We start from the raw sequence: 72,089 nt of genomic DNA, 5'->3' as shown, positions 1-72,089 counted from the left end.
TCTGTCTTAGGGAAGCACAGACTTTCTCAAGTGTGAATTGAGCAGCAGTTGGGTCACGGACAGATACATCAGTGGGAGTCACAGGCCCAGGTACCCCTCCAAGTCCTTCTCTAATCAGCTGACTGGCTGGCTCACCTTGGGTTCCTTACCTGGAATGTGCAACTGCTGGGCCCCTTCCAAATTCCATCCTACTCTGCCCCCCAAGATGTGATTTCTCTGCAGTTTCCATTTCCAAGGATATTCTAGAGATGAGTAATAATGGGACTTCCCATTGTCCTGAAACCCTGAAGATACTGAGTAGCCTGGCCTGGGACTGGATGTTTCAGCAGAAATAAGACAAGGGAGACCAGAGTCAAGCCTGGAGGTCAGTTCAGTCATCAGGCAGTGGAGGCACAAGGTGGGGCAGTTTTCTGCAGGTGTTTCATGATGACTTACTTGAGCCAGTGACCTCCAAAGATAGAGCAGAGTGCAGGAAATGATCTAGAAAGAGTAAAGGGGACAGGGAAGAGCTGGTGGCTTGGGACCAGAACCATGTTCCCTGTTTTGGGTTCTTTAAGTTTCCTCTCCTTCTGCAGAGGACAGGTAAGGACTATGTGGATCCTTCCAGAAACACATGTCGACATTTGCAAATGCAGAACGGACTGGTGGAAAGGGTGGGAATGCAGTGCTGGAAATGTGGTCCTCATGGACCCTGTGTGTTTGATGGATATGAGACAAATTTGGGGAGAAGTTTTGAATATTCTCTTTCATTGGACCCTCTACTCTCTGATTCCATGGGTTTGACTACTCTAGGGACATCATGTAAGTGGATTCCAGAGTAAATCTGAGAAGAGACTGCTGCTTGCCAGGAACTGGGGGTGGGGAGAATCAGAAGTTGTCCATGGGTGTGTGGTTTCAGTTATGCAAGACAGGAAGGTTCTAGAGATCTGCTGTACAGCTCGATGCCTACAGTTCACACAGATTGAGTATTTCTTATGCAAAAGACTTAGGACAAAAAGTGTGTTGGATTTTTGACATTTCTTGATTCTGAACTCTTTGTCATATACTTACTGGTTTAGCATCCCAAATCTGAAGGATTCAAAATCTAAAATGTTCCAGTGAGCATTTCTTTTCAACATCAGATTGGTACGCCAAAGTGGGAGGTGATAGGCCCAAATACATTCTTGCCCTTTTTTTTCCTCTCATCATGTTTCTAGCTTGGTAATTAGTTTTTGGTCAGTTCCATACTGACCAAGCTGCACTCCTATATTTTTGAGGACTTTGGGATTTGAGAGAGGCTGATTGCTACTTTCTATGTCATCAAAACTTTCCAACTTTTCATGGTTGCATCTTTTTCTCAGTGACTCTGTTGTGGCCATCATTAATAAGAGCCCGCCAGGTCAGATTTAATACAGATTTTTGTAATTCTGCAAAAAATGTTACTGGGATTCTGGTAGGGGTTGCATTGAATCTGCAGCTCACTTTTGGTAGTATTGTCATCCTAACAATATTGATTTTTCCATTCCATGAAAATGAAATGTCTTTCCATATATTGATGTCATCTTTAATTTCTTTCAGTAATGTTTTGGAGTTATCAGGGTATAATCCTTTGATCTTTTTGGTTAAACTTATTCCAAAATATTTTATTCCTTTTGATGTTAATGTGAATTGAAATTATTTTCTTAATTTCCTTTCAGATTGTTCACTGTCAGTGTGTAGTCTAAAGAATGATCTAGAAAGAGTCAAGGGGACAGGCAAAAGCTGGCGGTTTTGAAGAAGAAACATATTCCCTGTCCTGGGTTTTTGATTTTCCCTCTCCCTTAGCAGAGTGCAGGTGGCTCTTCCCTGAGAGCCAGATAGAATTCACTGGAAAACATATTGCCAGTGCTCCAGGGATCCACTTACAAGGAACTACGATCGTTTTGATTATGAGATTTGTCCCACCAGCGACTGAGTTATGGATGAAACAGACATAGACCCCTGTATGTTTTAGTGATCAGCGGGATAAAGAACACTTGTGCTGATTGCTGAAACGTCCCATCAGTCAACCAAGAATGCTCTGCCAGTGGGTGAGAGTCTGTGAGGCAGGAGAGCTTGGGACTTCCCCTGTGTGCTAATAGGTGTATGAAGAAGAAATGGTGGGAGCATCCAGGCCATCTGGAGCAAAGAGAATAAAGGTACAGTTGATGTTGTCAGAGGGAAGGGAAAATCCTGGTGTGTGGAAGGGCCACGGTGACCCTGTGACCTAAGTCACAACACTGAACTCCCAGCCAAATCCCTGCTGTGTTCACTGATCTGGAGCCTGAGACATTCACCTGTTTTTCCCATCGTAAGCTGTGGACCCTGAGTCTCCCATGACAGGAGCAGCCTCTTCTCTCCCATTGGTGATCAAGCCAAAGCCTACTCTTAGTAGTCATGGTCAGCTTTGATATCCAGGGGTAAAGGTCTCTGTACTTGCACCCGAGAAGGACTGAGAGGCCTGGCCTCTGGTCATGTGTATTTGGGATGGCAGCCTGGCTCACAGAGGAACAGAAGATACTCACAGAGGAGATTCAGGGTGACTGGGTCACTGCGGCTGGAACTCACTGGGTTCTTCATTTCACATTCATAGGGTCCTGCAGTATCCTTTGTGACATTAAATAGAACGAGGGTCCTGTTGTTTTCGGACAACTGCAACTTGCGACTGATAGGGAGGCTCTGACCATTTATCCACCACAGGTAGCTTACATCCTGAGTGTCAGGATCACAGGATAAGATCACAGTCTCCGTGGCCTCCCTGGGGTTTAAGTTGCTGCTGGAGATGGAGGGCTTGGGAGTCTCCACTGTGGAGATAACAGAGAGAAGATTGTCCTGTGTGGCACCTTTGATTCCTCCAAAGACATTTTTCAATCAGAGATGGCATTTCCCACCTCTCAACCCAACCAAGTCCCTAAAAGCCCATGGCAGGTGTGTGTGTTACAAGAGTGATGCATGGCAATCTGAGGGCTCAGAGATTGTGAGGCTGCCTGTTTTATGTGGGAGAAGCACAGACATTCTCAAGTGAGAATTGAGCGGCAGCATTGGGTCATGGAAAGACACATGACCAGCAGTCACAGCCCCTGGTGCCTCTCTGAGTCTCTCCCTCTCCAACTGCCTGCCTGGCCCACCCTGTGGTCCTCACCTGCAGCATGCAGTGCTGGAATCTTCTTAGTTTCAGTCTTACTTTGTCCCCAAGGTATGTTTTCTCTGCAGCTTCCCTTTCAAGGACATCCTAGAGATGGATGATGGAACTTCCCATTGTCCTTAAACCCTTTGGGTATAGGGAAGCCTGGCCTGGACTGGGTAATTCAGCAGAAATAACACAGGGGAGACCAGAGTCAAGCCTGGAGGTCAGTTCAGTCATCAGGCAGTGGAGCCACAAGGTGGGGCAGTTTTCTCAGCTGTCTCATAGTGACTGACTTGAGCCAGTGACCTCTAAAGATAGAGCAGAGTCCAAGGAATGACCTACAAAGAGTGAAGGGTACAGGCAAGAGTTCATAGCTTTGGACCAAGACCATGTTCCCTGTTCTGTGTCCATGATGTTCCCTTCCCCCTGTAGAAGGCAGGTGAGCACCATGTGGATCTTTCTAGAAATACATGGGGATGTTTGCAAATGCAGAACTGACTGGTGGAAAGGGCGAACATGAACTGATGGAAGTCTGGCCCTCATGGACCCTATGTGTTTGGTGGCTATTAGACCAATATTTGGGAAGAAGTCTTGCAGATGCTTTCTCTCATTAGATATTCTACTCTCTGATTCTATGAGTTTGACTACTCTATGTACCTCATTTCAGCAGATTCCAGACTGAATCAGAGAGTAGAATAGTAATTTACAGGAGCTGTGGTCAGGGGAATAGGGCATTGTTCCATGGTTGTGTGGTTTCAGTTAGGCAGGTTGAGGATGTTCTAGAGATCTCCTGTACAGCTTCATGCCTATAGTTCATGCAGATAAAGTGTTCCTTATGCAGAAAGCTTAAAACCAAGTGTTTTGGAATTCTAACTTTTTTTTATTTTGGAATATTTGCAGTAGATGTACTGGGTTAGCATCCCACATCTGAAAAATTTGAAATCCAAAATGCTCCAGTGAGCACTTCTTTTTAGCATCACATCAGTGGTCAGAAGTGTTGGATTTTGGAGCATTTCAGATTTTGAATTTGCAGATTTGGGATGCTCAATTTGTAATACTGTAATTTTCCTAAAAAAGTTCTCTGGAGTTTAGACCTCATGTTATGTTCTGACTCTAGTAACAAAAAAAACAAAAACAAAAACAAAAACACTTTTGGAGGAAACATTAAAATGTTGTCATAAGTGGAAATTTTTACTGATGATCCAAACATCTAAGATCAATTGCCGGTAGTAGTATTTCTCTTGATACCCAATTAAGGTTTAGGTGTGGGGTGAATTCCAGCAGGATCACATTATGCTCAAAGAAAGATACCAACCGTGATTTGAAATTAGCAAGTCCTTAAGTAGAGAGAGTCCCGTTAAAAGGACAGAACTGGTCAGAGTGTCAATTACATAAAGGGAGGAATGATGCCGAATTAAAAGAAGTGATGTGTGTTATGGTAGTAAATATAGAAGGAACTTCCTGTTTCTAATTTCTGTGCAGAGTTAGGAAAAATGGGGAGGAGCCCAGAACAGGTATGTGAAATGCTGTCTTCATTTTCTCTTAACCTCAGGAAATACAACTTGAGTTTCAGTTTGTGTGAATTAGGAAGAGTCTAAGTGAGACGCCAATGGCTCATGTGTCCCCAACACGAAGAACCCCACCTTATGAAAATGGCATCATCATGAGGAAACAGTTGTATGTGGCACAGGCACTAAAACCACCAGATAGCACCCACCTGGCCACCTGCAACAGGTCCCCGAAACTACCAGTATTCCCATTACGTGTATGTTACAGCCTTGGTAGTTGTCCTGCAACTACAAAGTTTAAAAATTGCTATAATCAATGCAAAATGTTGAATATGAAGTAGAATATGTTGTTCCACTTTTTGCCCCCCACTCTTTTTGAACTTTCCTGTTTCACTTTTGGAGGTTTCTATCGACACATCCTCAAGCTAGGGATTCTTTCCTCAGCTGTGTGGAGTCTACCAGTAAGCATCAAAAGCATTCTTCATTTCTCTAACAGCACTTTTTGTTGTTTTTTTTTTTCTGAGACGCAGTCTCGCTCTGCTGCCCAGGTTGCAGTGCAATGGCATGATCTTGGCTCACTGCAAGCTCCGCCTCCCTGGTTCACGCCATTCTTCCGCCTCAGCCTCCCAAGGAGCTGGGACTACAGGCGCCCGACACCACGCCTGGCTAATTTTTTTGTATTTTTAGTAGAGACGGGGTTTCACCGTGTTAGCCAGGATGGTCTCGATCTCCTGACCTTGTGATCTGCTCGCCTCAGACTCCCAAAGTGCTGGGATTACAGGCGTGAGCCACTGTGCCTGGCCATCTCTGAGGGATTTTAACGAGTTGTTGACTTTTGAGATTGTTCAGCTTTTTACTTACTGTTAGAACCGAGTGACAAATTTCAAGCTTCTTTTTTTTTTTTTTTTTCTTTTTGAGACGGAGTCCCGCTCTGTCGCCCAGGCTGGAGTGCAGTGGCCAGATCCCAGCTCACTAAAGCTCCGCCTCCCTGGTGTACGCCATTCTCCTGCCTCAGCCTCCCCGAGTAGCTGGGACTACAGGCGCCCGCCACCTCGCCCGGCTAGTTTTTTGTATTTTTAGTAGAGACGGGGTTTCACTGTGTTAGCCAGGATGATCTCCATCTTCTGACCTCGTGATCCACCCGTCTCGGCCTCCCAAAGTGCTGGGATTACAGGCTTGAGCCACCGCGCCCAGCCTCAAGCTTCTTTATGCCTGACAGGAAACCAGAAAACTCTAGGAAGTGAGTGGGAATGTGAGCTCCATAGTAGGTTGAGGATGGAGTCACGAGTGAAATGGGTGAAATCAGCCCGGGGGCTTTGGAGACTGCAGGACTGTCCAGCCTCTGACACCCTGGTGAGTCAGTGCAAAGATTACAACAGTGAGAGCAAACTGGCATGGCTGACTCCATCTGGCATCTAGTCTCAGGCTGGCTGTCCTCACTCATTCCTGGACATAGGCCAGGCTAACCATGGGAGGAATTTAGTTTATGCATTAACTTTGAAGAAACAATGATAATAGTTTCTCCATAAAACTAATTCCCTTATTTTGTCCAGGGATTGCCTTTGTAAAACTGGTGAAAGACCATGAGACTAAGATTATAGGAGGGAACTGAATTCTGCTAAAATGGAGGCACAGTTTCTATAATCCCTTACTGCTCAAATGTCATTTGACCAGAGTTTACAAAATTTGTAACTCATTGCTCCTATAGATAACATCACTATTGTAGAACCTGAGATTGGTCTTTTGAGATGTTTCTCATTCTTTGCATTCTGGTAACCCACTGACCTCATCCATACCCATGACTAATGGCTCAGCCAGTCACGTGGTCCCCACCTAGAGTCAGATTCGAGCACAAACAGATCATTTCCCTCCCCGCATGATTCCATCCCCAAACAATCAGCAGTACCCATTTTTTAGTCCTGTGCCCCTGAAACTATCCTTGAAAATCTCTAACCCCTGATCCACTAGGGAGGCTGATTTGAGTAATAATAAACCTCCGTCCTCCTGTTTGGCAGACTTGGAGTCATTAAAATCTTCATTTACTGCAAATCACCATCAGGATAAATTGGTTTTGTTTGTGCAGGAGGCCAGAAGAACATGTCTGGGAATTATAAGAGTGGATGGAGGAGCTGCCTATCCCTGTTTCATGGTCTTGTCCACAGATCAGCCTCACAAAAGAAAGAGCCCTGGGTGGGGATACAGTGGAAGCTTATTCTCTTAGTGACCTGGGGACATTGGCTTGAGATGAAGCCTGGCAGCAGTGGCAACTCAAGGTGGTTTCTGTGTCTTTCCTATTTCCTGGGAGGTGGACCAGGCCACACTGTTAGCAGGAAGGGAACAGAACAGTCAGCCTAGTTGGAGGGATTGTCTGGGGAAGAGCTAGGGGTGGAGGAAGAAGCTGTGCAGGACAGGGCTTGCCAGTTAGAATGAAGTGGGAGGAAGATGAGGGACCAGAGAAGCAGAGAGAGGCAGAGATAGCATGGCAGTGAACAGCGGGGGTTACAGTGACTTCAGAGAACCCAGGGACCAGGTGCCCCCATTTCCACAGTCCAGCACCAGGGAGCCCTGATAACCCTCCAGTGACCAAAGAGCTTCAGAGTTATACATGAGGTGGGGTGGCTTTAGGGGCAAGAGGTAGTGGGGGCATGAAACATGGGTGTCAGCCTCTGAAGGACAAGGGACAGGTGTGGCTAGAACTTCCTAGGATTCTGCATCCAAGATACAGTCTAAAGAGGTTATGGATCATTCATTTCTTCATTCAATTCCTTCATTTGTTATGTGAGAGCTCCTGAGTGTGTGTCTCTCACTGGGCCTGTGCTGGTGCGGGGTGTGTGTCGGGGGAACGGAAACAAGGTCTTCTCCTTTATCCTGTTCTGCCAGTGACACAGACACTTTGGGAAACAGGATTTCAGGTTCAGTGATAGGGGTTAAGATCTGAGGGGGAGGCCTGGACATTTTTTGCACTGACTCTGACAGTTAAGGCAGGTGATTTAGTTCTGGAGAACAGACTAATCAGCTGACCATTTGCTCTCACTCCTCTGAGGTTTGGATGCCAAAGATGAGAGGATTTGAGCCAATAAATGACTATGGGGTCCTTGGAATCCAATAAGATGTCACTTCTGGTGGAGGAGAGGATGGGCCTGTAGCTGCAGACAGACCTCATGTGACCCTGATCTGTCTTTTTTGTTTGTGTGACTCTGGTTCAGTGACTGTACCTTTCTGTGCCTCAGTTTTCTCTCAGTCATATAAGCTAAATGGCAAATGGACTGTGGCTTTTCATGCTATCAGTGAATAAATTGAAAATTCTTCACAGTCACCTGACCTAATGCTTGACACAGTGGAGGTGTTCACACAAACAGCATTTATTATTATTCACTCTCATGAGAGAGCACCTTTAGGTCAGATCCCTGTGGACAAACTACTGCCAGGTATATTTTCTCTCTTCTGTTTCTGCTTCGGGGACATTAGAGTTTCTATGTTGTGTCCTAAGCCTTGCAAAGCAGTTGGCTGATGGTCTAGAAAGCTTGTCTTTCTGTCCTCTCCACTCTGAGTCTCAGGTGAAGAAAGCTCTGTCCTTGCCCAGATGAGGTTCTGAGGGCTGAGCCCTGGCAGTGAGCAGCTCCAGGAGACACAGTCCTCAGATCGCTGGTGAATCCCCGGTTCCAGTAAGCCCTGCCACAACCCAGCCCTGGTGCAGGCTCCTCAGCTTTATCTGGAGTAAGGATTTAGGGACAGGGGTCTGGGGTTGAGGCCTCTCAGGATGAGCTTCTCTGAGAGTATCTCAGGGGGCCTCTTAGGCAAAGCCCTACTCAGTTCTCCAGGGTCTTTCTCAGGGTCAAGTTTATGAAGAGGACATGAGGTGCTTGGCTGAGACTGATCTCCTCCTGCTGAGCACCCCCCCCCCCTTCAGACTGTCCTTCCTGTGCAGCAAGTGTCTGCAGGCTCTGGAGGCAGGAAAGGAATTCTGATCTGTTGAGGTTTCTCTTCTCTGTGTGTGTCCTGCACTAAATGCCAAAACCCCAACATGGGACATAATGCAGAGAGGGACACAGGCACAGTCCAGGCCTGACAATCCTGTGTGTGCAAAGTAGAATTGACCCCACCCCCCAACACCCAGGGATCATGTGGAATCACTCACGGTATAAGGTGAAATGTCCAGTTACTCCTTCAGTCCCTTCACCTCGCTTTATGATTTCTACGGTGTAGGATCCTGCATCCTTCTGGTTGACACTCTGGATCAGCAGGGATGCATTGGAATATACTGTTTCTCGTCCACTGTATGCAGGCCCAAATATAAGCATTTCAGTGTCTATTGCATATGCTGTAATGTAATACTGGAGGTCCATTATTTGCCCTTTGTACCAGATGTAGCCAGCAACATTCTGGGGCAAATTGTGGACAAGTAGAAGAATATCCTTCCCCTCAGAAACTTTGGTTGGCTGAGCTTCAATCCTGACTTGTGCAGTGGTGGGCGGGTTCCAGAAGATTAAAAGTGATGCTAGGAGGTGGAGAGAGCATCAGTCAATATTGAGACCTATGTATTGGGATGAAAAGATGGGGCCCTGGGTCCTGAGATGATCTCTTCAATCATCAGCCTTGAAGACACACACAGACACAAACACACACACACACACACACCTTTTTTTGTGTGTGTGTGATTGTATGTTTGTGTCCTACTGTCCTACTGGGTCAAGGTCAGCGGCACGACCCCCATTCCTTCAACCCTTCTGACCTCGGCATTTTTCTCTTTGGAATCCTCTTCCCCAAGGGTCTGCATGACTCCCTCCACACTGCCCTCAGGTCCTGCTCACATCAGGGCATCGTTAGACTTCTTTCCTGACACTTCCTTCAGAGACTCTGGGTCTTCCCTTTCTGACTTTTCCGTGCTCTGCTCCCTCCGGAGCTCTTGTCAACACCTGACCTCACATTCCAGATCTCTTTGCATGTCTGTTTTCCTGCCCATGAGAGCATGAACTCCATGAGGACAGGGATGTTTGTGATCTTGGTTGCACCCCAGTGCCTGGGACAGGCTGCAGACTCCTGTGGATGTGAGAGTTCCAAGGACCCTCCATGCCTGGGTTTTTTTTTTTCTTTACCCAGTGGTTGATGTTTTTTGCTGAGGACAGTGTTTCATGCCCTCCTTATATTTTCATTTAAAGTGTCATCTCATAATAGTTATTATTATCATTTTCCAAAATGTGGTGGCCAGTGATGATTAACCAGGAAAAGGGAGCACTTCAGATTTTCCTACCTCTTACCAATTCCAGTTCAATGTGATTTTCCTGTTTTGACCCCTGTCCCTCTGTGTTATATTTTCCCCCATCCAGACTCCAACAAAGCCTTCTTTCCTGTTTTTTTTTTTTTTTTTTTTTTTTTTTTTTTTTTTTTTTTTTTTTTCTTTTGAGATGGAGTCTCATACTGTCGCCCAGGCTGGCGTTCTGTGGTGCAATCTCGGCTCACTGCAACTTCTGCCTCCCAGGTTCGTGCAATTCTCCTGCCTCAGCCTCCCAAGTAGCTAGGATTACAGGAGCACACCACCACATCTGGTTAATTTTTTGTATTTTTAGTAGAGACGGGGCTTCACTGTGTTGACCAGACTGGTGTTGAACTCCTGAACTCATGATCCACCCACCTCAGCCTCCCAAAGTGCTGACTTTTATTTTTTAGAACCCCATCCTCTCCAGGAAATCCCATCCAATCATTCTGCTTCCTCCTCCTGTCCTCTCCCAGGAAGTTCTCTCCTCACCTGTGAGCAGGAGCTCCTTCCAGGTGATGTGCAGTGTACAGGGAGGTGCTGAGAGGGGCCCCATGGTCTGTGCTGCCTGCGTGTTCTCCTCTGTGGAGATGAGCCTGGGATCCAGAAACTTTCTGAGCACGGCTGTCAGCTGTGCTGTCCTTCCTCTTTCTGTGCTGAGCCTCTTCCCGGGGCAGGAGCACTTCTCAGGCTCATGGGCGGCGTCTGTGCCCAGGACACCTCTCTGTCCCCTCCCCTCTCAGTCCTGCCTCCTTGTCCCTCCTTCTCTTTTTCCTTTTGTCTGTGTGTCAGGTCCCTGGGAATTGTGGAGGCCTCTGCCTTTTTCAGCACTGATTCTGTCACCAAACCTCGGCAGACACTATCTGCAGAAACACAAACATACACACACAAAAGAGACACACACAGGCACACACATACCTTGTAGGTTGGGCAACCACAGTCCTGGGCCTCAGTCTCCTGCTGTTCCCATGGCTCTGGGTCGGGGTACACGTTCGCGTCCTTTGCCCTCTTTCATCCCCATCTGGCTCTCCCCTTCAGTGCAGGAGGCTGGAGCTGCACCAGATCCCTGTCACAGGGACATCCCATTGTGCTGTGGGTGAGCTGTGTGTTGCCTGGTGACAGGGACCCTTCCTTTCTCTAATTGTGTCTAGCTTGGCTGCAGCTTCCAGGGATGGACATTCAGGACCTGGGTGTCCCAGAGGAAACTGTCCTTCCTGGAGGTGTGCAGAGTGAATCTCTCATGCCTCTTGGGAGGAGAGGCCTGTGCTGGTTGCTCAGTGGGGGCTGTGAGTCCCACGGTCAAATGGACAATTCTCAGTCACTCTGTTGCTCTCTGGGGTCTGGTGGCTGAGCTGGGGCTCAAGGTTTCTCATTTCTTCCTGACCATTTTTGGTGTCCTCTCTTCTCTGCCCAGCTGATTGTCCTGTGATCACCATACCTTCCCCGTAGTGGTGCAGGAGGAAGTGGGGAGTTACCCAATAAGCCCTTGGTACATGGCTGGTTGAGACACAGGAAAGAGAGCCTGGGACAGAGCAGGGGTTCAGAGCTGGAGAGATTTCATCCCGACTTACTCCGTGCTCATGATGGGCTCAGCCCTCCATGTGCTGACATACCCAAGGGTCTGTCCTGAGGGTTTTGACCTGGCCAAGTTGCTCTCTGTAGAGGAGGAGCAGGCAGTCACCAGAGAATCTGTTTGGAGGGACGTTGCTCACCCAGGAGAGGGTGGGTGGGGGTGAGTTTTGTTCTGGAACAAAGAGCAATAATACTCCCTTCTCCCAGCAGGGACACAGGAGAGGTCTGTCTTCCCAAGGGACAGCCAGGGGTAGGTGCCCACATCCTGGATCTTGCCTGTATGTGAGCATCACACGGGCTCTGAGCCCACGGGGTGCAGCGGGCAGACAGGTCACAGGGTGCCTGACTGATTCCCAGGAGGCTGTGGGCCCTCAGGCAGCCGCTGTTCTGTGTCAGCGCTAGGCTTGGCCTGGGATGCCCCAGAGAACAGGACAGATGGAGCACGGGCGGACATTTAGGGAGCAGTGACAGAAAGAGTTGATGAGAATGGAGGGAGGTCACCAGGGGAAAGCGCACAGTGTGGTGTCACCTGCACCAGAGCTGCCCTGGGAAATGTCTTTTTACCTGAGCCCAGGGAAGGAGCAGGTGTGTAGGGCAGGGGCTGCCTGCAGAGGGAGTGGTGTTAGGTTGGCGGCCGCCAGGTCAGGGAGGAGATGACACAGTCCGTGTGGGGAGCATGGAGGATGTTGAGGACTTGGGCCGAGGTGACCCTGGTGAGGGTGGACCCTGCTTGGCTATGCGTTCTGCTGAGGTTGGTCGGCATCCCCTGGGAAGGCTTCAGCCTGGGGGGACTCTGCCGCCCTCTGGTGGACTGGAAGGGAAGTGTGGGTGGCCGAAGTCCCAGGCCAGGCTGCGAGTTTTATTCCACAAGCATCTGCGTAATTTCACTCGAGGTCACACATATGTTATGTTACAGCTCCATCACCTTCCAGTCCCGTGAGTCCCATTCTCTGTGGCTCCACGTTCACTGTTCTCCCTCTTTCACAATCGAGTGTCCTGAACGCAGATGTTTGTCACCTTCGGTGAGTTTGTGTGTGTGTGCAGTAGGCGGCACTGTGTATGCCCTGGGGGCAGTGATGTCTGGGGCTGAGCACTGCACATGGGCTTGGGAACAGAAGACGGAACAGCAGGGCGGGAGGATCAATGGCAGGGGAGCAGGGACAAGTCATTTTCATTTTCTCACTCCCAGGGACCAGAACCCAGAATTCTGAGTCCAGGGCGCAGTACCACACCCTGCTGGTGTCCCTGGATGTCAGGAGTGCTCATAGTGTCATGCTGCCTTGGCTTTACTTTTTTAAGGTGTAAAATTATTTTCCTCACATCAGAGGCAGGCCTTGCTCACCATGGTAGTTTTCAATACTGTATCTGGTTCAAGTTTCTCCAGTTACACTTTCAAGTTGTGGTCGTATCATTATAGCCTCACACGCCATCCAGGGCCTGACATCGAGGCTGCCCTATGGGACCTGTGCTAGTTGAGCCCCTGCTGGAGCTCTTGTTTTGGGGCCTCTGGTTCTTCTGGGGACAGGAGCTTCCAGCTAACTTGATTGAAAAAGTTATACGTTTCATGGAAATCACTGGGTCAGATGATGGACTTCAGCTGCCATAAGAAAGACCTTAGCCTGGGTGAATTAAATAATAGAAACCTATTTTTCACAGTTCTGTGAATAATGTGCTATTTTAACCACTTTAAAATGTGCACTCAAGTGGAGTTAACCACATACACAGTGTTAAGTTACCATCACCACTATTTTTCCTAGAAAACTTTTATCTTTTTAAACTGAAACTTTGTATCTTTGAATCTATAATAACTCCCTGCATTTTCCACCCTAGACCTTGATCATCTCTACTCTGTCTCTATGACTCTGCCTATTCTTGATGTTTCATATAAATGCAACTTTATATATATATATGCTTTGTAGTTTCTGACATATTTCATTTAGCATAATGTTTCCAAAGTTGATGCATGTTCCAGCATATGTCAGAGCTTCATTCCTCTTTATGGCAGATTGACATTCTGTTGCATGTGTCACCACATTTGTTTATTCATGTGTTGATGAACACTTGGATTGTTTTCATATTTTATCTTTTGTGAGTAATGCTGCAATCAACATTCCCATGTGAGTACCTGTTTGAGTCCCTGGATTCAATTCTTTGGGTATATACCTAGGAATGGATGCTGTTTCACATGGGAATTCTATGATTGGCTTATTGAGGAACAGCACAACTGTTTCTCCTAGTGCCTGTACCTTTTTATAATCTCACCAGCAATGTATGAGGATTCCAAATTCTACATAATGCTTTCACTTGTTATTTAACATTTTAAAAGAATGGTGGCCATATTTGTAGGTGCAGTGTGGTATCTCATTGTGGCTTTGACTTTGTATTTTCCTAATGACTAATGCGGTTGAGTTTCTTTTCTTGCCCCTCTTGATGATTTGCATATCTACTTTGAAGAAATGTCTATTTGCGTCCTTTGCCGATTTATGTAAATTGGTGGTTTGCCTTTTCATTATCGAGTTGTAGCAGTTCTTTATATATTCTGGGCGTGAAACCATTGTCTTTGTGTTTTGCAACCATTATGTCTCATTCTGTGTTTGGTCTTTTTATTTTCCTGATAATATATTTGATACACAAAAGGCTTGCATCTTTAACCCTATTTATCTATTTTTCGTTTTTGTTTCTCATGCATTTGAGTCATACCTGAGAATCTATTGCACATTTGAGGTCATTAAGTTTCACCCCATGTCTTTTTCTAAGATTTTTTATGGTTATAGATCTTATAATTAATTCACTCATCCATTTTTAGATAATTGTTTGATATTGTTGGAAGTATAGTTCTCTAAGTTTATTGTTTTGCATGTGGTTATCTAGTTGTTTCTGCACCGTTATTTGAGAGGATGATTATTCCTCCATTAAATTATCTTGACACCCTTATGCAAGGGAAATGAACTATAAGGGTGAGGGTTTATTTCTGGACTCTCAATTCCATCCCTTTGGTCACTATTTTTTTTTTTTATGCCAGCAGCTTCTGTTTTTAGTACTTGTAATGTTTTGTGAAATTTCAAATACGAAAGTTCAAGTTCTGCAATTTATTTTCGGAAAATTGTTTTGGCTCTTTCAAGGGTACTTTTTTAAAACCAAGGAGGCCAATGTTTTGCAATTGGAAAGCTTTTTCTGTCATATTTTGGAGGGGAGTTTTGCAGTCTAGGGATCTTTTCAGGAACCTTATCACAAGTAGGTAAATTATCACCACTTTCTTTGCTGAGGTACTCTGTTAAAATGTGTGTTGCCTCCCATTAAGGAATTGAGAGACCCCGGAAGCACTTGCCCATGTGGTGAGGGACAGTGAGCCCCTTCATGAGGGGCACAGAAGACATTGCTTTGGGACACAATGTTGTCAGGGGAGCTGTGTGCATCTCTACTTTATTTTCTTGTACAGTTTAGATCTCTGCTGGACATACTAGATATGGAAATCTTTGTTCATTCTCTTGGTTCTGGTTTGGCTGACCTGTCAGCTGGAGCTGGAGGACATGCCTGGAAGGGGAGTGACCCCCATGGGAAAGAGCAGGGCTCAGCAGAGTGAAAGCAGCTGGGACCCAGAGAAGTCAGTGAGGTCTGACTCTTAGAAGCAAAAGACAGCAGGTGGGTGTCCTCAGGGGCAAATGGACTGCACTGGTACCCATTCCAGTGTACTGGAGAAAGGTAAGAGGCTTTAGATATTCCATTTTCTCTCAGTTCTTCAGCAGGAGATTTGGGCCCTGGGCTAGTACTATCCTGCAGCAGGGTCAGGGTAGACAGGGATGGCTGCATATCAGATCTAAGTCCATGTCATCCTCTCAGGCATTGCCACCGAATGGAGAATTTTGTTCAGAGACCCAGCCTGGGCACATGAGAGAAACCACCTTATTAAAATTAATTTAAGAAAACAGTATGCATGCTTTATTCTTCTAGAATAATTATTAATGTCATGTTGTACAATGTATCTCTTAAAGGAATGGTGAGAATCGTCTACATAAGGTATGTTTTACGTGGTCTTTTCTATAATTGCAGCTTTCACATGTTCTTACAGAACCCATTTCCTTTGGGAACAAACAGGCAGTATCTCTGTGTTGATTTCTACTGGGAAATCTTTATGCAGGGTGGAGAGAGTCACATTTCCTAATGAGAGATGGAAAGCATCTGATTACCTGAAAATGTGTCCAAATTCTGCTAGTATGATCATGGTGCTGCAGGTAAAGGTCTGTTTAACGAGGATTCAGACAAAGCAATTTTGAAAGTCTTTTTTATTATTTTTGTTTGTTTATTTGTTTTTTTGTTTGTTTATTTTTTTGTGTTTTACAAACCCATGGGCAGAAGCCACCATCTGGACCCACCACATGTTGAAATGGATGAGGGACAGAAATGGAGCTCAGTAAATTGAGAATGAAATTCAGGAATGGGGAAGGGGTTTCAGAGGTCAATGGGTGTGAGAGGTAGATGGGTGAATGATGAGAATGTTCAAAACATCTTCTTTCTCCATAATAAGAGAGCATTTAGGCCCCTGAGTCAGACAGTGTCCAGGCCAGGGGGAGCAGGATGTTGTCAGCTCTCCTGGGCAAAAGTGAAACTCCAGCAGTGTCCAGTTACTTCATCCACTTTGGGATTTATTCCTATTTTAAAAATCATCCAACAGTATACCATTTTGAAAATACACAAAAATCTCTATGCTACCATTCATAGATACACAAGATGGCCCTAAGATGGTGAGAGAATCAGAATGGGGTTTGGGTTTATGTTGTGTATTTTTTTCTCCCAATATCTACAGAATTCCCTACATCAATTTTTTAATGTAACCCAATGGGTGTCATTCCCTTTCACAGTTACAGACATTTCTAGTTCATGGTTAAGACCCTTGGAAAACCCATACCCTTTCTGCTGTGAGGTACAGGCAGCCATGTGGCATCACCTCTAAACATGCCTTCTGGGACATCAAATTGCTGATTAAGTAAAAGTCATTTCAATACATATTGAAGACCTCCATTTTATCCGTCTCACACTTGTAATTCTTCTACCAAGAGGTGATGAATTTTAGTGGTGATTTGCTTTTATAGATTAATGTAGATTAATGCTTCTACCAGGAGCAAATTTTTCATTGGGAAAAGCATTTGGCAAAGTCTGGAGACATTGCTGGTTGACAGAGCTGGGGGAGGGAGTCCTGCTGGCCTTGAGTGGGTAGAGTCCCTAGATAGTGTTGAACATTCTAGAGCTCACAGAGCCCCACCAGCGTGACCACTACAAAGTTCAATGCTGAGGAGGAGTAGAGAGCCCTGATGTGCCTCCCCTAGCTTCCCTGGAGCTTTTTACCTTCTCCTTCCATCAGTCTCTACCACTTTCTTACCTCAGCTTGTTCCTTGAACCTTAGTGCCCTCCACTTGAACTTTCCCTTAGTTTAAGACCTGTTGTAATCTCTCGACTTCCTTGGCCCCTTTCTGATCCTTAGTAGTGTGTCTTCTAGAGGGGATCCTCACCTTTCCTGGAGCTTCCCAGGATTCAGATGCCCCTGCCCTGTGTGGGCACCAGGGATATGGCCGTGTGCCTGTGTCCCTAAAGGTCCTGTCACTCAATACTTTTGTGTGAGAGTAGCTGAGGTGATATTACCCTCCTCTACTTTTCTTGGAACATAAAAATATGTACAAACCTTGGAGAGTAAAATTTCTTAATGCATGTCAAAATTTAAAAATTATATATTTTTGCCTCCCAAACTTTACTGGGAAAAATTTATCACACTACCAGTCATGAAAAATGACTCCTAATTAGGGTTATTCACTGTATTGTTTGTTTAACAGCAAAATGTTGGGAACAACCTAGACTTTCACCAGCACGATGCTAATTCAACAGATTACCTTATATCTACACAATAGAATATGATGCAGCTGCATACAAAGTATAAAATCTGTCAGCTATTCATATGGAAACACCTCCATGTTCTATTTTAATTATAGCATCTAAACATCACAGAATGAGATGCAGGTTTAGTACTAGATATGACCTTAGAACATTATTTTTACTGTTTTTTTTTTTTTTTTTTTAATTTAAAGAGAGAGTGTCTCTCATACCCAGGTTGAAGTGCAGTGGTGAGGTCATAATTGACTGCAGCCTCAATCTTGTGAGCTCAAGCGATCCTCCTGCCTCAGCCTCCTCAGTAGCTGGAATCACAGGCACGTGCCCCCATGCCTAGCTAATTTTTTGTGTTTGTTTCTGTAGAGATGGGGTTTCACCCAGGCTCGTGAAATCCCAGGCTTTTCTCAAACTTCTGGGCTCAAGGGATCTGCCCACCTTCACTCCCAAAGTGCTGGAATTACAAGCAATTGTCACCAAACCTGTTTCTGCCTTTTTTTTTTTTTTTAATTTGACTGCAGTCTACTCACACATCTCTTTCCCCATCAGGTGATTTCTATTTTTCCTAAATTTCTCAACCATATGTCCATGCCAAAATCCAGATGTCTTTGCTTTTGTTTAGAATTAGATTTTTTTTTTTTTAAGAGAAGCCTTAGGAATGGTCCTAGCTGATTTTCAGGATTCTAATCTTCACTGTCTAAGCCATATGTTTGCATTTCCAGATATTGATTACAGTCACTTGTAGAGCATTTAAAGCCTACCAATGCCTGTACCATCCCTCAAGCCTATCTGATTTGGCTGGTGTGTCGTGTAGCCCACGGATTGGTTGTTTAAAAATGCTTTCAAGGAAAAGGTCATATGGCAATGGAGGAACTTTAACCCAGTGATCAAAGTTAATGTCTCCAGTAGTCAGAGATAATGACATCTCAGGGCATTCTAATATAATGGATGGAGAAGGTGCAGCATCATCCCTGTGGTATTCTTCTACAAACTGTATAACCTGAGTTTAATCATGAGAAAATATTAGAAAAGTCCGAACTGAGGGTCATGCCACAAAATAAATAACCAATACTCTTCAAAAATGTGAAGCTCTTGAAGGTAAATCCTAACTTTCCCAGATTAAAGGAGACTGACAGAACAGTACAATGAAGAGCAATATGTGATACTAGATTGGCTCCTGGTCCAGAAAAAGGACGTTAGTCAGAAGATAGAGGGGATCTGGATAAGGTCTCTACAGGCATTCATTTTACAGTGTTAATAATCATTTATTGATTTTCATTATTAGGTGCATATCCATAATGTTAATATTTGGGGAAGTTGAATGAAAAGCATAGAAGGACTTTGCCTATTTTTGGAACATTTTACAAAGTCTGAAATTATTTCAAAATTAAACGTGAAAAGAAAAGGAATATAGATCTTTTAGATATTTTTATTAAGTGTCCAAAGTTAAAGATCATTTCCCAACTTCTCTTACCTAATACTGGTCAGAGTAATCTTCCTGGAAATGCTGTTTGTCATGTTTGCGACCTTCTCAAAGCTTTCCAGTGACTTCTCTTATCTGTAGGATGAAGTTCCCATTACATTACGTAGGCTGCCATTCAGTGTCCTCATAGCATGGCCCAAATCTCCCCCTTTTTTTTTTTTTTTTATCTGTGTTGAAAGACCTGACCAACATTTTACTTTCTTATGGCCAAACTTGTTCAAATTTGTTCTCGCTTGTCTGATGCCATTCCCTGTCTTCTCAACTTTGGGACTTCAGTCAAGGTCGTGGAAAATATTTTAGAAGAAAAATTATAAAGATAGTTATAGGAAATAGTCACAAAGCTTCTTGGAACCTGGAGGCTTGCATAGCTTCAGTAAAAGGTTTGGCTGAAGGCAGCTGAATTATCTTAAAAGCTTAGGGCATAGATACACAGGAATGTAGAGGAATTTATCTAAATAGCTTGTTTACTCAGGCGGTCCTAAAGCCAACAATTAATCTTATGCTGGGGGAAATACTCTTGGGGAGGTCGGCAATGTCAGTTACCTTCTGGTGGTGTTTACTGAAGACCTTTGTCATTTAATCCGTACTAAAAAAATGCGAACTTCACTGAGAGATCAGGGCCGCTGCTCTTAACAATTGGACCCTTCTAGGTATCCGTGAGTGACTCGGCCACCTAGCCTGCTCTTTCACTGGATATTAGAGTCTGAGTGTATTTGTTCATCCATTGCTGGGTCAGGGTCTGCTGGTTGGACCCAGACAGTTGTTGCCCCATGTGAGGACCTGGCATGTTGGTGCCCAGGTCTGAGGTATACCTGCAAATAATTGTGACAGAACCTCTGAAAACTAAGGAGAAGACTGTGCGGTTGGTAAGCCAGTAAGTCGATAAGTCAGTAAGTCAGTAGTAGGTCATCAATGCCCGCTTGGGATCTCCAATTTTGAGGGAATTGTTCAGGGTAGGCTTTTATCACGGGACAACAGTTACCAACACAACAGGAGTAGTATATAAAAGTGTTTCAATAGCTGCTTAAAGCCACTGGAGCCTCGGTTTTGCAGACTCAATTCAGGGACCTAATGCAAATTGTATCACTAAACCCATGGTTCACGAAAGAAGGTAAGCTAGACGTAGAGCTTTGGGAACAAGGGGGAAGAAATCTTTTTTTTTTTTTTTTTTTTTTTTTGAGAGAGAGAGAGATACAAGAAACAGAAAAGGGGGAGATGTGGGAGTTCAGTCAGGGTGGTGGAAACGATTTTAGAGGAAAAATTATAAAGATAGTTATAGGAAATAGTCACAAACCTTCTTGGAAGGCCGGGGAGGTTGCATAGCTTCAGTAAAACATTTGGCTGAAGGCAGCTGAATTCTCTTAAAAGGTACAGCTACAAAGGATTGTAGAGGAGTTTACTCAGGTGGTCTTAAGAACAACCTTTGATTATCTGCAGGTGTATGATTGCTCTCTACTCAGGAGGTCGGTAATGTCAATTATGCTCTAGTGGTCATATGTCCTTGAGGACTTGATTTGTGACCAAGTCGGATCACTCACTCTTGGTCCACCATCAGTGGGAGGAATCATTTTTGAGTCATATTAGGTGACCAGCCTTAACATGGTTGAGAACCTGAGGTTTTTTATTTTTTCTTTTGTTTTCCAAATGTGTTAAACTCCCAGGAGGACTTGTCACAAGAAATCCCATCCATCTTGGACTTTGGTCATCCCAAGTCTTTTTGCTTGGATAGAGCAGTAGCAACACGAGTCTTTTGCTTTCCTAAGCCTGTTCCTGAGAGTACATATTTTATTTTGTTGGGGTGGAGGAAAAGATCATTGGGGTTGGTTTTTCACCAAAGAGGCTGTTGGATTGAGTCACTTAGAATCAATACATCACTGGAAATTCTAATTTTCCATGACCAGAAGATGGATTCTTTACATTGGGACTTCTAAGTTAAAAAATATTTTAGAGCTCCCTTATTCCAAATGGATGATCAGAGGGTTTAATTTCAAAGAAAGATACCTACCTAATAGTGTTATGGCTAGCCTTAAAATTTCTTTTAACGAAATTACAGAGCAAAAATCTGACCTAAACAAAGTTAATTTTTTTTGTAAACTCAAACTGCTTGACTTAGAACCTATGAGAAAATTACAATAAAATCCACTTTACCTTGTCATCGAATAGTTAAAAATTTTATGCTTTTACTGTTGTATCCTGGATTTAATTTTGGATGAAGGAACAAGCCTTATTTGCTTTGATATTTGTGTGATTTTTGAGTTTTTGAGGTGTTCCTTCACCTCTTTGGAGATGCCGTATAGATGCTTGGCTAAGCCATAATCTTGGTTGAGGCTTATTAGTTTCATTTGGGAAGTAATATTTTTGGTTAAAAAAAAATTGAAAAGCCAGAAATATCAGCTGTTTGTCCTACCTAAAATCTGATAATAAGAAATCTGAGGCCAGGGGCAGTAGCTCATGCCTGTAATCCCAGCACTTTGGGAGGCCGAGGTGGGTGGATCACTAGGTCTGGAGATCGAGACCATCCTGGTTAACATAGTGAAATGCCGTCTCTGTTAAAAATACAAAAAATTAGCCGGACATGGTGGCATGCACCTGTAGTCCCAGCTAAAGGGGAGGCTGAGCAGGAAAATGGTGTGAATCCGGGAGGAAGAGGTTGCTTTGAGTTGAGATTGCGCCATTACATTCCAGCCTGGGTGAGAGAGCGAGATTCCACCTTCAAAAAAAAAAAAAAATCTAAAAGTGTTGCAGTAGGTAGCTGATCAGACATGAGCAAGTCAGGAGAGATCCTTCCACCTACACACATTAGATATGTCAAGTGTTGTTGGGGGTGGAGCAAGATGGCCGAATAGGAACAGCTCCAGTCACCAAAGTTGAAATTAAGGAAAAAATCTTAAGGGCAGCCAGAGAGAAAGGTCGGGTTACCCACAAAGGGAAGCCCATCAGACTAACAGCAGATCTCTCGGCAGAAACTCTTCAAGCCAGAAGAGAGTGGGGGCCAATATTCAACATTCTTAAAGAAAAGAATTTTAGACCCAGAATTTTATATCCAGCCAAACTAAGTTTCATAAGTGAAGGAGAAATAAAATCCTTTACAGATAAGCAAATGCTTAGAGATTTTGTCACCACCAGGCCTGCCTTACAAGAGACCCTGAAGGAAGCACTAAACATGGAAAGGAACAACCGGTACCAGCCATTGCAAAAACATGCCAAAATGTAAAGACTATCAAGGCTAGGAAGAAACTGCATCAACTAACGAGCAAAATAACCAGTTAATATCATAATGGCAGGATCAAGTTCACACATAACAATCTTAACCTTAATTGTAAATGGACTAAATGCTCCAATTAAAAGACACAGACTGGCAAGCTGGATAAAGAGTCAAGACCCATCAGTCTGCTGTATTCAGGAGACCCATCTCACACGTAGAGACATACATAGGCTCAAAATAAAGGGATGGAGGAAGATTTACCAAGCAAATGGAGAACAAAAAAAAGCTGGGGTTGCAATACTAGTCTCTGATAAAACAGACTTTAAACCATCAAAGATCAAAAGAGACAAAGAAGGCCATTACATAATGGTAAAGGGATCAATTCAACAGGAAGAGCTAACTATCCTAAATATATATGCACCCAATACAGGAGCACCCAGATTCATAAAGCAAGTCCTTAGAGACTTACAAAGAGACTTAGACTCCCATACAATAATAATGGGAGACTTCAACACTCCACTGTCAACATTAGACAGATCAACGAGACAGAAAGTTAACAAGGATATCCAGGAATTGAACTCATCTCTGCAGCAAGCAGATCTAATAGACATCTATAGAACCCTCCACCCCAAATCAACAGAATATACATTCTTCTCAGCACCACATCGTACTTACTCCAAAATTGACCACGTAATTGGAAGTAAAGCACTCCTCAGCAAATGTACAAGAACAGAAATTATAACAAACTGTCTCTCAGACCACAGTGCAATCAAACTAGAACTCAGGACTAAGAAATTCAATCAAAACCGCTCAACTACATGGAAACTGAACAACCTGCTCCTGAATGACTACTGGGTACATAACGAAATGAAGGCAGAAATAAAGATGTTCTTTGAAACCAATGAGAACAAAGATACAACATACCAGAATCTCTGGGACACATTTAGAGCAGTGTATAGAGGGAAATTTATAGCACTAAATGCCCACAAGGGAAAGCAGGAAAGATCTAAAATTGACACTCTAACATCGCAATTAAAAGAACTAGAGAAGCAAGAGCAAACACATTCGAAAGCTAGCAGAAGGCAAGAAATAACTAAGATCAGAGCAGAACTGAAGGAGACAGAGACACAAAAAACCCTCCAAAAAATCAATGAATCCAGGAGTTGGCTTTTTGAAAAGATCAACAAAATTGACAGACCACTAGCAAGACTAATAAAGAAGAAAAGAGAGAAGAATCAAATCGATGCAATTAAAAATGATAAAGGGGATATCACCACCGACCCCACAGAAATACAAACTACCATCAGAGAATACTATAAACACCTCTACGCAAATAAACTGGAAAATCTAGAAGAAATGGATAATTTCCTGGACACTTACACTCTTCCAAGACTAAACCAGGAAGAAGTTGAATCCCTGAATAGACCAATAGCAGGCTCTGAAATTGAGGCAATAATTAATAGCCTACCAACCAAAAAAAGTCCAGGACCAGATGGATTCACAGCTGAATTCTACCAGAGGTACAAGGAGGAGCTGGTACCATTCCTTCTGAAACTATTCCAATCAATAGAAAAAGAGGGAATCCTCCCTAACTCATTTTATGAGACCAACATCATCCTGATACCAAAGCCTGGCAGAGACACAACAAAAAAAGAGAATTTTAGACCAATATCCCTGGTGAACATCGATGCAAAAATCCTCAATAAAATACTGGCAAACCGGATTCAGCAACACATCAAAAAGCTTATCCACCATAATCAAGTGGGCTTCATCCCTGGGATGCAAGGCTGGTTCGACATTCGCAAATCAATTAACATAATCCAGCATATAAACAGAACCAAATACAAGAACCACATGATTATCTCAATAGATGCAGAAAAGGCTTTTGACAAAATTCAACAGCCCTTCATGCTAAAAACTCTCAATAAATTCGGTATTGATGTAACGTACCTCAAAATAATAAGAGCTATTTATGACAAACCCACAGCCAATATCATACTGAATGGGCAAAAACTGGAAAAATTCCCTTTGAAAACTGGCACAAGACAGGGATGCCCTCTCTCACCACTCCTATTCAACATAGTGTTGGAAGTTCTGGCTAGGGCAATCAGGCAAGAGAAAGAAATCAAGGGGATTCAGTTAGGAAAAGAAGAAGTCAAATTGTCCCTCTTTGCAGATGACATGATTGTTTATTTAGAAAACCCCATTGTCTCAGCCCAAAACCTCCTTAAGCTGATAAGCAACTTCAGCAAAGTCTCAGGATACAAAATTAATGTGCAAAAATCACAAACATTCTTATACACCAGTAACAGACAAACAGAGAGCCAAATCAGGAATGAACTTCCATTCACAATTGCTTCAAAGAGAATAAAATACCTAGGAATCCAACTTACAAGGGATGTAAAGGACCTCTTCAAGGAGAACTACAAACCACTGCTCAGTGAAATAAAAGAGGACACAAACAAATGGAAGAACATACCATGCTCATGGATAGGAAGAATCAATATCGTGAAAATGGCCATACTGCCCAAGGTAATTTATAGATTCAATGCCATTCCCATCAAGCTACCAATGAGCTTCTTCACAGAATTGGAAAAAACTGCTTTAGAGTTCATATGGAACCAAAAAAGAGCCCACATCTCCAAGACAATCCTAAGTCAAAAGAACAAAGCTGGAGGCATTGCGCTACCTGACTTCAAACTATACTACAAGGCTACAGTAACCAAAACAGCATGGTACTGGTACCAAAACAGAGATATAGACCAATGGAACAGAACAGAGTCCTCAGAAATCATACCACACATCTACAGCCATCTGATCTTTGACAAACCTGAGAGAAACAAGAAATGGGGAAAGGATTCCCTATTTAATAAATGGTGCTGGGATAATTGGCTAGCCATAAGTTGAAAGCTGAAACTGGATCCTTTCCTTACTCCTTATATGAAAATTAATTCAAGATGGATTAGAGACTTAAATGTTAGACCTCATACCATAAAAATCCTAGAGGAAAACCTAGGTAGTAGCATTCAGGACATAGGCATGGGCAAAGACTTCATGTCTAAAACACCGAAAGCAACAGCAGCAAAAGCCAAAATTGACAAATGGGATCTCATTAAACTAAAGAGCTTCTGCACAGCAAAAGAAACTACCATCAGAGTGAACAGGCAACCTACAGAATGGGAGAAAATTTTTGCAATCTACTCATCTGACAAAGGGCTAATATCCAGAACCTACAAAGAACTCAAACAAATTTACAAGAAAAAAACAAACAACCCCATCAAAAAGTGGGCAAAGGATATGAACAGATATTTCTCAAAAGAAGATATTCATACAGCCACAGACACATGAAAAAATGCTCATCATCACTGGCCATCAGAGAAATGCAAATCAAAACCACAATGAGATACCATCTCACACCAGTTAGAATGGCGATCATTAAAAAGTCAGGAAACAACAGGTGCTGGAGAGGATGTGGAGAAATAGGAACACTTTTACACTGTTGGTGGGATTGTAAACTAGTTCAACCATTATGGAAAAAAGTATGGCGATTCCTCAAGGACCTAGAACTAGATGTACCATATGACCCAGCCATCCCATTACTGGGTATATACCCAAAGGATTATAAATTATGCTGCTATAAAGACACATGCACATGTATGTTTATCGCAGCACTATTCACAATAGCAAAGACTTGGAATCAACCCAAATGTCCATCAGTGACAGATTGGATTAAGAAAATGTGGCACATATACACCATGGAATACTATGCAGCCATAAAAAAGGATGAGTTTGTGTCCTTTGTAGGGACATGGATGCAGCTGGAAACCATCATTCTTAGCAAACTATCACAAGAACAGAAAATCAAACACCCCATGTTCTCACTCATAGGTGGGAACTGAACAATGAGATCACTTGGACTCGGGAAGGGGAACATCACACACCGGGGCCTATCGTGGGGAGGGGGGAGGGGGGAGGGATTGCATTGGGAGTTATACCTGATGTAAATGATGAGTTGATGGGTGCAGCACACCAACATGGCACAAGTATACATATGTAACAAACCTGCACGTATGCACATGTACCCTACAACTTAAAGTATAATAATAATAAATAAATTAAAAAAAAAAAAGAAATGTCAAGTGTTCATCACCAGGTGATGGTCAAGTCAAGTGACTGTGAATTCTAAAGTAATATTGGTTTCAGTTAGGTACAGGGAGATACAGGCTAACAATAGATAGAAAACACCTGAAACAGGTGATCAGCCGCTTCCTGGTAAGTTCTCAAAAGTCGAGGAAGTGGGAGGCAACATAATGGAGTTTCTGGTATATGATCTTCAGGAACTTTTTTTATTTTTTTTTACATTTTAGAAGAATTTTTTAGTAACTATGTTTTTAATTTTTTTATTATTTTATTTTATTTTTAATTATTTTATTTCCATAGGTTTTTGGGGATTTGGCATTTAATTACCTAAATTCTCTAGTGGTGATTTGTGAGATTTTTGGTGCACCCATCACCAGAGCAGTATACACTGAACTCAATTTGTACTCTTTTATCCCTCACACTCTTCCCACCCTTTTCCCCAAGTCTATTTTATCATTCCTATGCCTTTGCATCCTCGTAGCTTAGCTGCCACTTATGAGTGAGAACATACAGTATTTGGTTTGCCATTCCTGAGTTACTTCACTTAGAATAAGAGTCTCCAGCTTCTTCCACGTTGCTGCGAATGCCATTAATTCATTCCTCTTATGGCTGAGTAGTATTCAATCGTATATATACCACAACTTCTTTATCCACTCATTTATAGTTTACATTCCCACCAGCGGTGTAGATGTGTTCCCTTTTCACCGCTTCCACATCAACATCTATTATTTTTATTTATTTATTTTTGAGATGGATGGGGTCTTGCTCTTTCACCCAGGTTGGAGTGCAGTGGCATGAACTTGGCTCACTGTAACTTCTGCCTCCCAGGTTCAAGCCATTCTTCTGCCTCAGCCTCCGGAGTAGCTGGGATTACAGGCATGTGCCACCTCACCCAGGTAATTTTTTTGTATTTTTAGTAGAGACAGTGTTTCGCCATGTTGTACACGCTGGTGTCAAATCCCTGACCTTAAGTGATTCACCCATCTTGACCACCTTGGATTATAGGTGTAAGCCACCGTGCTGTCCAACAACTATTATTTTTTCATTTTTTGATTATGAACATTCTTGCAGGAGTAAGGTAGTATCACATTGTGGTTTTCATTTGCATTCGCCTGATCATTAGTGATATTGAGCATTTTTTCATATGTTTGTTAGCCATTTGTATATCCTCTTTTGAGAATTGTTTATTCACGTACTTAGCCCACTTTTCATGGGATTGTTTGTTTGCTAATTTGTTTGAGTTTCTTGTAGATTCTGGATATTGGTTATCTTTCAGATGTATAGATTGTGAAGATTTTCTTTCACTCTGTGGGTTATATGCTTAGTCTGCTGACTGTTGCTTTGCTGTGCAGAAGCTCTTTAGTTTAACGAAGTCTCAACTATTTATTTTTGCTTTTGTTGCATTTGCTTTTGGGTTCTCGGTCGTGAAGTTTTCACCTAGGTCAATGTCTACAAGGGATTTTCCAATGATATCTTCTAGAATTTTTATAATTTCAGGTCTTAGATTTAAGTCCTTGATTCATGAGTTGATTTTTGTATAAGGTGAGAGATGGGGATCTAGTTTTATTCTCCTACATTCGGTTTGCCAATTATTTCAGCACCATGTGTTGAATAAGGTGTCCTTTCCCCATTTTATGTTTTGGTTTGCTTTGTCAAAGATAAGTTGGCTGTAAGTATTTAGGTTTATTTCTGGGATCTGTATTCTGTTCCATTGGTCTATGTGCCTATTTTTATACCAGTACCACGCTATTTGGTGACTATGGACTTAGAGTATTGCTTGAAGTCAGGTGATGTGACACCACCAGATTTGTTCTTTCTGCTTAGTCTGGCTTTGGGTATGTTGGCTCTTGTTTGGTTCCATATGAATTTTAGTATTGTTTTTTCTAGTCTGTGAAAAATGATGGTGGCATTTTAATGGGAATTGCATTGAATTTGTAGATTGCTTTTGTCAGTGTGGTCATTTTCACAATAATGTTTCTATTCATGAATGAGCATGGGGTACATTTTCATTTTTTATGTCATCTGTGATTTTTTCAGCAGTGTTTTCTAGTTTTTCTTGATGTCTTTCACCTCCTTGTTTAGATATATTCTGAGTTATTATTTCTTTATAACTGCTGTCATAAAAGGGGTTCAGTTCTTGATTTGATTCTCTGCTTGGTCACTGTTGGTGTGTAGCAGAGCTACTGATTTGTGTACATTAATTTTGTACACTGAAACTTTGCTGAATTCATTTATCTGTTCTAGCAGCTTTCTGGAGGAGTCTTTAGGGTCTTCTAGGTATATGATTATATCATTAACAGACAGTGACAGCTTTACTTCCTCCTTATCAATTTGGATGCCCTTTATTTATTTCCCTTGTTTGATTGATTTGGCTAGGACTTTCAGTACTCTGTTGAATAAAAGTGGTGAGAGCCAGCGGTCATCCTTGTTTTGTTCCCCTGCTGAGAGTGAATGCTTTCAACTTTTTATCATTCAGTATTATGTTGGCTGTGGGTTTGTGTGCCAATTTTGCTGAGCGTTTTAATCATAAAATGATGCTGGATGTTGTCAAGTACTTTTTCAGTGTCTACTGAGAGGACCATGTGATTTTTAAATTCTGTTTATGTGGTGTACCACATTTATTGACTTGTGTATGTGGAACCATTCCTGCATCCCTAAGGTGAAACCTACTTGATCATAGTGGGTTATGTTTTTGATTCAGTTAGCTAGTCTTTTGTTAAGAATTTCTGCATCTGTGTGCATCACAAATTTCGGTCTGTAGTTTTCTTTGTTACATCCTTTTCTGGGTTTGGTGTTAGGGTGATACTGGCTTCATAGAATGATTTAGGGAGAATTCCATCTTTTTCTAGCATGTGGAATAGTGTCAAATGAATTGGTACCAACTCTTCCTTGAATGTCTGGTAGAATTCAGCTGTGAATCTGTCTGGTCCTGGAATTTGTTTTGTTGTTAATTTTTAAATTATCTTTTCCATCTTGCTGCTTTTTGTCGGTCCGTTCAGGGTTTTGAATTCTTTCTGATTTAATTTAGGAGGGTTTTATATTTCCAGGAATTTATTCATTCCCTCTAGGTTTTCTAATTTATGCACATACATGTGTTCATAGTACCTTTGAAGGATCTTTTGTGTGGTAATAGCTCCCTTTTCATTTCTAAATGAGCTTATTTGGCTCTTCTCTCTTCTTGGTTAATCTTGCCAATGGTCTATGAATTTTATTTACTTTTCCAAAAAGCCAGCTTTACATTTTATTTATAGTTTGTATTATTTTGTTTCAACTTCATTTAGTTCTGCTCTGATCTTGGTTATTTTCTTTCTTCTGCTAGGTTTGGCTTTGATGTGTTCTTGTTTCTTGAATTTCTAGAAATGTAACCTTAGACTATTTGTGCTCTTTCAGTCATTTTGATGTAGGCATTTAAAGTTATGAACTTTTAGAACACTCTTGGCAGAATTCCAGAGGTTTTGATAGGATGTGTCGCTATTGTTCAGTTCAAAGAGTATTTAAATTTCCATCTTGATTTCACATTTGACTCAGTGATCATTCAGGAGCAAGTTATTTAATTTCCATGTGTTTGCATGGTTTTGAAGGTTCCTTTTTTAGTTGATTTCCAGTTTAATTCTACTGTTGTCTAAGAGAGTACTTCATATAATTTCAATTTTCTTAAATTTTTTGAGACTTGTTTTGTGGCCTATCATATGGCCTATCTAGAAGAAAGTTCCATGTGCTGATGAATAGAATGTACATTCTGGGTTGTTGGGTAGAATATTCTATAAATATGTCTTAAGTCTCTTTACTATAGGGCATAGTTTCAATCCCTTGTTTCTTTGTTGACTTTCTGCCTTCATGACCTGTCTAGTGCTGTCAGTGGAGTACTGAAGTCCCTCACTATTATTGTGTTACTGTCTATCTCATTTCTTAGTTCCAGTAGTAATAGTTACATAAATTTGGGAGCTCCAGTGTTAGGTGCATGTGTATTTAGGATTGTGATATCTTCCTGTGGAACAAGTCCTTTTATTATTATATAATGTCCCTCTTTGTCTTTTTTAACTGCTGTTGCATTAAAGTTAGTTTTTTGTGATATCAGAATAGATGTGAGGTACTGTTCCATTCATCTTGCTATTTGTTGCCTGAATACCTTGACTTTATTCATTTATTTATTGTATTTTTTTTACAGGTCCTGTGAGATTCATGCTGAAAGAGGTTCTGTGTTGATGTGTTTTCAGGATTTGTTTCCAGATTTGGAGCTCCTTTGAGCAGTTATTGTAGTGCTGGTTTGGTGGTGGCAAATTGTCTCAGCATTTGTCTAAAAAAGACTGTCATCTTTCCTTTATTTATGAACTTTAGTTTTGCTGGATATAAAATTCTTGGCTGATAATTTCTTTTAAGGAGTCTGCAGATAGGTATGCATGCTTATTTGAGGTGTTCTTCCGTTATTGAACATTACTAATATCACATGTGTTGAAATGCGTTTGGGATTCTTCACTTAACTGATGAGTACTCATTTATTTTTACATTCATTAGATACCATGTATGAACAATATATAAACATAGGTACCGACATATACATATATATGATACCACATAGAATATATGCATGTACACATAAAGATGAGGGAGACGGAAATACTTTGATTTTTGATTTTAAATCTTTATGCATGGAACCTATAAAACTCATTATTTTTAAAAAAAGTTGTATTAAATTGTTTTGTTGTAAATAGAAAAAGGTAACATTTATCTGAGGAAGCCCTTGCTGAATTTTAGAGAAAGTAGGTAGTAAATTTACATCTTAAAGCAGAGAGAGAGAGAGAGAGACAGAGAGAGAGAGAGAGAAGGAATTTGGGTATGTTGAAAGAAAATTAAAAACAGATGCCAAGGTAACACAATAATGATAGAAATTTGTAACGGAATTTTATAAGGAGACCGATTTCACTGACATACATGGCTTTTATTTTGGTCTGTGTTTTCCAATTGTACTCCAGGGAACATACAACACAGGCTCCCTTCTTAAGTGCTGGTGGGCCGCTGCACATGCAGACAGCCCACTTTAAGGGAAGATCAGGAGAGAAGAGATGCAGACCCCAGAATTGTGCCAACATAGAAAAGCCTAAGTCAAAAGTCAAACCACACACAGAAAATCTCATCACCAGTTTGACCCTGTTTTAAGTGTACTTTACTTTCTTTAATTTCTGTTCTAAGGCTTTTAAATAAACTTTCACTTTTCCTGTAAAACTTGCCTCAGTCTCTTCTTCTGCTTTATGACCCTTAGTTGAATTCTTTCTTCTGAAGAAACAAGAATTGAGGCTACTGCAGACTTGTACAGATTTGCTAATATACTTTAGTGCCATTCTACATGATAGAATATATATATTCTTATATTTATGCATATAAATATATAAAACATATATGTATTCATAGAGACTTTGAATCTACATTCTTGCTGCACTTTATGTAAACAATCCAGGTATAAGACTAAAACTTACTTTGGAAATACATTGGTCCCATATGATTTCTATTTCATAAAAATGGGAAACAGGAGGGGGAACATTATTTTTCAGAAGAAAACAACAGGACAAAGTTATTAAATTTTAGACGTGTTCATTTATTTTTTGAATTTTGTTATTTCCCTACAATTTGGACTGAATCCTAAATTTTCTCCTGGCTACAAGTTTCAAAACTAATGGTTTCAGAATTTTCTTCCATTTTTCTTCCATTTTGGTATATTATAAATTAAAACTGTGCTTTTAAAATTTGTATCCTTTTTTTAAATTACGCTTTTAAGTTCTGGGATACATGTGCAGAACCTGTAGTGTAGTGTTAGGAAACAAGTGCGTAAGTGAAGGATGAGACAGAAAACAAAATGCTGGCTGTCAAATCCTGAAAGTAAATGGGACAAAAATCATTTTTGAAGGTGGGTGTCATTCAGGAAACCTTGTAAATTTTAGAGTGCCTTCTTACCAGATTAAGTGGAGAATGAGGTTAAATTATGGAGTTAGGTGACAGTGGGCACATACTTCTCTGCCACAGTTTTTGTTTTTTTTTTTCAATCTGTAAAAATGGAGACGGTGGCTCTTAGAATTTTTTTGTCAGGACTGTAGGTACATGAAAAGCTCTTAGGATAGTGCCTGGTGCATAGTGAGTGCTGCATCAGTGTGAGCTATTATAATTATGAGAATAGGCAAAAGTGCCACCCTGGCCGTCCAGAGTGTGGAGGTACTTTCCAGTCAGGGTCCAGGCAGGCCAGCTGGAGATAAAGCTGGTTAGTGGGGAAGCTTAACTTCCAGGAGTAGATTTAGGAGGAGTAACTCATGCACTACATTCCCTAAACATTCCTTTACCCAACAGTAGGAATGCTCAGAGTGGGTGTGGCTTCCGTGACAATCACTATCTCCTGGGAATCTAAGAATGTGTCCTAGAGTTGACTGGCTTTGATGTAAGCCAAACCCAGAAATGGGCTTCAGGGTTGCCTTGCAGATAACATTCATCTTGAAAAACAAAACATTCATCTTGCTAAAGAAATACCCTCTTCCGGCCCAGGCCATTATTTTTGTTTTTGTACTATGCTAATTTTTAAGGCATAAGGAGAAAGACTGAAGAATAAACTAATGAAGTTCATGTATGAAATAACAGGTTTAATTGAGTTGGTATGCGTAAGTTAAGAGAAATCGTGTATACATTTTGTGCGAACATAAAAAGGATTTCTTGTTGCAAGCAGACCTCTCCATAAAAATAATACTCATTGCCTTGAGTGGATAGCAGACTCTATCACAAGAACACACCATCAGAGTCATGAGAGAATGGATAGTATGACTTCTTTAATTGGCAGGTTAGACTGAGAAAGTTACTGAAGAGAAAGGAGTTGAAGGAGAAGATAGGTGAGGGCAAGAAAAATGGGATGGTGAAAGGAAAGGACTGAAAGGAATGTTTACCGAGGGTGTATCAGGTACTGGGCTCTGTGACTAATGTCTTACACATGTTAATTTACTCTTCCACTGTCATTTTCTGATGCAGTAAGAGTCAACCTTACACTGCAGATGAGGAAAAAGGCTGAGGGAGGTGAAACGAGTGGCCTAGGGTCCTCCAGCCACTTCATAGCAGAGCTAGTATGTTTCACTGTGGTTTGTGCAGACAGAAAAGTGAGACATGGAAGGAAGGCAAAACATATTTTTGTTGTGGGTAATGTTTATGAAAGTGACCTGTATGAGACAGAATAATGGCCTCTTAAAAATGTTCACATCCGGGCAGGGTGTGGTGGCTCACGCTTGTAATCCCAGCACTTTGGGAAGATGAGATGGGCAAATCACAAGGTCAGGAATTCGATACCAACCTTGCCAACATGGTGAAACCCTGTTTCTACTAAAAATGCAAAAATTAGCTGGGCATGGTGGCGGGCACCTGTAATCCCAGCTACATGGGAGGCTGAGGCAGGAGAATCATTTGAACCTGGGAGGTGGCGGTTACAGTGAGCTGAGATCACCCCACTGCACTCCAGCTGGGGAAACATGAGTGAAACTCTGTTTCAAAAAAAAAAAAAAAATTCCACATCCTAAGACTTGGAACACATGCATTTATTTTCTTGGAAAAAGCACTGTTCAACGGTGATACAGTTGATTATCTTCAGATGGAAAGCTTATTTTCGATTATCTGGGTAGAGCTCAGTGTCATCATAAAGGTCCTCGTAAGTGAAAGACAGAAGCAGGAAGGTCAGGGTGAGAATGATACCGCCTGAGAGACTCCACTGGCCATTGCTTGCTGTGAACATGTGTGACAAGACAAAATTACAACTAATTTAGTTATATATGGAATTGGCTTTTACTTGTCATTTATGATTTGGGTCAGCTCTCCATCTACAGATACAGTGATGACTCCCCCTGGGCAATACAATAACATAACAGTGGGTTTTTCGAATACGGATCAGTAAACAAAGCCATAGAAAAAAATTGATTGGTTAACATCAGAGTACTTCAGGCCACTTTGTTTGGTAAAAGTTAAAGCAGAGGGGACTTCCTGATTATGCTCACTCAGGTAGACTGGAATCTTTTTTTGCAGAAAAATATGATCTGTTTTGAGAGCTCTCTGCTTCCTTAAATTTTCAGAGGGAGTGTATAACATCTAGCATGTGTGGTTCTATTTCGGAGTGTCTGTACTCTCACTTAGGTGAGAATATGATGAAAACTTAAAGAATTATCATTAGTCTCAATAACCGTAATTTTGGGCTTCCATCATGATCATGTCTTTTTTTTTTCTTTTTCATTTTCTTTGGCTTTTTAAAATTTTTTTATACTGTATGTTCTAGGGTACATGTGCACAACGTGCAGATTTGTTACATATGTATACATGTGTCATGTTGATGTGCTGCACCTGTTAACTCATCATTTACATAGGTATATCTACTAATGCTATCCCTTCCCCTCCACCCACCCCACAACAGACCCCAGTGTATGATGTTCCCTGTCGTGTGTCCAAGTGTTCTCATTGTTCAATTCCCACCTATGAGTAAGAACATGCGGTATTTGGTTTTCTATTCCTATGATGGTTTGCTGAGAATGATGGTTTCCAACTGCATCCATGTCCCTACAAAGGACACCAACTCATGCTGTTTTATGGCTGCATAGTATTCCATGGTATATATGTGCCACATTTTCTTAATCCAGTCTGTCATCGATACACATTTGGTGGGTTCCAAGTCTTTGCTATTGTGAATAGTGCCGTAATAAACATATGTGTTCATGTGTCTTTGTAGCAGCATGATTTAAGCACGCTGATGGGTCTTAACTCTATATCCAGTTTTCCAGTCTGTGTCTTTTTATTGGACCATTTAGCTCATCTACATTTAAGATTAATATTGTTATGTGTGAACTTGATCCTTTCATTGTGATGTTAGCTGGTTATTTTGCTCATTAGTTGATGCAGCTTTCTCCTAGCGTCGATGGTCTTTACATTTTGACATGTTTTTGCAGTGACTGGTACTGGTTGTTCCTTTCCATGTTTAGGGCTTCCTTCAGGAGCTCTTGTAAGGCAGGCCTGTTAGTGACAAAATCTCTCAGCATTTGCTTGTCTGTAAAGGATTTTATTTCTCCTTCACTTATGAAGCTTAGTTTGGCTGGATAAGAAATTCTGGGATGAAAATTCTTTTCTTTAAGAATGTCGAATATTAGACCCCACTCTCTTCTGGCTTGTAGAGTTTCTGCCAAGAGATCTGCTGTTAGTCTGATGGCTTCTCTTGTGGGTAACCCGAACTTTCTCTCTGGCTGCCCTTAACATTTTTTCCTTCATTTCAACTTTGGTGAATCTGATAATTATGTGTCTTGGAGTTGCTCTTCTCGAAGAGTATCTTTGGCATTCTCTGTATTTCCTGAATTTGAACGTTGGTCTGCCTTGCTAGATTGGGGAAGTTCTCCTGGATAATATCCTACAGAGTATTTTCCAACTTGTTCCATTTTACTAGTCACTTTCAGGTACAGGAGTCTGAGGTAGATTTGGTCTTTTCACATACTCCCAAATTTTCTGGAGGCTTTGTTCATTTCTTTTTACTCTTTTTTCTCTAAAGTTCTCTTCTAGCTTCATTTCATTCATTTGACCTTCAATAACTGATACCCTTTCTACCAGTGGATCGAGTTGGTTACTGAAGCTTGTGCATTTGTCACCTAGTTCTCGTTTCATGATTTTCACTTCTATCAGGTTGTTTAAGGACTTCTCTACATTGGTTATTCTAGTTAGCCGTTCATCAAATATTTTTTCAAGGTTTCTAGTTTCTGTGCGCTGGGTTTATACTTCCTCCTTTAGGTTGGAGAAGTTTGATTGTCTGAAGCCTTCTTCTCTCAATTCATCAAAGTTATTCTCTGTCCAGCTTTGTTCCATTGCTGGCAAGGAGCTGCGTTCCTTCGGAGGAGGAGAGGTGCTCCAAGTTTTAGAATTTTCAGCATTTCTGCACTGCTTTTTCCCCATCTTTGTGGTTTTATCTACTGTTGGTCTTTGATGATGGTGACGTACAGATGGGATTTTGGTGTGATGTCCTTTCTGTTTTTGTTAGTTTCCCTCCTAACAGTCAGGACCCTCAGCTACAGGTCTGTTGGAATCTGCATGAGGTCCACTCCAGAACCTTTTTGCCTGTGTATCAGCAGTGGAAGCTGCAGAAGAGTGAATATTGCTGAACAGCCAATGTTGCTGTCTGATCATTCCTCTGGAAGCTTCATCTCAGAGGTCTACCTGGCCATGTGAGATGTGGGGTGTCAGTCTGCCCTAGTGGAGATGTCTCCCAATTAGGCTACTCAGGAGTCAGGGACCCACTTGAGCAGGCAGTCTGTCCATTCTCAGATCCCAAACTCCATGTTGGGAGAACCACTACTCTCTTCAAAGCGGTCAGACAGGGACATTTGCAAGGACAGAGGTTTCTGCTGCCTTTTGTTTGGCTATTCCCTGTCCCCAGAGGTGGATTCTATAGAGGCAGAAAGGCCTCCTTGAGCTGCGGTGGGCTCCATCCACCTAGTTCAAGCCTCCTGGCCACTTTGTTTACTTACTTAAACCTCAGCAATGGCACGTGCCCCTTCCCCAGCCTTGCTGCTACCTTGCAGTTAGATCTCAGAATGCTGTGCTAGCAATGAGGGAGAGTCCATGGGCATGGGACCCTCTGAGCCAGGTGCGGGATATGAGCCTGGTGTGCCATTTGCTAAGACCCTTGGTAAAGTACAGTACTAGGATGGGAGTGACCTGATTTTCCAGGTGTTGTGTGTCATGATTTCCCTTGGCTAGGAAAGGGAATTCCCTTCCCCCTTGTACTTCCCAAGTGAGGCGATGCCTCACCCTGCTTCCACTCTCATTTGTTGGGCGGCACCCACTGTCTTGCACCCACTGTCCAAGATGCCCCAGTGAGATGAACCTAGTACCTCTGCTGGAAATGCAGAAATCGCCCGTTTTCTGTGTTGCTCACGCTGGGATCTGGAGGCTGGTGCTGTTCCTATTTGGCCATGTTGGCACCACCCCCCTTTTCTTTTTTTTAAATGGAGTCTCCCTTTGAGGCACAAGCTGCATTGCAGTGGCACAATCTCGGCTCACTGCAGCCTCTGTCTTCTGGGTTCAAGTGATACTCCCACCTCAGCATCCAAAGTAGCTGGGATAAATTGTGGGATCTGGCCAGCAGCCCACAATGCAACAGGCCTGTTTCTTTATTTCCAGGTGGATTGGCTGGTCCAGAAATAAATCACGCACACATGATAGTGAAAGCTGGGTCCAGGGGGGTCATTGCCTTCTGGTCCTGTGATGCCACCAATACACTATATATACCAGCATTTATTATTAAGTTTAGTGAGGGCAGGGTTAGGTTAGTGAGGGATTCAGGGTCATTTGATTATGAGGTGAGTTGGTCACATGGGGATGAAGTAATTCCTTAACATAACATCGGTATGCAGAAATACAGTACACAGAATTAAGAATTTACAACATAGTGTGGGCATCAGCATTTTCTAACACAGCTGTAAAACAGAAACACAGTCTATCTATATCCTATGATTAGCAAGGTATTAATCAGCAGTAACAGTTGCAGGAAAAGCTGGTTGCAAACAATCAATAGAAACAGGACGTGTAGCTAGACAACCGGTTAAACCAAAAAATTCTCAGAAGGGAGTATGCCTAAACTCTAAAGAGACCTACAAGAGCCATGGCAAGATAAGTGCGTTTACAATCCTATCTTATCCATATGAACAGGTGCCCCTCATGTATCCATTAATAGGCTCTCCACAAGGTTTGCATTCCATTCCAAGAGCTATGAGCAGCCCATCCTGGCATTGTCTTTACACAATCCTGCATGCAATTTTGTATTTACAATAATCAGGAGCATTTCATCTTTTTTCCATAGCAATGCTTTCAGGCGGTCTCCCTACAGGACTACAGGTGCGCGCCACCACACCCGGATAATTTTTGTATTTTTAGTAGAGACAGGGTTTCACCATATTGACGCGGCTGGTCTCCACCTCTTGACCTTGTGATCCGCCTGCCTTTTCCTCGCAAAGTGCTGGGATTACAGATGTGAGCCACTGCACCCGGCCCATATACCACACATTTCCTTGAGTTTTTGAATTCCAACCCAAGAGAAACTATTTGATATTTGAAGAAAGGCTGCACACAAATATTTGCACGCAAATAAAAATCTTTGTAGATTGCACCACATGAAGGAGACTACCAGTATGACTATCAGGATGAAAATATCAAGAGTTTGGAATATGCACCTTAGGCAAGATGCAAACCAACTACAATAGAATAGATCAAAGAAGAAGCCAGAAAATTCTAGTCATTTTAACCAGGCAGCACATTTGTTGATTTTTACAACTGAGTCTCTATAATGCCCGATGTATTTATCCATGTGCAACAAGAAGTGTCAGAAATTGCACAGGTTCCCACTTGTTAGCTGGTAGAGAGCAATTCTATTTTCTAGCATGGCATGTCTATGTTAAATTAAAACAGGGAGTGAGAAGAATAGGCAAGTATAGAAGTAGAAGCCTAAACTATACTCCAATCCCAGCACTTTGGGAAGCCAAGGCATGTGAATCACCTGAGGTCGGGAGCTCAAGAGCAGCCTGACCAACATGTAGAAACCCCGTCTCTACCAAAAATACACAATTAGCCTGGTGTCATGGCGCATGCCTATAGTCCCAGCTACTAGGAAGGCTGAAGCAGGAGAATCACTTGAATCCAGGGGGTGGAGTTTATGGTGAGCCAAGATTGTGCCATTGCACTCCAGTGTGGGCAACAAGAGAGGAACTCTATCTTTAAAAAAGTGTTTTTGACATGGTATATCTGACACTGTTAACTTACTCTCAGAAGCTACTTCTTGTGAAATCCTAAGTACAGCATTATTCTGGAAAGCAAAGGAGACAGGCATAAGCAAGGATAAATTAAGAGAGGTAAGAGTCTCATCATGATTGATAGTCTTGTTCTGACATCTTGAGAAAAGCAGTCCACAGTGTAGTCATCAACTTACTGTCATGGTTTGTAATTTAAGTGTCTCTAAATTATGGTGTTGAACATTTGGTGAGCTCTGAAGGGCCCACACCTCAGACACGAGGGTTTTCCCATGAAATTTACATTGAGTTGTCCACCTCTAACTTATATGGCTTCAGGAACAGAGCTGTTCCTGTTCTTAATGATTTCATTGGAGAAAAATGAACTAGAAGAAATCAAAGAATTCAGGGTCCAGTCCAGTCTACCAATGGATTATAAATACTCAAAGATAATGAACAGTGGTTGAATATGGTAAGAGGTGTACTACAGTTTTTCTTTTCAAAATAATTTGTCTCTATATAGGGGTTTCTATTTTTATCAAGAATAATCTTAGTAGGATGAATTTGTTTGCAAAATAGGTTGAGTCTCAATGAACTTGCCCAGATTTTTTACTTAAGTGCAGCAAGAGTAGCAAGGGACCATAGAGGATCCTTTTAAACTTTGTTTTGCTAGAAGTTTTATAAGACTCTCAGATTAAACTTTCAAAAACCTCTTGAGACTAGAAAGCCAAACCAAGGCCAACGTCAGACTTTGCCTGCATTCCCTATGGGTTTATTCTATGTATATTCTCAAATAGAACATCCCAGTCAAAGCCTTAGTAATATAACCAATGTTTTCAAATATGCCCTGTTATAAAGAGAGTAGATTCTTACTGAACTTGTGCAAAAAACTGTATTACCATAAACATGTGAATACTCATGAATAGTTTCCCAATTCTGGGGCACTCAGATTCGGAGCAAAAGCAAATGTTTCCACTTTTGTTTACAAAAGTATACTTTACCAAACTGCTGTAAGGAAAATATAGCTTAAAAGAGAAAGTTCACAAATCTGGAGATTAAAACATTAGCTGTAGCTAATTATAAACTGTAGCTGATTATAAATACTTCAAGGAAGAATCAAAGCAACTGTCTGCGAATGAAAAAGATTTAAAATAACTATGGTTAAAAATCTAATGAGGTTTTTATTAGGTTGATTATGGTAAAGACACAGCTCACATAGAAATCTAGTTACTTCTGTGGCATATGACACTATGACTGATAACATATTCGATTTCCAGAAATTTCATATAGTTTTTAGAAAACTAATTTTTTAAAATTTTTCATTTTTATTTTTATTTTTTTGAGATGGAGTCTCGCCCTGTCACCCAGGCTGGAGTGCAGTGGCACAATGTCTCCTCACTGCAAGCTCTGACTCCCAGGTTCTCACCATTTCCTGCTAATGCATAGGGCTTGAGCATCCACTTTTAAAATGTTTTCCAGTGATTCCAATGTGTACCTCTATTTCACATCAGATTTCTCTGGTTTCTTGTGGCCTTCACCTTTTTTCTATTTTGGTATCATGATTATTTTCAGGTCTCATTTCCTGTCTTAGGCTTTATGTCTCCTGGGGTAGGGACCTTGCTTTCTTCGTTTCTGTATCTTTTTTGAACACGTGAATTAGTCATCAGGAAAAGGTCTCAATCACACATACATTGTGTTCTGAGTCTCAGGTTCACAGGCTAACCCTTAAGTCTTTGTTCTGCACGAGGTCAGAGATTACTTGTGATGAAGGTTGTGATTAAGTCTGTAGTGCAGATGGTGGAGGGAAGTTCATCCTGTTTTTGGGCATAGCATTGGAATTAAGAATTTTATGTTTATGTGGGTGAAGGCGCAGGGATGTATAGGAAGACAGTTCTAATTAGGATGTAGAAATTACACTAGGAAGTAGAGGTAAAGGAAGTGAGAAGGATTAGTAAATAGAAGAAATGTGAATTTACCAAATAGGCTAAAGGAGATTCCTGGAGATTCCTGATTAAGTGAATTAACTAGATTTTAGAAAGGTAATAAGTAGTCCTATGCAAGGAAGGTTTCAAAGTCTGGAGACAAGAAGTCAAGCAGCACTTTGAGAAGTGTTTGAGCTTTATGGGAATGGAGAGAAGTACACTATTGAGAGATGTGAAAAATAATGAAGAGGGTTTCACAACGTGAAATTGTGTTTCTCATTTGAATCTGAGAAACAAATGAGCAGAGGCTGGAGATAATTACGTATAAAAGACAGTGGAGGACAGGGAGCATAAAGGCCAGGGAGAAAGGGAACTGCAGGAATTAGTGCTGAGAAGCAGGAGTTTGGTGGAAGAAGGAGGAGATCCAGTCCCAGATACAGGCAAATAAATCTTCTCCCTCTCCCAAGCATGACAGTCAACTCTGCAGGAAACAGGACAAGAGAAAAGGCCATCATACCTGTCAGTCTTCCTGAAGTACAGAAATGACATCACGGCTGCAATATCGGATTATGATTAGGATGGAGGTCCTATTCCTGAATGAGCTGCCATGGAAAGAAAAGAAAAGAAGGAATGGAGGTGATGTTATTTTACAGGGGGGAACCTCAGGAGCAAGCATGTAACATGAGGTACTCTATAACTCTTTCTTCAAGGAATACATTATTTCTGTTGGAAAGTTGATGGGAGATGATTATATTCCTGCAGTTTTTTCCCCTCTCACCATGTTTCTAGGTTATCAATCCTCTGTCAATTCTCTACTGCACTCAGATATTTCAGAAAATTTTCAGATGTGAGAAAGGGTGATTGCTATTTTCTATGTCATTACAATTTTCCACTTTTCCACCTTTTCATGGTTGCATCTTTTTCTCAGTGTCTCTGTGGTGGCAGCTGTGAATGAGAACCTGCCAGGTGTCCATGGCAGGGACCTGATTGACAGAAGGCCCAGGTCAGTGCATTTCAAATTCACCACCTCCTTTGCACAGAAAGTTTCCTTCCCACAGGCTCCCAGCAAGGGCGTGAAAGCAAGCCTAGTTCTCTCATGCTCTTTTTAACGTTAATGGGTGACTGGTTGGAGGATTCCCCATCAGCCTTCCAAAAACTCTCTTAGAAATGCATTGATACCTAAAACTTCTTTCTCTTTCTTTTACACAGAAGTCAACTTTGCATAGGGGTCTATGGGTTCTCCCATACTACCTTCACGTCTGCCCCACATTCCCTCACAGGTATCTTCCATGATAAATTATCTCATATACTCAATCCCAACCTGGATGCATCTCAGTTGGTAAAAGGTAACATACCAGTCTTGATTCTTTGCACTTAGCTTTTTTCCTTTCTCTACCACAAGTAGTCAGTAGTCATGTCCTAGTGTTTTACGTGGTACCTCTTTTTCTATATATATATGGAAATAGGTACTGTTGAGGGGCACGTCCTTTGTGTCAGGTCCTGTGCTAAACACGTTACCTGTACCTCATTTAATTCACACAGTAACCCTGTCAGGTAGACATTATTTCCATTTTGCCAATGAAAAGACACAAGCTTAGAGTAGTGTAAAATCTCTCCTGGTGTCATATGGCTAGTAATAGGAGGATCTGAGATTTGATTCTAGGACTATTTGACCTCAAAGTTAATGATGATGGTAGTAATATAGCAGCTGACATTGCTTCGTCTGTGTGTGGCATCTTGTTTCATTGACTGCATGAAACCTTTAAAAGAATGGTATGAAGCAAGCTCTCTCCTACTTCAGGATATGAAAGAAGAACAAACTAAACCAAGCACAGTGACTGAAGGACAAAATACAGATTAGAGTGGATAAAAATAAAATGGAGAATGGAAAAAGAATACAGTAAATTAATAAAACCAATGTTGATTCTTCAAAGTAAAATCAACAAAATTGATGACCATTAACTAGACTGACTAAGAAAAAAAGAAGGAAGATTAAAATTACTAAAATCGGAAATGAAAATGGAGTCCAAGCGTGGTGGGTCATCTTTTAATCCTAGCACTTTGGAAGGTCACAATGGGAGGATTTCTTGAGGCCAGGTGTTTGGACCAGCATAGGTAACCTGGGGAGACCCTCCCTCTACAAAAAAAATTAAAAACCAATTAGCTGGGCATGGTGGCATGCATCTGTAATCCTAGTATCTTGGGAGGCTGAAGAAGGAGAAAAGCTTGAGCCCAGGAGGTTGAGGCTGCAGTAAGCCATAATCACACCACTGTATTTCAGCCTGGGCTGGCCTACAAAGTGAGAGCCTGTCTCTCTCTCTCAAAAAAAAAAAAAAAAAAAAAAAAAAAAAAAAAAAAAAAAAAAGCAAAGAAAAAGAAAAAAGAAAATGAAGTGAAGTGATTACTACCAATTCTAATAAAATGATGATTATGAAAGTACTATAAATAATTGTATGCCAATAAATTGGATAACCTAGATGAAATAGATAAATTCCTAGAAAAACACAAAACTATGAATAGAACTATAATCAGTAATAAGATGAATCAATAAAAGTATTTGATGAAATTCAGTATTTTTTCATAATAAAAGCATTCGAACTAAGAATGGAAGGAAACTATCTTAACATAAAGGTAATATGTGAAAAACCCAATGCTAACATCATACTCAATGGAGAAAGACTGAAAGCTTTCTCTGTATGAGCAGGAACAAGGATGCTGCTTTTGACAATTCTATTCAATGTAGTATTGAATTGTCTGGTCAGGAAAATTAGGCAAGAATTTTTAAAAAGACGTTCAAATTGGAAGAAAGGAGTAAAATAATTTCTGTTCGCAGATAACTTGAACTTATATGTAGAAAATCCTAAGATGGAACAAACCTATTAGAATTAATAAATGAATTCAGTAATGTTCCACAATACAAAATCAACATTCAAACATCATTTGTATTTCAACACACTAACCATGAACAATCTGAAGGGCAATTAAGAGAAAAATTTTAATTTGTATTAACATCAAAAAGATTAAAATATTTACGAATAAGTTTAACCAAAGAGGTGAAATGATAATACCTGAAATCCATAAAATATTGCTTAATGTTGACATCAATAAAATGAAAGACATTTTGTTTTCATGAATTAGAAGACACACTATTGTCAGGAAGACAATGCCACCCAAAATGAGCTGCAGATTCAATACAATTCCTATCAGAATCTCAGTGACATTTTTGCAGTAAAAGAAAAATCCGTCCTAAAATATATATTGAATCTTATGACTCTAAGAGACAAACAACATTGAAGAGGAACAATGAGGCTGGAGGACTCACACTTCCTGATGTCAGCATTTACTCCAAAGCCCCAGTAACCAATACAGTGTGGTACTTGCATAAAGGAGGACTTAGAAATTAATAAGATAGAACAGAGAGCCCAGAAAGAAATACTTGCATATATGGCCAAATGATTTTCATCGAGTGTGCCAAGATCGTTCAATGGGGAAAGGACAGTGTTCTCACCGAATGATACTGGAAAAGCTGGATATCCCAGGGCAAGAATGAGTGGAACCTTTACCTAGCATCATATACAAAAATAAACGCACAATAGATCAAAGATCTAAATGTAAGAGCAAAATCTACACAACTCTTAGAAGAAAACAGGAGAAAAACTTCATGATACTGGATTTCACAACGATTTCTTGGTTGTAACAACAAAAGCATAGGCAACAAATAAAATGGATAAATTGGACTTCATAAAAATCAAAATCTTTTATACATTGAAGAATACTATCAAGAAAGTAAAAAGGCAACCTATGAAATGAGAAAAATATTTGCAAATTATAAGTGTGATAAGAAATTAATTTCCAGAATACATGAAAAACTACAAGTTAACAACAGCAAACATCCAACAATCCAATTAAAAAATGAACAAAGGATTAAAATAGAGTTTTCTCCAAGGAATATATGCAAATATCCAATAAGCCCATGCAGAGTTCCTCAGCGTCATGAATACATAGAGATATACAAATCAAAACCACAATGTGACACCACCTCACACACTTTAGGATGCCTTTGATAAACAACAATGACAGCAATACAAAACAAGTGTTTTCAAATAGATGGAAAAATTGGAGCTCTAGTGCATTACTGATGGGAATGGGAAATGTTATAGCCACTGTAAAAAGTGGTGTGGCTGTTTCTCAAAAAATTAAACAACAAATTACCATTCGATCCAGCAATTCCACTTCTGGACATACTGCCTATAGAATGGAAAAAATTTGAACAAATATTTGCACATTGATGTTCAGAGAAGCATTACACACAATAGCCAAAAAACGGAAACAACGGAAAAGTCCACTGAAAGATAAGTGGGTAGGCAAATGAGGTATATCTCTACATCGAAATGTTACTCAACCTTAACAAGGAGTAAAATTCCAATACATCGTGCAAAGTGGATGAACCTTGAAGACATCATGCTAACTGAAATAAGCCAGACATGAAAGGATAATTATTCTATAATTCCATTTATAAAAGATAGAATAGCCAGTTACATAGAGACAGAAAGTAGAATGGTATGTGCTAAGGGATAGGGGGAGAAGTGAGAGTTACTGTTTATAGGGTACAGAGGTTTAATATGGTAAAAGGAAAAAGTTCTGGAAATGGATAGTGTGACAGTTACACAACACTAAATTGCACATTTAGAAATAGTTAATGATAAGTCTTATATTAGATACATATAAAGTGTCCTGGTAGTCTTACACTCTATAAATACACACTTTTTTCACTGTCCCTTTCCTGCCATGCAGAGCCCCAGAGATGAATCTCCCTATTTATTCAAGTGTGCATCACTCACTGTCCTCTGTGCTGTGTCCCACATGCAGTGTCCACAGCCTCATAGAGCCGGTGACTTCAGAGCCAGGACACAGCTCAAGAGTCTTCCCCGAGACTCCCTCTCTTCTTATTTCCCTGTAGCCTAGGCTTCACTTCAACTGGCAGCTCGATTTAGCCAAATTCAGGACAGGCCACCAGGGCTCTTTCTCCATACATGCTGGTCTCACCCCAGGTGGAGTCAGGCAGGGCCAGTCACCAGAGAAGCCTGGAGCAGAGAAGGCAGCAGTCTGAGCTGCTCCTCCCTCATCCAAGGGGCTTCCTCCTCTCATTTGACGGAAAATTGTGAGCTTGTTTCAAAGCCTCAGATGTTCCTTGTAGCTCATGGAGTAGGTAAAAGGAAACAAAGACGTGGCAGAAAGGGACGTGTTGGTGACAGCGAGAAGCAACATGACCTTGAGGACTCTCCTTCTTGTCCCGCTGTGAAGCCTCTTCCACCACATAGGGCTCAGGGCTGAGAAAGCCCCATCCCTACCCTTGTCAGACTGGACGGAATGTCAGCCATGAGAAAACAGGAAAACAAGGTGAAGAGAGTCTGTAGAGACAATTTGGGAGGGTTCAAAAGGAGAATTTAGGATTTGCTTATGTCCATTGGACACAGACTGGGAATAAAAATGTTTTCCTGACTCTTCTCTGAAAGCCAGATATACTCCACCTAAAACCCTATTGTCAATGATGCAGAGATCCACTTACCAGAGACTCTGATCGTCTTGAATGTGGAACGTTCGCTGCCAGTGGCTGAGTTACGAACAGAGCAATGATAGAGCCCGCTATGGTTTGTAGTAATTTGGGGGATATAGATCCTTGGTCCTGTTTGCAGAAACTTCCCATTTATCGTCCAAGTATACTCTGCCGGTGGATTAGAGTCCGCGAAGCATGACAAGTAGAGGTTTTGTCCTGAACGGTAGTCGGTCAATGAAGGGAAAATGCTAGGGATGTCTGGACCATCTGGAGTAAAGAGAATAAAGCCACAGATGATGTCGTCCAAGGGAAGGGGACGCTCCTGGTCTCTTAAATTGACACAGTGTCCCCCTGAGCCAAGACACACCCTCAAGTCCCAGCCAAACCCCTTCTGTGTTCACTGAGCCAAGGCCTGAGGTATTCACCTGTTTCTCCCATCACAGGCTGTAGCCCCCAAGTCTCCCATGACAAGAGCATCCCTTCCCCTTATATTCTTGGTTAAGGCTGCGCCTAACCAGGTTTTCCCAGGGCAGGGAGTCATGTCCCACTCGGGTGTCCAGAAATAAAATTGTCTGTAAGTGGACCTGAGACAGACTGAGATGTCTGGTCTCTGGTAGTTTGGATTTAAGCTGGTGGCCTGGCCCACAGAGGAAACAAAGATGCAGAGGACATCCAGGGTGACTGGGTCACTGCAGATGCTAGCAACTCGGTCCCATATTTCACATTCATAGGGTCCTGTATCATTTCCTGTGACATTGGGTAGAATGAGGATCCTGGTTTTACCGGGTTACTTTAGCCTGGGACAGACTGGGAGGCTCTGACCATTTACCCACCACATGTAGGTATAGTCCTGAGTCTTAGGTTCACAAGTTAAGGCTACAGCATTCTTATTCTAAATGGGGTGATGTTGTTGCTGGTGATGTAGGGCTTGGGCAGCTCTGCTGTGTGGACAGCAGAGAGAAGATTGTCCAGTGTGGCACCTTTGATTCCTCCACAGGCATCCTTCAATCAGAGTTGGCATCTCCCACCTCTCAGCCCTCCTGAGTCCTTGAAAGTCAATAGCTGGTGCATGTGTCACAAGACAGATGCATGATGATGATCTAAGGGCTCAAAGACTGTGAGGCCGCCTGCTCTGTCTTAGGGAAGCACAGACTTTCTCAAGTGTGAATTGAGCAGCAGTGTTGGGTCATGGACAGACACGTCAGTGGGAGTCACAGGCCCTGGTACCCCTCCCAGTCCCTCTCTAATCAACTGACTGGCTGGTTCACCTTGGGTTCCTTACCTGGAATGTGCAACTGCTGGGCCCCTTCCAAATTCCATCCTACTTTGCCCCCCTAGAGGTGATTTCTCTGCAGTTTCCATTGCCAAGGACATTCTAGAGATGAGTAATAATGGGACTTCCCATTGTCCTGAAACCCTGAAGATACTGAGCAGCCTGGCCTGGGACTGGATGTTTCAGCAGAAAGAAGACAGGGGAGACCAGAGTCAAGTCTGGAGGTCAGTTCAGTCATCAGGCAGTGGAGGCACAAGGTGGGGTAGTTTTCTACAGGGGTTTCATGATGACTTACTTGTTCCAGTGACCTCCAAAGATAGAGCAGAGTGCAAGGAGTGATCTAGAAAGAGTGAAGGGGTCAGGCAGGAGCTGGTGGCTTGGGAGCAGAACCATGTTCCCTGTTTTGGGTTCTTTAAGTTTCCTCTCCTTCTGCAGAGGACAGGTGAAGACCATATGGATCTTTCCAGAAACACATGTTGACATTTGCTGATGCAGAACGGACTGGTGGAAAGGGTGGGAATGAACTGCCAGAAATATGGTCCTCATGGACCATGTGTGTTTGATGGATATGAGACAAATTTGGGGAGAAATTTTGAATATTTTCTTTCATTGGAGCCTCTACTCTCTGATTCCATGGGTTTGACTAATCTAGGGACATCATGTAAGTGGATTCCAGAGTGAATCTGAGAAGAGACTGTTGGTTGCCAGAAACTGGGAGTTGGGAGAATCAGAAGTTGTTCATGGGTGAGCAGTTTCAGTTATGCAAGACGGGGAGGTTCTAGAGATCTGCTGTACAGCTTGATGCCTACAATTCTCACAAATTGAGTATTACTTATACATAAGACTTTGGGCAAAAAGTGTTTTGAATTTCTGACATTTCTTGATTCAGAAATATTTGTTGTGTAGTTACTGGTTTAGCATTCCAAATCTGAAGGATTCAAAATCTGAAATGCTCCAGTGAACATTTCTTTTCAGCATCAGATTAGTGCACCAAAGTGGGAGGTGATAAGCCAAATATATTCTTGCTCTTTTTTTTTTTTTCTTTCACCACATTTCTAGCTTGGTGATTAGGTTTTGGGCAATTCCATACTGGCCATGCTGCACTCGTATATTTTTGAGGGCTTTGGGATGTGAGAGAGGCTGATTGCTATTTTCTATGTCATCAAAAGTTTCCACCTTTTCATGGTTGCATCTTTTTCTCAGTGTCTCTCTTGTGGCCATCATTAATAAGAGCCTGTCAGGTCAGATTTAGGACAGATTTTTGTAATTCTGCAAAAAATGTTACTGGGATTCTGGTAGGAGTTGTGTTGAATCTGGAGCTCACTTTGGGTAGTATTGCTTTCCTAAAAATATTGATTCTTCCAATCCGTGAAAATGAAATGTCTTTCCATATATTGATGTCGTCTTTAATTTCTTTCAGTAATATTTTGTAGTTTTCAGGGTATAACCCTTTGACCTTTTTGGTTAAACTTATTCCAAAATATTTTATTCTTTTTGATGTTAATGTGAATGGAAATTCTTTCTGAATTTCCATTCACATTGTTCATTGTTAGTGCAAACTCTAAAGAATGATCTAGAATGAGTGAAGGGTACAGGCAAAAGCTGGTGGTTTTCAAGCAGAAACATATTCCCTGTCCTGGGATTTTGATTTTCTCTCTCCCTTTGCAGAGGACACACGGCTCTTCCCTGATAGCCAGATAGGCTTCACTGGAAAACATATTGCCAATGCTCCAGGGATCCACTTACCAGGGACTATGATCCTCTTGATTATGAGATTTGTTCCACCAGTGGCTGAGTTATGGATGAACCAGATATAGCACCCTCTATATGTTTTAGTGATTTGGGGCATAAAGAATACTTGTGCTGATTGCTGGAACATCCCATCAATCAGCCAAGAATGCTCTGCCAGTGGGTGAGAGTCTGTGAGACAGGAGAGCTTGAGGACTTCCCCTGTATGGTAATAGGTGTATGCAGAAGAAATGGTGGGGGCATCCAGGCCATCTGGAGCAAAGAGAATAAAGTCACAGGTGATGTTGTCAAAGGAAAGGGAAAATCCTGGTCTGTGGAAGGGCCACAGTGACCCTGTGAGCTAAGTCACATTAAAGTCCCAGCCAAATCCCTGCTGTGTTCACTGGTCTGGAACCTGAGGCACTAACCTGTTTTTCCTATCATAAGCTGTGGAAACTGATTCTCCCATGACAGGAGCAGCATTTCTCTCCCACTGTTGATCAAGTATAAGCCTACTCTTAGTAGTCATGGCCAGCTTTGATGTCCAGAGGTAAAAGTCTCTGTACTTGCACCTGAGAGGGACTGAGAGGCCTGGCCTCTGGCCATGTATATTTGGGATGGCAGCCTGGCTCACAGAGGAACAGAAGATACTCACAGAGGAGATTCAGGGTGACTGGGTCACTGCGGCTGGAACTCACTGGGTTCTTCATTTCACATTCATAGGGTCCTGTAGTATCCTTTGTGACAACAAATAGAATGAGGATCCTGTTGTTTTCGGACAACTGCAACGTGCGACTGTTACGGAGGCTCTTTCCATTTATCCACCACAAGAAGCTTACGTCCTGAGTGTCAGGATCACAGGATAAGATCACAGTCTCCGCGGCCTCCCTGGGGTTTAAGTTGCTGCTGGAGATGTAGGGCTTGGGAGTCTCCACTGTGCAAATAACAGAGAAGATTGCCCTGTGTGGCACCTTTGATTCCCCCAAAGACATTTTTCAATCAGAGATAGCCTTTCCCACCTCTCAGCCTACCCCAGTCCTTAAAAGCCCATGGCAGATGTGTGTGTTACAAGACAGATGCATGGCAATCTGAGGGCTCAGAGATTGTGAGGCTGCCTGCTTCATGTGGGAGAAGCACAGACTTTCTCAAGTGTGAATTGAGCAGCAGCGTTGGGTCATGGAAAGATATGGGACCAGCAGTCACAGCCCCTGGTGCCTCTCTGAGTCCCTCCCTCTCCAACTGCCTGGCTGGCCCACCTTGGGGTCCTCACCTGGAGCATGCAGTGCTGGAATCTTCTTAGTTTCAGTCTTACTTTGTCCCCCAAGGTATGCTTTCTCTGCACCTTCCCTTTCCAAGGACATCCTAGAGATGGATGATGGAACTCCCCATTGTCCTTAAACTTTGGGTACTGGGAAGCCTGGCCTGTGATTGTGTACTTCAGCAGAAATAACACAGGGGAGACCAGAGTCAAGCCTGGAGGTCAGTTCAGTCATCAGGCAGTGGAGCTACAAGTTGGGGCAGTATTCCCAGCTGTCTCATAGTGAACTGACTTGAGCCAGTGATCTCTAAAGATAGAACAGAGTCCATGGGATGACCTACAAAAAGTGAAGGCGACAAGCAAGAGCTGATAGCTTTGGACCAAGACCACGTTCCCTGTCCTGTATGCATGATGTTCCCTTCCCCCTGTAGAGGGCAGGTGATTACCATGTGTATCTTTCTAGAAATACATGTGGATGTTTGCAAATGCAGAACTGATTGTGGAAAGGCCGAACTTGAAGTGGTGATGGAAATCTGGCCCTCATGGACCACACGGGTTTGGTGGCTATTAGACCAATGTTTGGGAAGAAGTCTTGCGGATACTTTCTCTCATTAGACATTCTACTCTCTGATATTGTAAGTTTGACTACTTTATGTACCTCATCTCAGTGGATTCCAGAATGAATCGGAGAGTAGAATAATAGTTTCCAGGAGCTGGGGTTGGGGGAATAGGGCATTGTTCCGTGGGTGTGCGGTTTCAGTTACGCAGGATGAGGAGGTTCGGGAGATCTCCAGTACAGCTTCATGCCTATAGTTCATACAGATAAAGTGTTCCATACGCAGAATGCTTAAAACCAAGTGTTTTGGATTTCTAACTTTTTTTTATTTTGGAATATTTGCAGTAGATATTACTGGTTTAGCATCCTACCTCTGAAAAATTTAAAATCCAAAATGCTCCAGTGAGCACTTCTTTCTAGCATCACATCAGTGGTCGGAAGTGTTGGATTTTGGAGCATTTCAGATTTTGGATTTCTGGATTTGGGATGCTCAATTTGTAATATTGTAATTTTTCCATAAAATGTTGTCAGGAGTTTAGAACTCATGTTATGTTCTGACTCTAGTAACAAAACAAAAAAAGATTTGGGGGAAACATTAAAATGTTGTCATAAGTGGAAAGTTTTACTGATAGTCCAAACATCTAAGATCAATTGCTGGTAGTAGTATTTGTCTTGATACCTAATTAAATTTTAGGTGCGCCATGAATTCCAGCAGGATCACATGCTCAAAGAAAGATGCCAAAGATGATTTGAAATTAGCAAGTCCTTTAGTAGAGAGAGTCCCATTAAAAGGACAGAACTGGTCAGTTTGTCAATTACTTAAAGGGAGGAATGATGCTGAATTAAAAGAAGTGATGAGTGTTATGTTAGTAAATATAGAAAGAGCTCCCTGTTTCTAATTTCTGTGCAGAGTTAGGAAAAATGGGGAAGAGCCCAAAACAGGTATGTGAAATGCTTTCTTCATTTTCTCTCAACCTCAGGAAATACAACTCGAGTTTCAGTTTATGTGAATTAGGAAGAGTCCAAGTGAGACGCCAATGGCTCATGTGCCTCCCACACGAAGAACTCCAACTTATGAAAATGGCATCATCATGAGGAAACAATCATATGTGCCACAGGCAGTAAAACCACTAGATAGCAGCCACCTGGCCACCTCCAACAGGTCCCCAAAACCACCAGTATTCCTATTACGTGTGTGTTACAGACTTGGTAGTTGTCCCACAACTACAACATTTAAAAATTGCAATTGTCAATACAAAATGTTACATATGAAGTTGAAAATGTTGTTCCACTTTTTTTTCCATCACTCTTTTTGAACTTTCCTGTTTCAGTTTTGGGAGTTTCTATTGAAACATCCTCAAGTTAGGAATTCTTTCCTCAGCTGTGTGCACTCTACCAGAAAGCATCAAAAGCATTCTTCATTTCTCTAACAGAACTTTTCTTTTTTTTTATTTCTGAGGTGGAGTCTCGCTGTGTTGCCCAGGCTGGAGTGCAGTGGCACGACCTTGGCTCACTGCAAGCTCCGCATCCCGGGTTCATGCCATTCTCCTGCCTCAGCCTCCAGAGGAGCTGAACTACAGGTGCCCGGAAACACACCAGGCTAATTTGTTTGTATTTTTAATACAGACGGGGTTTCACCATGTTGGCCAGGATGGTTGTGATCTCCGGACATCGTGATCCACCCACCTCGGCCTCCCAAAGTGCTGGGATTACAGGCCTGAGCCACTGTGACTGGCCATCTCCGCGGGATTTTAACGAGTTGTTGACTTTTGAGTTTGTTCAGCTTTTTACTTACTCTTAAAAGTGAGTGACAAATTTGAAGCTTGTTATATGCCTGACAAGAAACCAGAAGTCTCTAGGAAGTGACTGGAGAATGTGAGCTCCATAGAAGGTGGAGGATGGAGTCACAAATGAAATGGGTGAAATCAGTCCATGGGCTTGGGAAACAGCAGGCCTGTCCAGCCTCTGACACCCTGGTGAGTCAGTGCAAAGATTACAACAGTGACAGCAAACAGGTATGGCTGACTCCATCTGGCATCTAGTCTCAGGCTGGCTGTCCTCACTCATTCCTGGACATAGGGCAGGATAACCATGGGAGGAATTTAGTTTATGGTTTAATTTTGAAGGAAGAATAATGTTTCCTCCATAAAACTAATACCCTTACTAGGCCCAGGGATTGCCTTTGTAAAACTGGTGAAGCACCATGAGAGTAAGATTATAGGAGGGAACTGAATTCTGCTCAAATGTAGGCACAGTTTCTATAATCTCTTACTGCTTAAATGTCATTTGGCTAGAGTTTACAAAATTTGTAACTAATTGCTGCTCGAGATAACATCACTATTGTAGAACCTGAGATTGGTCTTTTGAGATGTTTCTCATTCTTTGCATTCTGTCAACCCACTGACCTCATCCATACCCATGACCAATGACTCAGCCAGTCACGTGGTCCCCACCTAGAGTCAGATTCAAGCACAAACAGATCATTTCCCTCCGCCCGCATGACTCCATCCTCAAAAAATCAGCAGTACCCATTTTTACTCATGTGCCCCTGAAACTATCCTTGAAAATCTCTAACCCCTAATCCACTAGGGAGGCTGATTTGAGTAATACTAAACCTCCATCCTCCTGTTTGGCAGACTTGGAGTCATTAAAATCTTCATTTACTGCAAATCACCATCTGGATAAATTGGTTTTGTTTGTGCAGGAGGCCAGAAGAACTTGTCTGGGAATTATAAGAGTGGATGGAGGAGTTGTCTATCCATGTTCCATGGTCTTGTCCACAGAACAGCCTCACAAAGGAAAGAGCCTTGGATGGGGATACAGTGGGAGCTCATTCTTTTAGTGACCTGGGGACACTGGCTCAAGATGAAGCCTGGCAGTAGTGGCAACTCCGGATGATTTCTGTGCCTTTCCCATTTCCTGGGACGTGGGCCATTCCACAGTGTTAGCAGGAAGGGAATAGAACAGTCAGCCTAGTTAGAGGGAGTGTCTGGGGAAGGCCTAGGGGTGGAGGAAGAAGCTGTGCAGGACAGGGCTTGCCAGTTAGAATGAAGTGGGAGGAAGATGAGTGACACAGAGAAGCAGAGAGAGGCAGAGACAGCATGGCAGCGAACAGTGGGGCCTACAGTGACTTCAGAGACCCCAAGGACTAGGTGTCCCCATTTCCACAGTCCAGGACCAGGCAACCCTGAAAACTCTCCGGTGCCCAAGGAGCTGCAGAGTTACATGAGGTGGGGTGTCTTTAATGGCAAGAGGTTGTCGGGGGATGAAACATGGGTGTCAGCCTCTGAAGGAGAAGGGACAGGTGTGGCTAGAACCTCCTAGGATTCTATATCTGAGATCCAGTCTCTAAAGAGGTTATGGATCACTCTTTTCTTCATTCGATTCCTTCATTTGTTATGTGAGAGCACCTGAGTGTGTGTCTCTCACTGGGCCTGTGCTGGTGCAGGGCGTGAGTGGGGAAAGAACACAAGCTCCCTTCCTTTATCTTGTCATGCCAATGACATGGACACTTTGGGAAACAGGATTTCAGGTTCAGTGATAGGGGTTAAGATCTGAGAGGGAGGCCTGAACATTTTTTGCACTGACTCTGACAGTTGAGGCAGGTGATTTAGTTCTGGAGTGCAGACTAATCAGCTGACCATTTGCTCTCACTCCTCTGAGGTTTGGATGCCTCAGAAGAGAGGATTTGAGCCAATAAATGACTATGGGGTCCTTGGAACCCAATGATTCCTCACTTCTGGTGGAGGAGAGGATGGGTCTGTGGCTCCAGACAGACCTCATGTGACCCTGATCTGCCTTTTGTGTTTGTGTGACTCTGGTTCAGTGACTGTGCCTTCCTGTGCCTCAGTTTTCTCTCAGTCATAAAAGCGAAATGGCAAATGGACTGTGGCTTTTCATGCTATCTGTGAATACATTGTAAATTCTTCACAGTCACCAGACCTAACGCTTGGCACAGTGGAGGTGTTCACACAAACAGCATTTATTATTATTCACTCCCATGAGAGAGCACCTTTAGGTCAGACCCCTGTGGACAAGCTGCTGCCAGGTACTTTTCTCTCTTCTGTTTCTGCTTCTGGGGACATTAGACTTTCTATGGAGTGTTCTAAGCCTCACAAGGCAGTTGACTGATGGCCTAGAAAGCTTGTCTTTCTGTCCTCTCCGCTCTGAGTCTCAGGTGAAGAAAGCTCTGTCCTTGCCCAGATGAGGCTCTGAGGGCAGAGCCCTGGCAGTGAGCAGCTCCAGGAGACACAGTCCTCAGACAGCTGGTAAATGCTTGGTCCCAGTAAGCCCTGCCACAACCCAGCCCTGGCACAGGCTCCTCAGCTTTATCTGGAGTAAGGATTTAGGGACAGGGGTCTGGGGTTGAGGCTTCTAGGACTGAGCTTCTCTGAGAGTATCTCATGAGGCCTCTTAGGCAAAGCCCTACTCAGTTCTCCAGGGTTTTTTTTTTCAGGGACAAGTTTATGAAGAGGACATGAGGTTCTTGGCTGAGACTGATCTCCTCCTGCTGAGCACATCACCCATCAGACTGTCCTTCCTGTGCAGCAAGTGTCTGCAGGGTCTGGAGGCAGGAAAGGAATTCTGATCTGTTGAAGTTTGTCTCCTCTGTGTGTGTCCTGCACTAAATGCCAAAACCCCAACATGGGACATAATGCAGAGAGGGACACAGGCACAGTCTAGGTCTGACAATCCTGTGTGTGCAAAGTAGAAGTGACCCTCACCCCGACACCCAGGGATCATGTGGAATCACTCACGGTATAAGGTGTAATGTCCAGTTATTCCTTCAGTCCTATCACCTCGCTTTATGATTTGTATGGTGTAGGATCCTGTGTCGTTCCGGGTGACATTCTGGATCAGCAGGGATGCATTGGAATATACTGTTTCTCGTCCACTGTATGCAGGCCCAAATATAATTGTTTCAGTGTCTATCACATATGATGTAATGTAATGGTGGTGGTCCGTTATTTGCCCTTTGTACCAGCTGTAGCCAGTAAGATTCTGGGGCAAATTGTGGACAAGTAGAAGAACATCCTTCCCCTCGGAAACTTTGGTTGGCTGGGCTTCAACTGTGACTTGAGCAGTGGTGGGCGGGTTCCAGAAGATTAAAAGTGATGCTAGGAGGTGGAGAGAGCATCGGTCAATATTGAGACCTATGTATGGGGGTGAAAGCTTTGGGCCCTGGGTCCTGAGAAGATCTCTTCAATCATCAGCCTTGAAGCTACACACACACCCCACTAGGACATTAGGACGCACACACACTGCTTTGTGTGTGTGTGTTTGTGTGTGTGTGTGTGTCCTACTGTCCTACTGGGTGAAGGTCAGCAGCATGACCCCCATTCCTTCAACCCTCTGACCTTGGCATTTTTGTTTGGAATCCTCTTCCCCAGGGATCTTCATGGCTCCCTCCACAACACCCTCAGGTCCTGCTTACATCAGGGCATCCTTAGACTTCTTTCCTGATACTTCCGTCAGAGACCCTGGGTCTTCCTTTTCTGACCTTTCCCTGCTCTGCTCCCTCCAGAGCACTTGTCAACACCTGACCTCACATTCTAGATCTCTTTGCATGTCTGTCTTCCTCCCCATGACCGTGTGCGCTCCATGAGGACAGTGACTTTTGTGATCTTGGTTGCATCCCAGTGCCTGGAACAGGCTGCAGACTTCTGTAGATGTGAGAGTTCCCAGGGCCCTCCATGCCTGGGTTGTTTCTTTTTTTCTTTCCTCAATTGTTGAGGTTTTTTGCTGAGGACAGTGTTTCATGCCCTGCTTATATTTTCATTTGAAGTGTCATCTCATAATAGTTATTATTATCATTTTACAAAATGTGATGTCCAGTGCTGATTAACCAGGAAAACAGAACACTTGAGATTTTCCTACCTCTTACCAATTCTGGTTCAATGTGATTCTCCTGTTTTAACCCCTGTCCCTCTTTGGTGTATTTTCCCCTATCCAGGCTACAACAGAGCCTTCTTTCCTGTTTTTTGTTTCTTCCTTCTTTCTTTCTTTCTTTCTTTTATTTTTTTGAGATGGAATCTCGTACTGTCGCCCAGGCTGGCGTGCAGTGGTGCGATCTCGGCTCACTGCAACTTCTGCCTCCCAGGTTCATGTAAATTTCCTGCCTCAGCCTCCCAAGTAGCTAGGATTACAGGAGCACACCACCACACCTGGCTAATTTTTTGTATTTTTAGTAGAGACTGGGCTTCACTGTGTTGACCAGACTGGTGTTGAACTCCTGAACTCACAATCCACCCACCTCACCCTCCCAAAGTGCTGGCTTCTTTTATTTCTTAGAACGCCGTCCTGTCCAGGAAACCCCATCCAATCACTCTGCTTCCTCCTCCTGTCCTCTCCCAGGGAGTTCTCTCCTCACCTGTGAGCAGGAGCTCCTTCCAGGTGATGTGCAGTGTGCAGGGAGGGGCTGAGAGGGGCCCCATGTCCTTTGCTGCCTGCGTGTTCTCCTCTGTGGAGATAAGCCTGGTATCCAGAAACTTTCTGAGCACAGCTGTCAGCTGTGCTGTCCTTCCTCCTTCTGTGCTGAGCCTCTTCCCGGGGCAGGAGCACTTCTCAGGCTCATGGGTGGGGTCTGTGCCCAGGACACCTCTCTGTCCCCTCCCCTCTCAGTCTTGCCTCCTTGTCCCTCCTTGTCTTTTTCCTTTTGTCTGTATGTCAAGTCCCTGGGAATTGTGGAGGCCTCTGTCTATTTCAGCAGTGATTCTGTCACCACATCTCGATGCACACTATGTGCAGAAACACAAACACATACACAAAAGAGACACGCACAGACACACACAGTCACACACATACCCTGTAGGTTGGGCAAACACAGTTCTGGGCCTCAGCCTCCTGCTGTCCCCATGGCTCTGGGTTTGGGTGCACATTCGTGTCCTTTGCCCTCTTTCATCCCCATCTGGCTCTCCCCTTCAGTGCAGGAGGTTAGAGCTGCACCAGATCCCTGTCACAGGGACACCCCATTGTTCTGTGGGTGAGCTGTGTGTTGTCTGGTGACAGGGACCCTTCCTTTCTCTAATTGTGTCTAGCTTGGTTGCAGCTTCCAAGGTTGGACATTCAGGACCTGGGTGTCCTAGAGGAAACTATGCTTCCTGGAGCTGTGCAGAGTGAATCTCTCATGCCTCTTAGGAGGAGAGGCCTGTGGTGGTTGTTCAGTGGGGGCTGTGAGTCCCATGGTCAAAGGGACAGTTCTCAGTCACTTTATTGCTCTCTAGTGGCTGAGCTCAGGGTTTCCTATTTCTTCCTGACCATCTTTGGTGTCCTCTTTTTCTGTCCAGCTGATTGTCCTATGTTTACCACACCTTCCCCATGGTGGTGCAGGAGGAAGTGGGGAGTTACCCAAGAATTCCTTAGAACATGGCTCGTTGAGACGCAGGAAGGGGAGCCTGGGACAGAGCAGGGGTTCAGAGCTGGAAAGATTCATCCTGACTTACTCCGTGGTCATGATGGGCTCAGCCCTCCATGTGCTGACATACCCAGGGGTCTGTCCTGAGGGTTTTGACCTGGCCAAGTTGCTCTCTGTAGAGGAGGAACAAGCAGTTGCCAGAGAACCTTTCTGGAGGGACATTGCTCACTCCTGAAAAAGCGGGTGGGGGTGAGTTTTGTTCTGGAAGCAAAGAACAATTATACCCCCTTCTCCTGGCAGGGACACAAGAGAGGTCTGTCTGCCCAAGAGATAACCACGGGTAGGTGACCACATCCTAGATGGTGCCTGTGTGTGACGATCACACGCGCTCTTCGCCCCACGGGGTGCAGTGGGCAGACAGGTCACAGGGTACCAGACTGATTCCCAGGGAGTCTGTGGGCCCTTAGGCAACTGCTGTTCTGTGTCAGCACTAGGCTTGGCCTAGGATGCCCCAGAGAACAGGACACATGGAGCAGGGGCGGACATTCAGGGAGTAGTGACAGAAAGAGTTGATGAGGATGGAGAGAGGTCATGAGGGGAAAGCGCCCAGTGCGGTGTCACCTACACCAGCACTGCCCTGGGAGATATGTGTTTAGCTGATCCCAGGGAAGGAGCAGGTGTGTGGGGCAGGAGCTGCCTGCAGAGGGAGTGGTGTTAGGTTGGCGGCCGCCAGGTCAGGGAGGAGCTGACAGAGTCCATGTGGGGGCATGGAGGGTGCTAGGACTTGGACCCAGGTGATCCTGGTGAGGGTGGACCTTTCTTGGCTATGAGGTCTGTGGATGGTGGTCTGCATCCCCTGGGAAGGCTCCAGGCTGGGAGGGACTCTGCTGCCCTCTGGTGGACTGGAGGGGAAGTGTGGGTGGCCGAAGTCCCAGGCTAGGCTGCGTGTTTTATTCCACAAGGATCTGCACATTTCACACGAGGTCACACATATGTTATGTTACAGGTCCATCACCTTACAGCCCCGTGAGTCCCAGTCTCTGTGGCTCTACTTTCATTGTTCTCCCTCTTTCACAATCGCAGATTGTCCCAAATGCAGATTTTTGTCACTTTCTGTGAGTTTGTGTTTGTGTGTAGTAGAGGTCACTGTGTATACCCTGGGGACACTGATGTCCAGGGCTATGCACTGCACATGGGTTTGGGAGCAGAAGACGGAGCAACAACGTGGGAGAATCAATTCCAGGGGAGCAGGGACAAGTCATTTTCATTTTCTCAAGCCAAGGGACCACAACCCAGGATTCTGAGTCCAGGGTGCAGTACCACACCCTGCTGCTGTCCCTGGGTGTCATGAGTGCTTATAGTGTCATGCTGCCTTGGCATTCATTTTTTAAGGTGTAAGTTTATTTGCCTCACATCAGAGGCAGGCCTTGCTCACCATGGCACTTTTCAATATTGTATCTGGTTCAAGTTTCTCCAGTTGGTTGCTAGAGATAAAATCTTAGAGGCATCTCTCCTGCTTGGTGTGCTGGGCTCCTCTCTCTCCAGCTGCTTTCTTTAAACTGATAATTCTGACATTTGCCATTACATTTAAAGTGACCACTTCTCAGTCACAGCATGATCTCCTGGTCCCAGTGTTTGCTGCTTGCTTTACACACATCCATTAAAGCTCCCTGCTGGAAACCTGTCAGATAACATCTGGACTTACTAAAGCCACTGGCTTACCAGTGTCTTCTCACCTCCCTGCCCGGGCTCACTGACCTCTGTATCTGTGGTTTCCAGGTGTGCCGAGTGCTCCCCAGTGTCTGTAAGTAGTAAAAACACTTACACTTTCATGTTGTGGTTATATCAGTATAACCCCACATGCCATCCAAGGCCTGACATCGAGGCTGCCCTATGGCACCTGTGCTGATTGAACTCCTGCTTTAGCTCTTGTTTTGGGATCTCTGGATCTTCTGGGGACAGGAGCTTCCAGCTAGCTTGATTGAAAAACTGATACATTTCTTTGAAAACACTGGGTCAGATGATGTATTCATGGGCTTCAGCTGCCATAACAGACATCTTAGCCTGGGTGAAGTAAATAATAGAAATCGATTTTTCACAGTATATAATGTGCTATTTTAACCACTTTCAAATGTGCAATCAAGTGGAATTAACCACATACACAGTGTTTACTTGCCATCACCACTATTTTTCCTAGAAAATTTTTTTTTCATTTTAAACTGAAACTTTGTATCTTTGAAACAATAATAACTCCCTGTAGTTTCCACCCTAGACTTTGATCATCTCTACTCTGTCTCTATGAATTTGCCTATTCTTGATGTTTCATATAAATTATTATACATATGTGTTATTTTGAATTATACATATATGAATTATACAAATATATTATTTTGTTTCTGACATATTTCACTTAGCATAATGTTTCCAAAGTCCTTGAATGTAACAGCGGATGTCAGAGCTTCCTTCCTCTTTATGGCAGATTGACATTCTGTTGTATGTGTGACCACATTTCTTTATTCATGTGTTGATGAACATTTGGATTGTTTTCATATTTTATCTTTTGTGAGTAATAGTGCAATCAACATTACCATGAAAGTACCTGTTTGAGTCCCTGGATTCAATTCTTTGGGTACATACCTAAGAATGGATGCTGTTTCATATGAGAATTCTGTGATTAGCTTCTTGAGGAACAGCACAACTGTTTCTCCTAGTGGCTGTACCTTTTTATAATCTCACCAGCAATGTGTGAGGATTCCAAATTCTACATAAGGCTTTCACTTGTTATATAACTTTTTAAAAGAATCATAGCCATATTTGTAGGTGTAGTGTGGGATCTCATTGTGGCTTTGACTTTGTATTTTCCTAATGACTAATGATGTTAAGTTTCTTTTCAGGAGCCTCTTGATGATTTGCATATCTTCTTTGAAGAAATTTCTATTTGAGTCCTTTGCCCATTTATATAAATTGGGTGGTTTATCTTTTTGTTATTGAGTTGTAGCCGTTCTTTATATATTCTGGGCATGAAACCATTGTCTATGTGATTTGCAACTTTCATGTCTCATTCTGTGTTTGGTCTTTTCATTTTCTTGATAATATCCTTTGATGCACAAAAGGCTTGCATCTTTAGTTGAATTTATCTATTTTTCCTTTTTGTTTCTTATGCATTTGGGTCATACCGGAGAATCTGTGGCATATTTGAGGTCATTAAGTTTTACCCCTATGTCTTTTTCTAAGATGTTTTTATGGTTATGGATCTTATAATTAGCTCACTGATCCATTTTTAGATAATTGTTTGATATGGTTGGAAGTTTATTTGTCTAAGTTTATTGTTTTGCATGTGGTTATCTAGTGGTTTCTGCACCGTTATTTGAGAGGATGATTGTTCCTCCATTAAATTATCTTGACACTCTTACGCAAGAGCAATGAACTATAAGGGTGAAGATTTATTTCTGGACTCTCAATTCTATCCCTTTGATCCCTATTTGTATTCTTATGCCAGAAGCTTCTGTTTTTAATAGTTGTAATGTCTTGTGAGATTTCAAATAAGAAAGTTCAAGTTCTGCAATTTTTTTTGGCAAAATTGTTTTGGCTCTTTCAAGGGCACTTTTCTGAAAAGCAAGGAGGCCAATGTTTTGCAATTGGAAAGCTTTTTCTGTCGTATTTTGGAGGGGAATTTTGCAGTCTAGGGATATTTTCAGGAACTCTATCACAAGTAGGTAAATTATCACCACTTCCTTTGCTGAGGGTACTGGGTTAAAATGTGTGTTGCCTCCCATTGAGGAATTGAGAGACCCTGAAAGCACTTGCCCATGTGGTGAGGGACAGTGAGCTCTTTAATGAGGGACACAGAAGACATTGCTTTGGGACACAATGTTGTCAGGGGAGCTGTGTGTGCATCTCTGCTTCTTTATTTTTTGTACAGGTTGCATCTCTGCTGGACACACTAGATATCGAAATCTTTCTTCATTCTCTTGGTTCTGGGTTGGCTGACATGTCAGTTGGAGCTGGAGGACATGCCTGGAAGGGGAGTGACCCCCATGGGAAAGAGCAGGACTCAGCAGAGTAAAAGCAACTGGGACCCAGAGAAGCCAGGGAGGTCTAACTCTTAAAAGCCAAAGACCAGCAGGTGGGTGTCCTCAGGGGCAAATGGACTACAATGGTACCCATTGCAGTGGATTGGAAAAAGGTAAGAGGCTTTGGATAGTCCATTTTCTTTCTCAACTCTTCAGCAGGAGATTTGGGCCCTGGGCTGGTACTGTCCTGCACCAGGGGCAGGATAAACAGGAATGGCTGCATATCAGGCCTAAGTCCATATCATCCTCTCAGGCATTGCCACTGAAGATAGAGAATTTTGTTCAGAGACCCAGCCTGGGCACATGGGAGGAACCACCTTATTAAAATTAATTTAAGAAAACAGTATGCATGCTTTATTCTTCTAGAATAATTATTAATGTCATGTTTTACAATGTATCTCTTAAAGGAATGGTGAGAATCATCTACATAATGTATGTTTTAGGTTGTCCTTTCTATAATTGCAGCTTTCACATGTTCTGATAGAAACCATTTTCTTTGGGAACACACAGGCAGTATCTCTGTGTTGATTTCTACTGGGAAATCTTTATGCAGGGTAGAAAGAGTCACATTTCCTAATGAGAGATGGAAAGCATCTGACTACCAGATAAAGTGTCCAAACGCTGCTGGTAATGATCATGGTGCTGCAGGTGGAGCTCAGTTTAAGGAGGTGTCAGGGAAAGTAATTTTGAAAGTCTTTTTTTCTTCTTCTTTTTTTTTTTACAAAATCAATGGCAGAAGCCACCAGCTGGACCCACCACATGTTGGAATGGATGAGGGACAGAAATGGAGCTCAGTAAATTGAGAATGAAATTCAGGAGTGGGGAAGAGGTTTGAGAGGTCGATGGGTGTGAGAGGTGAATGGGTGAATGGTGAGAATTTTCAAAACATCTCCTTTCTCCATAAAAAGAGTGCATTTAGGTCCCTAAGCCAGACAGTGTCCAGGCCAAGGGGAGCAGGATGTTGTCAGCTCTCCTGGGCAAAAGTGAGACTCCAGAGTGTCTAATTACTTGGTCCAGTTTGGGATTTATTCCTATTTGAAAAATGATCCAACAGTATACAATTTGGAAAATTTACAAAAATCCCTATGCTACCATTCTTAGATAGCCAAGATGGCCCTAAGATGCTGAGAGAATCAGAATGGGGTTTGGGTTTATGTTGTGTATTTTTTTCTCCCAATATCTACAGAATTCCCTACATCTCACTTTTTAATGTAACCCAGTGAGTGTCATTCCCTTTCGTAGTTCCAGACCTTTCTGATTCACGGTTACAGACCCTTGGAAAACCCATACCCTTTCTGCTGTGAGGTACAGGCAGCCATGTGGCATCACCTCTAAACATGCCTTCTGGGACATCAAATTTCTGAATAAGTGAAAGTCATTTCAGTAGATATTGAAGACCTCCATTTTACCCCTCTCACACTTGAAATTCTTCTACCAAGAGGTGATGGATTTTAGTGGTGATTTGCTTTTATAGATTAGTGTAGATTAACGCTTCTGCCAGGGGCAATTTTTTCATTGGGAAAAGCATTTGGCAAAGTCTGGAGACATTGCTGGTTGACAGAGCTGGGGTTAAAGTCCTGCTGGCCTTGAATGGGTAGAGTCCCCAGAGAGTGCTGAACATTCTAGAGCTCACAGAGCCCCACCAGCATGACCACTACAGAGTTCAATGCTGAGGAGGAGTGGAGAGCCCTGATGTGCCTCCCCTAACTTCCCTGGAGCTTTTTTACCTTCTCCTTCCATCAGTCTCTACCACTTTCTTACCTCAGCTTGCTCTTTGAACTTTAATGCCCTCCACTTGAACTTGCCCTTAGTTTAAGACCTGCTATAATCTCTGGACTTCCTTGGCCGCTTTCTGATCCTTAGCAGGGTGTCCTCTAGAGGACCCCCTCACCTTTCCTGGAGTTTCCCAGGATTCAGATGCCCCTGCTCTGTGTGGGCACCAAGGGTATGGTGGCGTACTTGTGTCCCTAAAGGTGCTGTCATTCAGGACCTTTGTGTGAGAGCAACTGTGGTGATACTACCCTCCCCTACTTTTCTTGGAACATAAAAATTTGTGGAAACCTTGTAGAGTAAAATTTCTTAATGCTTGTCAAAATTTAAAATATATATATTTTTGCCTCTCAAACTATACTGGGAAAAATTTATCACAGTCCCAGTCATAAAAAATGACACCTAATCTGGGTTATTCACTGTATTATTTGTTTAACAGCAAAATATTGGGAACAACCTAGACTTTCACCAGCACAATGCTAATTCAACAGATTACCTTATATCTACACAATAGAATATGACGCAGCTGCATAAAAAGTAAAGACTCTTTCAGCTATTTCTATGGAAACAGCTCCATGTTCCGTTTTAATTATAGCATTTAAACATCACAGAATAAGATTCAGTTTTTGTACTAGGTCTGACCTTACAACACTATTTTTAATGTGTGTGTGTGTTTTTTTTAATTTAAAGAGAGAGGGTCTCACTCTCATAGGCAGGCTGAAGTGCAGTGGCAAGATCATAATTGACTCCAGCCTCAAACTTCTGAGCTCAAAAGATCCTCCTGTCTCAGCCTCCTGATAAGCTGGAATCACAGGCACGTGTCACCATGCCTAGCCAATTTTTTTGTGTTTGTTGCTGTAGAGATGGGGTTTCACCCAGGCTGCTGAAACCCCAGGCTGATCTCAAACTTCTGGGCTCAAGTTATCTGCCCACTTTCACTCCCAAAATGCTGGAATTACAAGTATCATCACACCTGATTCTGCCTTTTTTTTTTTTTTTTTTTTTTTAATTAGACTGCAGTCTACTCACGCATCTCTTTCCCCATCGGGTAATTTCTATTTTTTCTCTATTTCTCTACCATATGTCCATGCCAAAGCCAGATGTATTTGCTTTTGTTTAAAATTAGATTTTTTTTTTTTTAAAGAGAAACCTTAGGAATGGTCTCATAGCTGATTTTCAGGATTCTAATCTTCACTGTCTAAGCCATAGGTTTTCAACTCCGGATACTGATTAGAGTCACTTGTAGAGCATTTAAAGCCTACCAATGCCTGTACCATCCTTCAAGCATATCTGATTTGTCTGATGTGTGGTGTAGCCCAGGGATTGGTTGCTTAAAAATGCTTTGAAGGAAAAGGGTCATTTTGCAGTGGAGGAACTTTAACCCAGTGATCAAAGTTAACATCCCCAGTAATAAGAGATAACGACACCTTAGGGCATTCTAATATAATTGATGGAGAAGGTGCAGAATCATCCCTGTGATATTCTTGTACAAAGTGTATAACCTGAGTTTAATCATGAGAAAATATTAGAAAAGTCCAAACTGAGGGTCATGCTACAAAATAATTAATCAATACGCTTCAAAAATGTGAAGCTCTTAAAGGTAAATCCTAACTTTCCCAGATTAAAGGAGACTGAGAGAACAGTACGATGAAGAGCAATATGTGATACTAGATTGGATCCTGGCCCAGAAAAAGGACATTCGTCAGAAGATAGAGGGGATTTGGATAAGGTCTGTACAGGCATTCATTTTACAGTGTTAATAAACATTTATTGATTTTGACTGGTGCATATCTACAATGTTAATATTTAGGGAAGTTGAATGAAAAGCATGTGAGGACTTTGCCTATCTTTGGAACATTTTAGAAAGTCTGAAATCATTTCAAAATTAAACATGAGAAGAAAAGAAAAGAAATATAGATCTTTTAGATATTTCTATTAAGTGTCCAAAGTTGAAGATCATTTCCCAACTTATCTTGCCTAATACTGGTCAGAGTAATCTTCCTGGAAATGCTGTTCGTCATGTTTGTGACCTTCTCAAAGCTTTCCAGTGACTTCTCTTATCTGTAGGATGAAGTTCCCATTATGTAGGCTGCCAAGCAGTGTCCTCATAACATGGCCCCAATCTCCCTTTTTTTCTTTTTTTTTTTTTTATCTGTGTTGAAAGACCTGACCAACATTTTACTTTCTTATGGCCAAACTTATTCTAGTTCTTTCTTGCTTGTATAATGCCCTTCCCTGTCTTCTCAACAACTGTGGGACTTCAGTCAAGGCGGTGGGAAATATTTTAGAAGAAAAATTGTAAAGATAGTTATAGGAAATAGTCACAAACCTTCTTGGAATTCTGGGGGGTTGCATAGCTTCAGTAAAAGGTTTGGCTGAAGGCAGCTGAATTATCTTAAAAGCTTAGGGCTTGGGTACATAGGAATGTAGAGGAGTTTATCTAAATAGTTTGTTTACTCAGGCAGTCCTAAAACCAACATTTAATCTTAGGCTGGGGGAACTACTCTCGGGGAGGTCGGCAGTGTCAATTACGTTGTAGTGGTGTTTACTCAAGACCTTTGTCATTTAATCTGTACTAAATAAATGTGCACTTCCCTGGCTGATCAGGGCCAAGGCTGTTAACTGTTTACCAGACCCCTCTTGGTATTGGTGAGTGACTTGGCCAGCTAGCCTGCTCTTTCACTGGATATTTGTGTCTGAGTGTATTTGTTCATCCATTGCTGGGTCAGGGTCTGCCAGTTGGACCCAGACAGTTGGTGCCCGGTGTGAGAACCTTGCATGTTGGTTCCCAGGTCTGAGATAGGGCTGCAAATAATTGCGACAGAACCCTCAAAAATGAAGGTGAAGACTGTGCGGTTGGTAAGCCAAGACTGTGCGGGGCAGTCAAAAAGCAGCACAGACAAAAAGTGGCGCCTATGCAAGCACAGTGCGACCACTACCCAGGACCTGTTTCACTGCCCTCCAGCTCCATGGGCGGCCCACAGCAAAGTTTCATGTGTTCCTTGTATATAAGGAACATCTCAAATTATAATTCTCTGATAAAATTTAAGCTAAATTTAAATTATAATTATGGCCACTGTTTTTCCTCTGCTACCCCTGATGTGGCTCTCCCAAAATTTTAATTGGGTAGAACAGGGAACTCTGAAGGGAGAGGAATTACAAAGAGCCCATGAATTAGTTGAGGAACAATTAAAAGCTGGCCATACAGAACCATCTAACAGTCCTTGGAATTCACCCATTTCCTCATTCCCAAAAGTCTGGCAAATGGAAACTTTTGCATAACTTATGTGCTATTAATGCTAATCTACAGCCTATGGAACACCTTCCCGCATGGCAATTCATCAAGACTGACCTATAATTGTGATTGACTTAAAAGATTGTTTTTATACTCTTCCTCTTGCAGAACAGAAGAGAGAAAAATTTGCATTTACATTACCAGCTATTAATAATGAAAGGCCAGCTTGCCGATTTTATTGGAAAGTGCTACCTCAGGGATTGCTGAATAGTCCTACCATGTATCAGTAACATGTAGATCAGCCTTGCTCCCCAGTGGAAAAGAATTTTGTAATAGCAAGATTATTCATTTTATGGATGATATATTACTGGCAGCCCCAAGAGAGCCAGCACGTTTAAGTTTATATGCCTGTGTCATAAAGAATTCACAGTTGGCCGGATGCTGTGGCTCACGCCTGTAATCCCAGCACTTTGGGAGGCCGAGGCGGGTGGATCGCGAGGTCAGGAGATCGAGACCATCCAGCTAACACGGTGAAACCCCGACTCTACTAAAAATACAAAAAATTAACCGGGCATGGTGGCGTGCGCCTGTAGTCCCAGTTACTCGGGAGGCTGAGGCAGGAGAATGGTGTGAACCCGAGGGGCAGAGGTTGCAGTGAGCTGAGACCATGCCACTGCACTCCAGCCTAGGTGATAGAGTGAGACTCTGTCTTCAACAACAACAACAAAAACATCTGAAAGTGTTACAGTAGGTAGCTGGTCAGATATGAGCAGGGCAGGAGAGATCCTTCCACCACCCCCATATTAGAAATGGCAAGTGATATACACCAGGTGATGGTCAGGTCAGTTGCTTGTTAACTGTATCTATAAAGTAATAATTGGCTGCAGATAGTGCCAGGGAGATACAGTCTCACAATAGATGGAAAAGAGTGGAAACAGGTGATCAGTAGCTTCCTGATAAGTTCTCAGAAGTTGAGCCAGTGGGCTCAAACATATGCACTAAGAGGCAACATAATAGAGTTTTCTGGTATGTGACCTTCAGGGCCTTTCTTTTCTTTTTCTTTTTAAATTTTAGAATTTTTTAGGAACCGTGTTTTTAAATTTTTTGTCATTTTATTTTATTTTTAAATCTCTTTTTCTATAGGTTTTTTGGTATTTGGTATTTAATTAAATAAGTTCTCTAGTGGTGATTTGTGAGATTTTGGTGCACCCATCACCAGAGCAGTAGACACTCAAATCAATTTGTAGTCTTTTGTCGTTCACCCACTTCCCACCCTTTTCCATAAATCTATTGTACCATTCTTATGCCTTTGCATCCTCATAGCTTAGCACCCACTTATGAGTGAGAACATACAGTGTTTGGTTTTCCATTCCTGAGTTACTTCACTTAGAATAAGAATCTCCAGTTTCTTCCAGGTTGCTAGGAATGCCATTAATTCATTCCTTTTATGGCTGAGTAGTATTCAATTATGTATATATGACAATTTCTTTACCCACTCATTTATAGTTTACGTTCCCACCAGCAGTGTAGACGTGTTCCCTTTTCACCGCTTCCACATCAACATCTATTACTTTTATTTATTTATTTTTGAGATGGATGGATTCTTGCTCTTTCACCCAGATTGGAGTGCAGTGGCATGGCCTTGTCTCACTGTAACCTCTGCCTCCCAGGTTCAAGCCATTCTTCTGCCTCAGCCTCTGGAGTAGCTGGGATTACAGGCATGTGCCACCTCATCCGGGTACTTTTCTTGTATTTTTAGTAGAGACAGGGTTTCACCATGCCATGCACACTGGTGTCAAACCCCTGACCTTAAGTGATCCGCCCATCTTGGACTCCCATAGTGTTGGTATTACAGGTGTCAGCCACTGTGCCTGCCCAACAACTGTTATTTTTTCTTTTTTTGATTATGAACATTCTTGCAGGAGTAAGGTGGTATCACATTGTGGTTTTCATTTGCATTTCCCTGATCATTAGTGATACTGAGAATTTTTTCATATGTTTGTTAACCATTTGTGTATCTTCTTTTGAGAATTCTTTTTTTTTTTTAATTTATTTATTATTATTAAACTTCAAGTTGTAGGGTACATGTGCACAACGTGCAGGTTTGCTACATATGTATACTTGTGCCATGTTGGTGTGCTGCACCCATCAACTCGTCATTTACATCAGGTATAACTCCCAATGCAATCCCTCCCCCCTCCCCCCTCCCCATGATAGGCCCCGGTGTGTGATGTTCCCCTTCCCGAGTCCAAGTGATCTCATTGTTCAGTTCCCACCTACGAGTGAGAACATGCGGTGTTTGGTTTTCTGTTCTTGTGATAGTTTGCTAAGAATGATGGTTTCCAGCTGCATCCATGTCCCTACAAAGGACACAAACTCATCCTTTTTTATGGCTGCATAGTATTCCATGGTGTATATGTGCCACATTTTCTTAATCCAATCTGTCACTGATGGACATTTGGGTTGATTCCAAGTCTTTGCTATTGTGAATAGTGCTGCAATAAACATACCTGTGCATGTGTCCAAAATTTTTGCAATCTACTCATCTGACAAAGGGCTAATATCCAGAACCTACAAAGAACTCAAACAAATTTACAAGAAAAAAACAAACAACCCCATCAAAAAGTGGGCAAAGGATATGAACAGACATTTCTCAAAAGAAGACATTCATACAGCCAACAGACACATGAAAAAATGCTCATCATCACTGGCCATCAGAGAAATGCAAATCAAAACCACAATGAGATACCATCTCACACCAGTTAGAATGGCGATCATTCAAAAGTCAGGAAACAACAGGTGCTGGAGAGGATGTGGAGAAATAGGAACACTTTTACACTGTTGGTGGGATTGTAAACTAGTTCAACCATTATGGAAAACAGTATGGCGATTCCTCAAGGATCTAGAACTAGATGTACCATATGACCCAGCCATCCCATTACTGGGTATATACCCAAAGGAGAATTCTTTATTCACGTACTTAGCCCACTTTTTCATGGGATTGTTTGTTTACTAATTTGTTTGAGTTTCTTGTAGATTCTGGATATTGGTTATCTTTCAGATGTACAGATTGTGAAGATTTTCCTTCACTCTGTGGGTTATATGTTTAGTCCGCTGACTGTTGCTTTGCGGTGCAGAAGCTCTTTAGTTTAATTCTCACCTATTTATTTTTGATTTTGTTGCATTTGCTTTTGGGTTCTTGGTCATTAACTTTTCGTCTAAGCCAATGTCCAGAAGGATTTTTCCAATGTCATCTTCTAGAATTTTTATAGTTTCAGGTCTTAGTTTTTAAGTCATTGATTCATTTTGAATTGATTTTTGTATAAGGTGAGAGATGAGGATCCAGTTATATTCTCCTACTTTGGCTTGCCAATTATTTCAGCACCATTTGTTGAATAAGGGGTCCTTTACCTATTTTATGTTTTGGTTTTCTTTGTCAAGGGTAAATTGGCTGTAAGTATTTAGGTTTATTTCTGGGATCGGTATTCTGTTCCATTGGTCTATGCGCCTATTTTTATACCAGCACCAAGCTGTTTTGGTGACTTTGGACTTAGAGTATTGTTTGAAGTCAGGTGATGTGACACCACCAGATTTGTTCTTTTGCTTAGTCTCACTTTGGGTATGTTGGCTCTTGTTTGGTTCCATATGAATTTTAGAATTGTTTTTTCTAGTTCTGTGAAAAATGATGGTGGCATTTTAATGGGAATTGCATTGAATTTGTAGATTGCTTCTGTCAGTGTGGTCATTTTCACAATAACGATTCTATTCATCCATGAGGATGGGGTCCATTTTCCTTTTTTGCATCATCTATGATTTCTTTCAGCAGTGTTTTGTAGTTTTTCTTGAGGTCTTTCACTGCCTTGTTAGATATATTCCTAGTTATTATTTCTTTATAACTACTATCCTAAAAGGGGTTCAGTTCTTGATTTGATTCTCTGCTTGGTCACTGTTGGTGTGTAGCAGAGCTACTGATTTGTGTACATTAATTTTGTATACTGAAACTTTGCTGAATTCAGTTATCAGTTTTAGCAGCTTTCTAGAGGAGTCTTTAGGGTCTTCTAGGTATACAATTATATCATCAGCAAACAGAATCAGTTTTACTTCCTCTTTATCAATTTGGATGCCCTTTATTATCTTCCTTGTTTGATTGATTTGGTTAGGACTTTCAGTACGCTGTTGAATAAAAGTGGTGAGAGTGAGCGGCCATCCTTGTGTTGTTCCCCTGCTGAGAATGAATGTTTCAACTTTTTCTCATTCAGTATTATGTTGACTGTGGGTTTGTGTGCCAATTTTGATGAGGGTTTTAAGCATAAAACGATGCTGGATGTTGTCAAGTACCTTTTCAGTGTCTATTGAGAGGATCATGTGATTTATAAATTCTGTTTATGTGCTGTACCACATTTATTGACTTGTGTATATAGAACCATTCCTGC

The 72,089-nt window shown here is 42.3% G+C and overlaps 1 protein-coding gene and 1 pseudogene across 5 annotated transcripts in view; both read right to left on the bottom strand.

Moving 5' to 3' along the window:
* LOC140711962 (pregnancy-specific beta-1-glycoprotein 2-like) overlaps positions 1 to 10,442 on the bottom strand; it is an 11,721-nt gene extending 1,279 nt beyond the window's left edge. For 2 of the 5 annotated variants that reach the window (XM_073017252.1, XM_073017253.1), the window contains exons 1-3: positions 10,379 to 10,442; positions 8,771 to 9,130; positions 2,523 to 2,801 (exon numbers count right to left, since the gene is read on the bottom strand). In XM_073017252.1, the coding sequence (XP_072873353.1) occupies positions 2,523 to 2,801; positions 8,771 to 9,130; positions 10,379 to 10,442 (703 nt within the window). The remainder of the gene's footprint in view (positions 1 to 2,522; positions 2,802 to 8,770; positions 9,131 to 10,378) is intronic. The other 3 variants (XM_073017254.1, XM_073017255.1, XM_073017256.1) reach the window with 3 other exon arrangements.
* Positions 10,443 to 42,559: 32,117 nt separating this feature from the next.
* Positions 42,560 to 57,658, bottom strand: LOC140711835 (pregnancy-specific beta-1-glycoprotein 7-like; annotated as a pseudogene).
* Positions 57,659 to 72,089: the final 14,431 nt, after the last annotated feature.

The sequence above is a fragment of the Chlorocebus sabaeus genome, chromosome 6, assembly GCF_047675955.1.
Source record: "Chlorocebus sabaeus isolate Y175 chromosome 6, mChlSab1.0.hap1, whole genome shotgun sequence".
Classification (NCBI taxonomy): Eukaryota; Metazoa; Chordata; class Mammalia; order Primates; family Cercopithecidae; genus Chlorocebus; species Chlorocebus sabaeus.
The sequence above is the reverse complement of the archived record's forward strand: the minus strand, read 5'-3'. Positions and strand labels throughout refer to the sequence as shown.